Here is a 72,089-nt window from a genome sequence, read left to right on the forward strand (position 1 = left end):
TGATCTGGTGAAAATACAATGTTTGCTGATCATCTTAGGTAGGTTAGTCTCACAAATCTCAAAATTAGATATTCGCATGAGAATAAGATTATGTCAAAATTCCGAAAAAAAAATATTTCTATGTACACTTATGCGCTTGAATTGAATCTCCTCAAATGTTCCATCTATTTAGCAATATATTATTCATATTCACAATAATATTTAATTTATTTGTTGTAGTTTACTTATAAAAAGAGAAAAAGTCGAAAATTTTAGAATGTAATTCATATGACAATTACTGAAATATGTATGCAATTTGAAATGATTATTTTGAATGGTCGCAAGTCGACAATGTGAAATTTTAGTGATATAAGTTTAATAAATTCGATATAGGTGTATTTCATCAAAATTTTAAAATTTAAAGTTACAAATTCCAAAAAGTTATACATACATACATACATAATTTTGCCGAATGATACTGCTTTGCTTTATGCTGCTGCTATTACCGCTGCTCCGCTTCCGTTGCTGACCGAATTCTGCTGCTGCTCCTAGGGGTTGCCTCTGCTGCTGGTTTTCTTCTACCGCTTTATAAGCCGTTGGTTAGCATATTTGTTGTTTTATGTATCATGGTATACTTGTAGTTTCGTGGTGGTATTTCGCCGTTATACTTGTCGCGGCGTGTTTTTGTACACTTGAAAAATGGTCTGATGCTCCGTTATTTAGCATACTTGGCTTTTGGTACAGTTTCCAACCCACGATATTCATATGTATTTATAAATTTTTTTGTAACTTTTACATTTTTAAATTTTTGTAATTTTTAGTTTTTGAAAAGGTTTTGGAAATTTTTATATATTTTTTTTTTGTAAGCGTTTTTATAGGTTTTTAAAGAGTTTTAAATTTTTTTTTTGTAAAGTTTTGCATTGTTACGTTTTTTTGGATTTTTTGTTTGATTTTATTATTTTTTGTAGATTTCTTAAATTTTTGTACTTTTCGATTTTAAACTTTGCTTGTAGCTTTTGTTTTTATAACAATTTTGTGTATATGTGTATTTGTTGTAATTTATTAATATTTCATTTTCTTCAGATTTTGTAATTTTTTTTTTTATTTTATTAAGAAAATTTTTTGGTTTCTCACTTTAATTAGTGGTACACCCACGCATGTTGGGAGGTTTTGGCCACGCGCCACATATGCAGGCCTTCGGCCCACGGTCGCCATGAAAGGTGTCCATTTTGGATGCCAGTTGCCAGTTGCACTCAGAGGTGTATTCAGTGCGCAAAGGCTGGGTAACGCAGTGCGGTTATAGGCTACAGAACAGCAATTACGTAAATTGCTCAAAAGCGTTACAGGTGATAATATGGATTCGATTCCTAGCACTGATCTTGCCATAGCCGCTCCTAATTCAGTTATCACTAACAATTCTAATACCGCCGGCGCTGCAGCCAAGAAGACCGCCGCTAATACTCCTGATATTAACACGGATGGTACTAATATTAACGCCACTGATGCTACCGACGTCACTGACGCTGCTGACATCCATAACACTGCCTTTGATGCCACCAATAATATCGCTACCACCGACGCCGACGTCGCTGCCGCTGCCGCTCCCAATACCACCGCCTTTTCTACTATCAATAATATCACTGCTGCTAGTATTGACATTAATAATGCCACCGCCGTCAAGCAGGCTGCTGCTATCAACGATTTAGATTCGGAAGTAGAAGCTCTAAAAAGACGTCTCGAAATACTGTCGCTGCGCAGGCAGATCCACGAGAATGAGGAACGAGAGTTGTCTCCAAAGTACAAAAGCCAGAGCCGACTGCAACTTGAAGATATTGAATACTCTCTCCCTAAGTTCAACGGTGACGACATAACATATCCCATTCACCAATTTTTACGTGATCTTGAGGAGACCATGGAGGCCTCAGGAGCGGATCAACATTTCCGGCTGCTTGCCTTTCGCCCGTCTCTGACGGGTACCGCTCGTGCATTTTTAACCACCACGTCTGCCATAAATTACAAAGAGTTGAAGGAGGCTCTACTAAGCGAATTTGACGTAGGAATTACGCGACAAGAAGTGTATAAAATGCTGTCGCAGCGGCGTTGGAAAAAAAGGGAGGAGCCTCTTTACCGTTATGTACTCACCATGCAGACAATAGGTAAGCGTGCAAACATTAGTGACACCGAATTAATTGACTTAATAATCGACGGTATCGGGAGCTCCACCCCGCATACACACATCCTCATGACGGCAAGGAGTGTGGATGAGCTCAAGACGCTAGTGAATCGATATCAGCACAAATATTTTGCGGCTGGTGGGACACAGTTGACGCAAACGAACAACCGACGTTAAACCGTGACGGGCACATAAAACCAAATTTCCCATTCCCGATACGACCAGACGGATCCTGTTTTCGATGCTGGAAGATGGGGCATGACCACCGCTCCTGTCCAAATCCAGCCAAAGTGGAGAGATAGCTACTGTTGCTGAATACGAAGACGACTTAGCAGACGAGATGGGTGTTTTCAATATTGTAAGTGTAGTTTTAAAAACAATCAGGAGTCCAATTTCTTTAGTGTACCTTCTCACTTTGACACCGGCAGCCCAATCAGTTTGATGAGGCGGTCACTGGTCCCTGAACAGCTACGGGAAAACCATTCGATTAGGACGGGGCCTAATTATAAAGGCATTGGGGGGAACAAAATTAAAATTCTTTATAAAATAAAATGTAATATTAAGTTTATACACAAGTTAAGAGAAATTGAATTAAATGTCATTGAAGATCGAAGGATGAGTATGCCGGTTATTTTGGGACGTGACTTTCTTAGCAAGTTCAATACTAGTCTGATTAGTGATCGGAATAGACATACTAGAGATGAGTTATTGAAAATGAGAGATGATGTTAAAAGTTATAAAAGTTTGTAACTGATTCCGACGCACACGTTGCTATTACTAAATCAAACTGGTTTGATGGTCAAAATCAAAATGACTACCCCTGTAAGTTTCAAGATCCTGCCGCTATTGACGTACCTGACGACCCCACTGCCGCTAACGTGCCTCATGACCTCACTGTAGCTGACGTACCTGACATATCCTGTATCGAAATTCCACATACCGAAAAGGACCTACACATCAGTACTAAGTAAACTAAGCAGCAGCAAAATCATTAGAACGGCTTATTAGAGATGCATACTTGGATTCGGGTGCACAACCTGAAGCATTAAAATACGAAATGAAGATACATCTGACGAGTGATATACCTTTCCGTTGTGCTCCCCGAAGGCTCTCGTACGCCGAAAAAACACAAGTGCAAACCATAGTTAACGAAGTCTTCCGAGATGGAATCATAAGACCTAGTAATTCGCCTTACGCTTCGGCAATAGTACTAGTTAAGAAGAAGAGTATACATTTTTGTTACCATATGTTGTGTCACGGTCAGGAATATTGCCCAATGACTCCTACATTAGAAGTATAAAAAATTTTCCAGTTCCGACATATACAAAGCAGTTACAATCGTGTACAGGTCTCTTTTCATATTTTCGCAGCTTTGTGCCTTCCTTTTCCCAAATTGCTAAACCGTCGCAGAATCTTCTTAAGAGAAACTCACCATATAACTTTGACGAAAAATGCCTCGATGCCTTTGCCGAACTCAAATCAAGATTAGTCAAGAGCCCAGTCTTGGCAATATTTAACCCGTCTAAGGAAACGGAGCTTCACTGTGATGCCAGTGGTATAGGATTTGGCGCAGTGTTGTTGCAACGGCAAGACGATAATCAGTTCCACCCTATATCATATTTTTCGAAAACAGCGTCAAGTGCCGAATCGAGATATCACAGCAATGAGCTGGAAACCCTATCCATCATATACGCACCTAGGAGGTTAAGGACTTATTTAGAGGGTATACCCTTCACTATAATAACAGACTGCAACTCATTGACTATGACTCTTGAGAAAAGACAGTTGAATTCTCGAATTTCCAGATGGGCACTTGAGTTCGAAAATTACGATTATAAGAAAAAGCACAGAAAAGGATCATCCATGGGGCACGTTGACGCCCTCAGATACATAATGCACAAGAGCGAGACAAAGATATTAGTTCTATACGGCGCCGACTAGAAAACGAGGATGACAGCGACTATAATTTAGTGGATGGACTCGTTTACAAAGTAAGGCCGGACGGTAAAAAGCTCTTTATGTACCCATTGAGATGGAACATAACGGTATACATCTGATACATTGGAAACTAGGTCACCTATCGGCGGAAAAGACTCTCGGAAAGTTAAAATGGTATTATTGGTTCCCAAACATGCGACAAAAGGTAGAAAAGTTACTTAGGAATTGCTTGAAGTGCATTATGTATGCGACACCACCACAGGCTAAAGAAAGGACTTTACATGTCATCCCCAAAACTCCACTGCCATTTGATTCTGTCACTTAAGTCAAAGAGAAAGCATATTTTGGTTGTCATTGATGCATTCACTAAATATGTAAAACTCTACCCAACTAACTCAACTAGCACTCGAGAGGTCACTACGGCCTTAGACAAGTACTTCAGTTATTACAGTAGGCCACGGTGGATAATTAGTGACCAAGGCACTTGCTTCACATCTCTTGAATTTAGTTCATTTTTGTCGAAGCGAAATATTGGCCATGTGCAAGTCGCAGTGGCTTCTCCACAAGCTAATGGGCAAGTGGAAAGAGTGAATAGAGTATTAAAAACCATGTTGGGAAAGTTAACCGATCCTATCAACCATGATGACTGGGTTAAAAAGTTGCTCGAGGTCGAATACGCAATTAATAACTCTGGATATAGCACCTGCCGGGATACCCCGAGTCGACTTCTATTTGGAGTCGAACAACGCGGAGTGGTGATTGACGAGTTCACTGAGTATTTCCAAGAGAAGACTTGCTCAGGCGAAGAACGAGACTTGGACCGCATACGCAAGAATGCACCCGAGTTCATTGCTGCCCGTCAAGAGTACGATACCACGCGGGCTTCCATAAATAAGGCTCAGAGCAGAACCTATGACGTAGGGGACTTTGTGGTAGTTACGAACCACTCCTGGAAGTAACAAAAAATGTATACCTTTGTACAAAGGGCCATACAAAGTGCATAAGGTGCTAGGGAACGACAGGTACGTCATACGCGACATAGATAATTGCCAGATTACCCAAATCCCATATGATGGCGTCATAGAGAGCCACCGAATGCAAATGTGGCGGCAACCCTCCGAGGTTTGCGTCGAGAATACAGAGAAGGATCCACTAGAAATAGGTTAAGCTTCCTTGTTGCATTTAATCGAGGTCGATCATGTATCAGGTTGGCCGAGTTGTAAATGTAACGTTAGCGGTATAATTAAACACGGTATGAACTTAATATAAGGAATGTATAATCTATTATAACGAATGCAACTCTGTATTTACTTGGTATTTAAACAATGAAAACAACCATGTATATGTATGTAAGAAAAGATAATAAAAAGAAAAAAAGGAAATGGTGACACTTCCGGTTTGGTCATAAAAAGAAGAAAGACGAGTTTTTAACTCCCTAAATTATATTAACTAATAGGGGCATAAAACAACTCAACTTTAAGACAACTCAACTCCTGTTTGGTATTACGAATTACAATTTATTTCAGTTGAAGTTGAATTGAGTTGCCAACTTCAGAAAGTGATGATTTGACAGATAAATGAACAGCTAATCAATTTGTGGCGGAAATTTAATTATTTGCAAAAGTGATTTTGTTATTAAAAGCTAAACGGATATTATATGAAATGTATTTTATAATGGCGAAAATGTTGGTGATTGACATGTCGCGAATACGGAAAACATTCGCGTGACCATTCCAATCCCTTGGAACTACCAAGCACCAAGTAAGAACATTTTTAAGTGACAAATGATGAGCTTCTAATGAAGTTATTTTGCAGATTTGAAAGGAAGCATTCTGCTCATTACTAAACAAAATTTAGGACCATTTCCTCATACGCGTTCGTATTTTAAAATTATGCGCCACACTCCGATTCCTTGCTGACGGCAGCTATCAAATATTCTGTGGAAATGATTTTGGTGTTGGACTGGTTTTAGATTATTTTTATTTATTTATTTATTATTTATTTCAGTCTATGGCTTTAAAGCTCTTACAGACTAGATAACAATGTTTAATTAAAATTAGATAATTATTTAATAGTATAGTACATAAGTTGAGTATAGACACAATAAAACTTACATGTTATGAAGAGATTGACCAGAAAATTAATCAGTTTGGAAATATATCAGTAAGTATTGTTTTAAAAGTAAACTTAGGAAGAGCAAAATCAATAGCTGAAGAATCAGACATGCGATTAAAGTCAGTCATAGCTCTAAGCAAAGGTGCGTTTGAGGCATAGAGGTTTCGGACACAATCCGTATAGAAAATAGGTACATTACGAAGAGGCCTTATAGGGATATGGAATCGGAGACTCCTAAGGAGACAAGGTGCATCAACTACACGATTAATGATGTCATAAACAAACGTGAGCGATAGGACAGTTCTTCTGCATTCCAAGGACTCTAGTTTGATAAGTGAGCACCTGGATTTATAAGATGGAATCGGTTCAGAAAAGTTCATCAAGCGCAGCGCGAACCGAACAAACGTTTTCTGCACACGTTCAAGCCTAACAATATAGCATTCATGATATGGCCTCCAAATAAAACAGGCATATTCCAGCTTCGAACGAACTAGTGCAGTGAACAATAACTTGAGGGTGTAGGGATCCGTGGAGTCTGTGCAGGAACGCCTAATAAAAGCCAGAAGTTAATACGCCTTAGAAATAGTAGAATTTATATGGGCCGTGAAAGAAAATTTCGAATCGAAGACAACACCCAAGTCCTTTATCTCGTTAAGAGTTGTGAGGTGGATACCATCAAGAGAGTAGGAAGTGGGAATGCGGCCACGTGATTTAGAAAAGTTTACAAGAAAGCATTTGCTAACATTTAGTGGCAAGTTATTGGCACAACACCAGACAGCAACGTTATTTAATCAGATTGAATTTTAATCACGTCATCAGAATTTGTGATTGTATTGAAAATATTTAGGTCATTAGCGTATAATAGAAAATTAGAGTGCTGGAAGCAGGTGTAAATATCGTTTATAAAAATTACAAAAAGTAACGGGCCAAGTATGCTACCTTGAGGCACCCCGGAGGTGGCTGTGAATGGGTTTGAAGAGTTATTGTCTATAACCACAACAGAGCTACGCTGGTGAAGGTACGATTTAATCCATGATAAAAACATCGAGTGGTTGCCCAAGCGGGCCAATTTATAAATCAGGATTGAATGACTAACTTTATCAAATGCTTTTGAGAAATCGGCGTACACCGTATCAACCTGACAACGGACATTAAAAGAAGACATGAAAAAATCAGAGAAGATAGCTAGGTTTGTTACAGTGGACCTACCGGCCATAAAACCATGCTGATTTTCAATGATTAGGGGTTTAACAGCAAAGTACATTTTGTGTTTCACGATGTACTCGAATAATTTTGAAACAGATGATAATTTTGCAATGGGCCTATAATTTGCGACATTGTTCTTGTTACCACACTTGAAAATCGGGCTGATGAAGGTTATCTTCCACGCATCAATAAATTCGCCACACTCTAAAGATTTGTTGAAAATTAAATTTATTATTGAGGAGCATATTTGTGCGAAGTGGATTGAAATCCAAACAGCAAAAATTGGATTGCCAGGAGTAGTGAATAGTATCAAACTCACGTTCACATAATTTCACTATTTTGACTGCATCCGAACTGCGGCCAGCATCGTCCAACTTCGGAATGTCGCTCCATAAAGTCAACAAGTTTTTCAACGTAATCCTTCGCTTAAACGTTGTTTTTTTCTATAAATGTGTACAAAATTGCTGATTATTGTTTGATTAAAAAAGGTTTAACTACCGGCTTTAAATTTTTTTTAGGTAAGGTTTTATGAGCCCGTGCACCATCTAACTGTTAACAAAGGTGGTATCAAAAGACGCGTTTCGATCTCCGTTTCTAGGATTCGAAAGCGGAAATTAAAAATTTTATTTCTGTGGAAAAATGTTTACAAAAACCCACGAAATGGCCCGAGAGGGTGCGAAATATGAGGCCCGATCCACAGTTTTTTTGCATAGAACATCTTTCTGCGTTGGCGGCCTTTGGCCGCGATTTGTAAAAATAACCCTGGGTGGGTCGAACGCCTTTCTGCATTAGTGTGTACAAAAAATTTGGCAAAATACAACAACCACATGAAATTAGATTTTATTAGAAATTTATTAGAAATTAAATTTTTAATTTTTGTTTTCGGATTCTTAAATCGGAGGGCGGACCGTGTCTTTTGATACCAACTTTGAAAATTTTTGTTGAAAATTAGGTGGTGAACCGTCTTGTAAAACGTTATATTTCTTCAAAACACCTGTAAATTTTATTAGACAACTGATAGTAATCAGTTGTAAGATTTTGACGTCTTTGACAACTACACTAACACAAGGTTGTAAACGGTAATGCCACAAAAAGTTGTTAGACTAGACAACTCAACCGAAATTTTTTTTTGACAGGTTGAGTTGTAATCTGTAATGCCAAATTGCGAAATTTCAACCCGACCAGAGTTGAGTTGTAAACGGAAATAGGGGCAGATATTTTTCATATAGATGCGTTTAAAACAAGCTTATCCATTCCAATATCATCACCACAATCAACCAAGGCGTTGCGTTCGTAAAAATGAAGGAACTTCAGACTTGGCAATTGAAGTTTATTACGCCTTACCTAGGGTTGGCTATACATTAGGGGACCATTTGGTTTTATTAGTAAACCAAAGGGGTTGACCTTAGAAATTTTGCGCATAGGTTCTCAGGGAGCTCCCCAACGAGAACCAGTGAGTAATTTATAATTTTTATTAACAATTTACTAGTAATTAGTTGTTAAAGTTACCATGGTATAACATCACTTTTTATCTACATAAGAACACTTTTACAAGAATTTTATACATAAGTACGCTCTATATATAAAAAATAGTAATAATTTAAAAACATTCAATAAAAAATTGCTAGAGCACTGTAAAACTCTCCCGCTAGCGTAAAAAGTTTTAATTGTTCTTATTTTTGATTTTTCATGTACGCACACATGATGGAGAATTCACAACCAGCTAAGACTTAAGCTGTCGAATGATTAACCGTAAATGGATCGCCCGACAGAAAATTCATACACAAATCATGGGGCACAACGTCCTTTCAGCGTAATTAGGGACAGGATTGGAAACATGTTCTTTCCGACTTTCCAATAAACATTACTCATCACTTTGAGTTATCAACCATAATAAGATAAAATAAGGCCAAACAAAACTTGGAACAGGGGGGATTGGAAACACGTCCTTTTCAACCTTCCATTACATGTTGAGCTGTGCTGATCAGAATCTTCATGCATTCCGACAGCGTCATAAATGAAAATATATGTTCAAAATTGTGTTGCCTTATGCTGGGAACACTGGAGGATTGGAAACGCGTCCTTTCCAACCTCCCTTAAAAGAGTGACTCCCACTTGTCCGTTTGTCATGCTAATAAATATGCTAATCGGAATCACATGGCATTCGGACAGCATATTCAACAGAACTAAGTAATTTTAATAATGAGTTGTATTTAGAAATGTAAGTTTTAGGCCTAAACAGCCGTAATAATAAATAAATTAAATTAAATTATAATGTTTATAAAACCAAAAAAAACTATTTTCATTTGTTTAAATTTACGTATTATTGTAAAATTTAGTAATTTATTTGTTTACTTTCCGCGAACACAATCATGCAGCCATTTATTGAAGTTCACATATAAGCCTTAAAACAAATTGAGTCGTTTTTTATTTATATATATTTTAATGTCTGGTAGCACCATATTTACTCAATTCACAGCGTTTTCTTACATTTTTTTGGTATCTTTAATATTAAACTGTGATCAAACTATAAGCCTCCTGTGGGTGGGGGGGTCACCCCCACCACCAAACTGTTCATGTGTCGGGGCTTTCTCTATCTGTGAGTTTTTACAGGAAATTGTGTCAACTTTGAAATTGTAATTCTGTAAAGCAAAACTGTGTGTCACGAAGTTTTTATCAGTAAATTTTCTTTTCAGTCAGTGTACATTATTGTGACATTCAAAACTCATACGCACTGTTGTAAAATAACTTTTTTCTTTTCAAGTGCAAATTTTATATGCAAATGAGTTTTCAATAAGTGTACATTTTTAAGTTTTCCACAGTGACCCCCTGTTTTCCCTAACTGTGAAAAACAGAAAAATTTACACTTATTGAAAACTCATTTGCACCCAAAATTTACACTTTAAACTTCTAATGCGATTCTGTAAAGTATTGTGCATATTTTTCTGTTGCATACAGAGCTGCTTCGGCTGTTTTTGGTAATAAGCCATCCTCAGGGTATTCTGTTTTTATTAACAATAAACAATAGCAATTACTTACAAACACACTCAATAACAATATAATTTTTTCTCTATATAATATTTATACCTTTCATGAACATGAAATGGTATATTAACTTTGGTCCGATGTTTGTAACGTTGAGATATATAGAAGACAGACTCACCATTAAGTATACCGAATTGATCAGGGCGACGAACTGAGTTGATATAGCCATGTCCGTCTGTCCGTCCGTCCGTCTGTCTGTTTGAACGCAAACTAGTCCCTAAAATTTTGAGATATCTCAATGAAATTTGGCACAAGGATGCATTTTTGTATTATATTAGACATTTGTCGGATCCGGTAGGACCGGACCACTCTAACATATATCTCCCATACAACCGATCGTTCAGATAAGACGATTTTGGTCATTCCTGCCGCAATTTAGAAAGTATAAACGTGAAACTCGGTGATATATATTCTAATATATCATCGAAGATATCCTGAAAAAATCACTTTGATCGGAGCTATATATAGTTATATCCCATACAACCGATCGTTCAGATAGAAAGATTTTTGGCCATTTCTCCCTTAATTTAGAAAGTATAATCGTGAAACTCGGTGATATATATTTTAATATATCATAGAAGATTTTCTGAAAGAATCACTTTGATCGGAGCTATATATAGTATATATCCCATACAACCGATCGTTCAGATAGGAAGATTTTTGGCAATTTCTCCCTTAATTTCCAATATAAAAACGTTAAACTTGGCGATATTTATTCCAATATATCATAGAAGATTTCCTGTAAAAATCATTTCGATCGGAGCTATATATAATATATATCCCATACAACCGATCGTTCAGATAAGGGGTTTTTTGCCGTTTTTTATTTTATATTTATCTTAAAAATCGTTTAGGTATGTACATTCATCTATTCACTATATATTTCTTATCATATACATCCGATTATTTGGAGATTATGAACGGGATAAGATTATTGTTCAGCCCCATTCATGAAAGGTATGAAATCTTCGGCACAGCCGAAGACAGTCCCGTCCTTACTTGTTTTTCATTGCACATTGACTCACCATGTAATGGTATTTACCAAAATATATTGCTAAATCAAAGAGGATAAATATAATAAGAGCCACCAGTCTGCTACGAGAGGCGAGTAACTCGCTGGAAATCAAAAAACTGTATGCCGAATGTTTTCTATGAGGGACATTTTTGAATTATCTCCCATGCGTGCGGTATAGGCACCTTATGCAAATGTGATTCTTGGAAAGAGAATAAATTAATTAATTAAATTAGGTTGAACTGGCCGGTCCATGAGGACCTCACATAGACTGAGTAGTGTTACCAGAAGTTTGTTTTAACGACCAAAATGAAAAACCCTATCAAAAACCAGGACCTATGTTATAAAACAACTGCGTCCTCTTGGCAAATACTAGAAGCTTCCTAGGACTCAACAAGTGCCTGATTCTTGACTGACAGCTGTATCACTCCTAATAGTTAGAGTCTTGGCTTGGCAAGCGCAGGGCACGAGCACAGAACGTGCTCGATCATTTCCTCCTCCAACCCGCACTTCTTACATCTGCTATCATTGACCACGCCTAATTTAAAGGCATGTGACGCCAGAAGGCAATGCCCAGTCAGAATACCCGTCATGAGTCTACAGTACTCTCTTTTTAACGATAGAAGCAACTTTGTTAGTCTAAGGTTGTAAGACCTACACAGAATCTCGAAAATTTACAGCCCCGCGCTTGAATCCACGCCTTTCCCGATTGGTCGATCATGTGCACCTCTCGCCTTTGCTTAATTCAATTTTGGACGTCTACGGAGCAATTTCAAGGGATGCGCTCTTTTTAGCTAGTTCATCTGCTTTTTCAGTCCCATATGCCCTGGGACCCAAAAAATATGTATTCTTATCCCTGTCCCGACTCTCTCCAGAGACTGCTTACACTCCAACACGCATTTACATACTGTACTAAGCGAGATTATTGCCTTAATTGCTGCTTGACTGTCAATATAAAAGTTAACACGGTCAGCTTAAGCTATTCTCTTCCAGTGTCTCTACTGCTTTCGTTACGGCTAATATTTCGGCTTGGAAAATGCTACAGTAATCCGGTACCCTGTAGGATCTGTTTCTTTCTGGATCAGCACAGTATACCCTCCTCCTTCACTACTTTGGAACCATCTGTGTACACATGTATCGCCTCCTACGCCATTTGAGCATCCTTGCCCCAACCGTCCACCTCTATTTTGGCCTTAAAATCTCCCTCAAAGCGCAGACAGGGAATCAGGTAGTCTGTTCGTCTTGTGATCGATGACGCGGTACTACTATGGCCATATGGTCGGCGCTCAAGCTGCTACAAGGCACTGAGCCTGGTTGCAGTTGCTAACGCTGTGTTCTTTGCTACCAGGTCTACAGGTGGAATGCGCAGATTGGCATACAGTTCAGCCGTCGGGGTTGAAAGAGAGGGCGACAAACCCCACGTACACATCAGTATTCTCTTATATGCATATAGTGCCGTTGAGGCCTCCTTCACCCTCTCCTTCACGCTGAGCTTTCATGACAGCTTACTGTCTAGGGTGATTCCTAGATGTTTTGTTCAAGGTTTCTCCTGCAGGGTCATCCCTCCTTACTTAGGCATGGTTCAATTTAGGACCTTGTACCTCTTTGTAAACAAGACCATATCCGTCTTCTCCGCATTGGCTTTCAACCCGACATAAGATGCCCATGTGTGGATATCCCGAAGCGCCCGATCAATCAAAGAGCTAATCGTTGGAAGGCACTTTCTACTTATGTCAATTGCAACGTCATATGCTTGAGCAGTAAGTTTTACGGGTCCCTCATCGAATCGCCTCGTAGCCTCGTACAATCCCCAATGTGATGTAAGCTTCGTGCAATTTAACATGCAGCCGATCCATCTGGTTAAGGCTGGATGGACTTTAATGTAATTAGGACCATCCATAATCGCCCATTTAGAAACATTGTTGAAAGCCCAGGCAATGTCTAAGAAGACTCATAGAGCATATTTCTTATATTCCAGGGCTTTATCGATGCTTATTACCACCCAATGCAATGCGGTGTCTACCGACTTACCTTCGGTGTACGCATGTTGTGTTGGGAGAGTAGCTTTTCATCCCCGTTGGTCTTTATGAACACATCTACATTTGAGAGACTAGGTTTTGAGCAGAAATGATGTTAAGCTAATGGGTCTATAGTCTTTGGGATACACGTGACCGATCTTCTCCGCCTTTGATAGAAAAGCTACACGAGCAATTTTCCACGAGTGCGGTACATGATTCAGTATTATGCACCCGTAGAATATTATTTTAAGCCATTCCACGACCGCTCTACTTGAAACTTGTAGCATGGCCGAGAATATACAATCTGGGCCCGGCGTTTTAAACGGAGAGTACGTCTTCACGGCCCATTCGATCCTGGTATCGGTCACCAAGCACGGCACTACCCGCTCCGTGATCGAAGCGTGAGTGCTTTTATAAGGAACATAAGCATTAGAGCAATGTATTATAAAGTACTAGCAGACCCGGCAGACGTTGTTCTGCCCTAAAGTTAACCTATCTGCATATATTTTAATAAGATTTTTCCGTCTAACTCTCCTCTACCCCTCTACACTTTTTCCCAATCTTTTTATTCACTCCACCCTCTGTCTTTTTCGCTTCATCTCCATCTTCGTCTCATTCTACTCTTTCTCAGTCTCCTTCTCTCTTTTCTCTTCTCTCAAGCTTTTCTCCTTCTTCTTCATCTCTTATTGCCAGTCCCAGAGGGTGGTATGTATTTTGTTCCAGTCCCATTACGAGTCTCAGTCCCAGTCCCACTCCGAGTCTCAGTCTCAGTCCCAGTCCTAGTCCTAATCCCAGTACCAGTCCGTCTCTGTTACACTTCCCGGGAAAAAGCATCGTATATACTAATATAGGCAAATTTATATACGAAATTTCAGGCAAATCGAATAGGACGTATGTAAATAGGTATGTGGGTATTATTAATTCTTGTCTTTATTTCGGCTCCGCATGCATATTTATCAGTTTTGCCAGGTCGATGCGACTAAATCGAATATCACGATGAACTTTAGAGCTCTCAGCAACAGCTTTCATTTGATATCCATAATACACACGCATTCTAGGGGTATCCGGGTCCATGTTTTGGCCTATATCTCGAGACCCTAATCACTCAGCGGTGTAAAACTTACTCTGTATTATAGCACACATCAACAGCTTCAATTTGATACCCATAATATAAAAACACATTCTCGGTGTATCCGGGTCCATATTTTGGCCTATATCTTGAGACCGTAATCACCCAGCGGTGTACAACTTATTCTATACTAAAGCATACATCAACAGCTTCAATTTGATACCCATACTCTAAAAACACATCCTAGGAGTATCCGGGTCCATGTTTTGGGCTAAATCTCGAGACCCTAGCCTCCCAGTTGTATGAAAATTACCCTGTACTATAACACCCATCAACTGCTTTCATTTGATAGCCATATTGTATAGACATATTCTAGGGTACCCGGGTTCACGTTTTGAGCTATATCTCGAGACCCTAGCCTCCCAGTTGCATGAAAATTATCCAGTACTATAGCACTCATCAACAGCTTTCATTTGATATCCACGCCGCGGAAATAGAGTTCATGAAGACACAGAATGTGAAATATCGCTGCAAAAAGTGCTCGTCTGAGCGCCGAAACTCTTTGAGTCGAGATACATTGGCACCAAATCAACCTTTGAAACAACTAACTAAAACCAGTTTTTCAGCTGAGCAGCTACAACAAAATACCACACAAAATTCCAATAACACAACAAACCAAATGCCAATTAGCGGCACTACGGCAAATGCAGAGAGAAGTGATAAAAACATAACACTTGAACTCTTGTATAACGAGATAATGAGTCTCAAAGCAATAAACATTGATTTTTTGGAGACAATCAATAGACTGAAAGGGGAGAATATCGCGCTGAAAGAAAAAGTCGCAAAGCTGGAACGTCAAGTAAATTGGAGTGAGCAGAAGCGACTGGAGAGAGACGTTGAAATTGTTGGGATTCCTAACATAGCCACCGACAAAATAGACGAGTGCATTGGAAAAATAATTGTAAACGCTTTGGGTGTTTCTGTGTCGCCTGGTCAAATTGAGAGAAGTTACATCAAGCAATACAATGACTCTTCCTCTTCACCGCGCAAAATTCTTTGTTTGCGATTCTCTTCGCTTGAGTTTAAGAAAAAAGTAATGAGTGCAAAAAAAGTGGCGAAAAAGAAACTAACAACCGAGATTTTTACGGGCGCCAGCAGTAAGCACAAGATATATATTAATAACAGCCTCACACCCTCTAACAGAGCTCCGTATAATGCTGTTAATAAAATTAAAAAGGAAAAAAAATATAAATATGCGTGGTTTAGTAATACTAAGTTTATGTTGAGAAAAGCTGATAATGATGCAGTTGTTGTTGTACGATCGTTTGATGATCTGTCTGGTATTCCAGACTAACTTTATTTTTTTATCGTTTTTATTATTTTGTTTTGAGTTCTTTAACTTATAATGAATTTCAATGATCTCTACATCGACAACCCTATCAATAACAGCCCTTTAAATAATGTTAACCAGCTTTCTTATATTGAAAATTGTATTTATATATTGCATCAAAACATACGTAGTCTGCGGCAAAACTTCGATTCTCTAATGTGTAATGCAGAATCGTTTCCAGTCTACCCAGACATAATAGTTGTGTCGGAGATATGGATATATTCTCATGAGAATAGCTTTTACGATATTCCTAATTATAACTTTTTTGCAACTAATAATGACGATTATTCTGCTGGAGGTGTGGGAGCTTTTGTGCGAAACACGTTTGATTGTACTATTGCTAAATACAACGTGCAAAGTGCTGATATTTTGAAAGTTTTGCTAAAAAATGGTGAAAAAACTTTAGCCTTAATATGTGTATATAGGTTACATTCTGAAACTAGTCAGGCCTTTCTGGAAGAGTTCTCAGATTTTTTAAATGGTTTAAAAGAGAGGGATGTAGTTATATTAGGTGATTTGAACATAGATATAATGCAGTTGAATGCGGTATCTGAAAGCTACTTAGCACTATTGTCCAGTCACGGTTTTACGTCGTACTTAAATGAGCCGACAAGGAACTGTTCTGGCACTTGTCTGGATCATATTTTTTGCCGTCTTAGCAGCTTGTGTGCGTGCACTGGTATTAATTTGGAACTAGGTATTACAGATCACAGTATGACTGGTGTCAAACTTGAGTTCCATATGAAAAAGAAAGATTTAACGAGCAATACAAAAACAAATATGATAAACTATTCCATGCTTAATGAAAAGCTGCTTTATGAGGATTGGGTTGTTGTCTACGCTGAGAAAGATATTTCAAAAGCATACTCTCTGTTTATAAATATATTGCATGGTCACATAGAATTCTCTAGTTTCACTTGTGCTCGACGTAAATCCAAAACCAAGCTTAAACCCTGGATGCATTCTGCCCTTTTAAAAAGTATTAAATTGAAAAATAAGTTAGGTGTTAAGTGTAGAAAGCATCCAAGGAATCTTGCGCTTCGATCTCGTTACAAAAAGTTGTGCAAAAAATTAAATAAAGACATAAAATCACACCGAGATACTTATTTCCGGAGTAGACTATTGAGCTGCCATGGGAACACTAAAAAAGAATGGGAAGTTGTAAATAGCATTATCAACCGAAATAGCTCTGGTAGTGAACGGGTTATTGCTCTGAATAATTGTGGCAATATGATTGACGACCCCTCTGTTGTTGCTGATATTTTTAATGATTTTTTTGTGTCTGTTGGTCAATGCAATACTTCTTCCTGCAACTGCATCATGTCCAGTGGTGACGCATCTATTTCTAGGTGCAGTTTTATGTTTGAACCCTTCACAGGCACTGAGCTCCTTGAAATAATAAAAAGTCTAAGCAACTCTGGCTCTAGTGGATACGACGGTATTTCAAATAAACTTCTTAAAAAAATAGCCCTTAATATGCTGGACGTACTAAAGCATCTATTTAATACTAGTGTTTTTACAGGAATTTTCCCCGATGCCTTGAAATGTGCAATTATTATACCCGTGTTTAAAAAGGGTAACAGGGAAGATAAAAATAACTATAGGCCTATTTCACTTCTATCCTCTATATCTGAGGTCTTTGAAAAAGCTCTTAAAAATCGAATTATGCAGTTTCTAGAAAGCAGAAGCTTTTTTAGTCCAAGGCAGTTTGGTTTTAGAGCAAACCGCTCTACTGAAGATGCTCTACTAGAATTCTGCTCTTTTATTTATCAAGAGTACAATGCGTCAGAGTTTGCGGAAAGCTGGGGAAGACTAATCCAATCACGAGAGGGGTTCCGCAAGGCTCCGTGCTCGGTCCCATCTTATTTTTAATTTATGTTAATTCAATTTTTGATATGCCCTTCTTGGGGGAAGTCACTGCATTCGCAGATGATCTTGCGATGGCCTATAGTTCTCCTAACACCTTTGATTTGATAAGTAGTATAAACCATGATGTACATCTACTGAGAACTTGGTTTGCAAAACATAAGCTCGTCGCTAGCAATAAGACCAAGCTCATGAGTTTTAGTCTAAATATAAAAAAACCACCGGATGTAAGTATTGTTTTTCATTCTGCGATTTGCGAGCGATTTGCTTTACATGACAATATGTGCCAAGTTTTTCAGTCCGGTACCTTCGCCTCGCTTGTGGCCTGTAGTAAGTACTGCTTCACGATAGACTATGTTGATGAATTTCAGTATCTGGGTGTAACGGTTGATACGAATATGAGCTGGGGTAACCATATATCCCGTCTAAAAAAATATCTTCAATTCTCTTTGCGTTGTCTTTATCATCTCAGAACTTCCGGTTCCAACAATCTTCTCAAAATAGTTTATTATGCGGTCTTTCATTCTAAATTAAAATACGGAATCAGCTGCTGGGGTGGCGCCACCCTTAACAAAACCCAGCCGTTACTAGTATTGCAAAAGTATGCTGTTCGAAAAATATCTAATGTTAACCGGCTGCATCCATCGAGAGAACTTTTTAGAAGTCTAGGGATTCTCCCAGTCAAGGACCTGTATTATTTCAAAGTTTTAAAAAATTTTTTTATTAGATGTGGCTATCTGCAAAGTATGAGGTCGGAAACATATAACCTGAGGACAAACTCACAAACTAGAGTCGTTGTACCTTCGACCAGAACCACACATTCAAGCAAGTTTTTCACAATTGTTTCACGAAAACTCTTCAATATACTTCCCACCGAAATACGTACTTTACGGAATCTTCGGCATTTTACAGAAAGTGTTAAGTCCTTCCTCTTAGGCCTCGCACACAATGAAATCGAAGTTTTGCTTCAGCCAGCTACATAAACCGTTTATAATAACAAATACTTCATAATTTTAATTGCTTTTCCTCTCATTTACCCATGGGTTTGTTGGAATTTTAGCTGAATCTTTTTATATACTATAATTAAATTAAACAACCATTTATAATTTAATCACTTTATTTAACAGTTCACCCCACTGTATTTTTTATATTTGCTATAATTGACATTTGTCACTATGCTGAATTGGCATAAAAATGTCTTAACTTTTCCTATATCTACTTGTACATATATCCCATATATATAAGATTAAATTGTTTGCTTTTACGATGTTATTTTAATATGTACATACATAGATATAAGGAAAATGCCTAATAAATGAAATGAAATGAAATGAAATATTGTATAAACACATTCTAGGGGTACCCGGGTCCACTTTTTGGGCTATATCTCGAGACCCTAGCCTCCCAGTTGCATGAAAATTATCCTGAAATATAGCACTCATAAACAGCTTTCATTTGATATCCATATTGTATAAACACATTCTAGGGGTACCCGGGTCCACGTTTTGGGCTATATCTCGAAACCCTAGCCTCCCAGTTGTATGCAAATTATCCTGTACTATAGCACTCATTAACAGTTACCATTTGATATCCATATTGTATAAACACATTCTAGGGGTACCCGGGTCCACGTTTTGGGCTATATCTCGAGACCCTAGCCTCCCAGTTGTATGAAAATTATCCTGTACTATAGCACTCATCAACGGCTTTCATTTGATATCCATATTATATAAACACATTCTAGGGGTACCCGGGTCCCCGTTTTGGCCTATATCTCAGACCCTAGTCACTCAGGGGTATAAAAATTATCCTGTACTATAGCACTCATCAACAACTTTCATTTGATATCCATATTGTATAAACACATTCTAGGGGTATCCGGGTCCACGTTTTGATCTCAAGACCCTAGGCACGTAGCGAAAAAAAGGTAGACGTTGGCCGATTCTCAGACAAACCCAATATGCTCACAAAATTTCATGAGAATCGGTTCAGCCGTATCGGAGGAGTTAGGCCTCTAACACCGTGACAGAAGAATTTTATATACATATTTTGAATTTTTTCTAAAAAAAAATCATAACTCAAGAATGGCTAAACCGATTTGGGATTTCAGAATCAACTAACCATCATATCTCCTTCCTGTATCTTTCCTAAAAATTTCATGGCAATCTTTCTATCCGTTCTCGAGTTATGGAGTGACAATCAAAATGTACACTTCTTTTTATATATATAGCTTCTATGTGGTTGGGCCTTAAGTTGTGTTTGGCAGGCGCGTGCAGGTGGCAACGCCACATGGCGTTCGCACGAACAAGAAGAAGCAGGTAACCGAACGTATCTAACATGGCGACCGTGAGGCTGGAGCCTTGGTCATTTAAATTTTGGCAGCAGCGGCGAGTAGAGTGGAGAAAAAGTGGAAAAGTAACCAAATTAAAACAAAGTTAATCAATCTATAATATAAAAACCTTAATGCTACGGAAATAAAATTTAAAACAATGTTAATAAATCTATAATATAAAAAGTTTAATGCTACGGAGATAATAAAAAATTCTACAATTATAATATAAAACACTAAATTTAACAGAAATAATAAAACAGAAATCAATCTACAATATAAAAATCTAAATGCTACGGAACTAATAAACAATTTTACATTTATAACAACAAAAACTAAATTTAACAGAAATAAGAGAAGAGAAGTGAGTCTATAATGCAAAAACCTAAATCCTAGGGATATAATCGGAAATTTTACAAAACTAAAATACAAAATAATAGCGGCATAACATTCGCCATATTCATCCACCTACTCACATAACGGAACGTGAAAAATCATACCACCCAATAAAACGCCATTTTGTCACCACCAGCGTAAACCAACAGCGACTTAAGTCTGCCAGCGCAGTAGCAGCAGCAATAGCGGAAATAGGCAGCAGCAACACCAGCGGTTGAAGCAGCGAAACAAGTATATAAATATATGGGGTATTCCATCCCATTTCGACCAATTTTGAACCCGACCCCTTTAGAATTGGCTGAAAGTTTTTCTTCTTCTTCTAGTTTACGAAAGACGTTTTTCAGAATTTTTTCAAATTTTTTCATCCAACTCAAAAAAAGTTATGAATTTAAAAAAAAAACGGTGTTTTTTTCAAAATGCTATAACTTTTTCAAAAATTGACCGTTTGGGATATTTTCTTTTTGAATTTGTTTTTTAAATGTACTTTTCGGAAAAAATACAAAAAAAATTTTAAAGTTTTTTTTGTAATTTTTCAATTTTTCGAGATTTTTCGAATTTCGCCATTTTTTTTCTCATAAAAAGCTTCAATCAATTCTGCAATCATCCCCACTAATCCCGGAGTGGGCCGATAATTTTTTTTTTTATTTAATTGAAAAAAAAACTTTAAAAATTTTTTTGTATTTTTTCCGAAAAGTACATTTAAAAACAAATTTAAAAAAAAAGATCCCAAACGGTCAATTTTTGAAAAAGTTATAGCATTTTGAAAACAAAAACGGTGACCAACTCAAAATAAGTGAATTTAAAAAAAAAACGGTGTTTGTTTTTAAATCTACTTTTTGGAAAAAATACAAAAAAATGTTTAAAGTTTTTTTTTTCAATTCAATAAAAAAAAAATCGGCCGGGATTAGTGGGGATGATTGCAGAATTGATTGGAGTTTTTTATGAGAAAAAAAATGGCTAACTTCGAAAAATCTCGAAAAACTGAAAAATTACAAAAAAAAAAAATTTAAAAATTTTTTTGCATTTTTTCCGAAAAGTACATTAAAAAACAAATTAAAAAAAAAAAGATCCCAAACGGTCAATTTTTGAAAAAGTTATAGCATTTTGAAAACAAAAATGGTGTTTTTTTAAAAATTCATAACTTTTTTTGAGTTGGATGGAAAAATTTGAAAAAATTCTGAAAAACGTCTAAAAAAAAGAAGAAAAACTTTCAGCCAATTCTAAAGGGGTCGGGTTCAAAATTGGTCGAAATGGGATGGAATATCACATATGTATATGTATTGAGCCCATTTTCCAACATAATATTAATTTTCACCATATAGGACTGTTGAACTAAATAAGCAGTTTGCATGTAACGTGCAAATTTTGGATTTTTTTGATATAAGCGGTAGGTCCGTGAAAAACCAATTGAGATTTTTTTGAATAAAGCGGTGCGTCCGTGATTACCACATTTTGAGATTTTTACCAATTCATACTTACATACTTTTGAGTCATTTCAAATTCAATTACTTTTTACAGATTTTTCATACAAGTATACTGCAGTTTCAATTAATTCTTCTAATAAATTGTTAAATATTTCTTAGCGACTATTCACCTGTAAATCAGTTCCTTTTACAAAATTTTTTTTCTCTTTTTCCTCAACACTTCAGCTTCAAATATAAATTCAGACATTCAAACAAGTGCTTCATTAATTTCATAGTTTGAACTGAATTCTTTTTTTGAAATAAGGTTTTTCAATTAGAAGAAAATTTTTCTAAGCGGGGTCGACCCTCGGCAGTGTTTGGCAAGCGCTCCGGGTGTATTTCTGCCATGAAAAGCTCTCAGTGAAAACTCATCTGCCTTGAAAATGCCGTTCGGAGTCGGCATAAAACATGTAAGTCCCGTCCGGCCAATTTGTAGGGAAAATCAAGAGGAGAACGACGCAAATTCGAAGAGAAACTCGGCCTTAGATATCTTTGGAGGTTATCGCGCCTTAAATTTATTTTTATTTTATGACTCAAGCGAAAGCTCATGAAATGGCAGTTGAACAAACGGTTAACGTGTGTCGCTTAAATGCAAAATCAAATTTAGTCAAAACCATTTTAGCCTCAACGGCATTTACTGATCCGAAAGAAGTAGAGCGCTTTCCAAGGCCATGGGTTCTATGTACCGGAGCGACTCGGGATTTTTCCCGAACAAAGACTGCCATTTCAATGTAACCCCATTTAATTTGTTGCGTCCCTCACACAAATTGTCATCCTCCCAGCAGCTCCCTGCAGCGGGACTGCTCCATATTCTCTTGCTCCGGGAAGGTATCGAACCCAATCCCGGTCCGTCTCCTGACCCCGGTCCTGAGAAATAGTTTTGCTACATCTGCCGGAAAAGAATCCTTTTAGGACGGTCATACTCTTGTCAGTGTGTCTCGTGTAAGGGATGGTTGCATCGGACAGGTTGTTCTGGGCTAGACCCCAAAACCAGACGTCCACGTAACTTCTGTACATCATTTGTGGCTCCTTGCTGTTCACGCCCTAGGACGTCCCGTAGTATGCGTGTCTTGGGTGTGACGTTTGATCAGGATCTACACTTTGGTGAGCATGCAGCCGCAATTGTACCGAAAATCCAGAGCAGTACTAAAATCCTCAAATCCCTTGCTGGCAGTACTTAGGGAAAATACAAAGAAACGCTCATTACCACTTACAAAGCAATTGGCCAGCCGATTGCATGCTACGCGTCCCCTATATGGTCGCCAAGCCTAAAAATAACGCACTGGAATAAGCTACAGGCCTGCCAAAGAACCGCCACGGGCTGTCTTCTTATGTCCCCAGAACTTACTTACTTACTTAATTGGCGCTTAGCCGTCTAAACGGTTATGGCCGTCCAACAAGGCGCGCCAGTCGCTCCTTTGCTCCGCCAACCGGCGCCAATTGGTCACACCAAGGGAGTTTAAGTCGTTTTCCACCTGGTCCTTCCAACGGAGTGGGGGGCCGCCCTCTACCTCTGCTTCCATAGGCGGGTTCCGATAGAAACACTTTCTTGGCCGGAGCATCATCTTTCATTCGCATAACATGGCCTAGCCAGCGCAGCCGCTGCGTTTTATTTCGCTGGACTATGTTGATGTCTGCGTATAGCTCGTACAGCTCATCATTAAATCTTCTTCGGTACTCGCCATCGCCAACGAGTAGAGGTCCATAAATCTTTCGAAGAACTTTTCTCTCGAACACTCCCAAAGCCGCTTCATCTGCTGTTGTCATGGTCCATGCTTCTGCCCCATATAGCAGGACGGGTACGATAAGTGACGTGTAGAGTATGATTTTCGTTCGCCGAGAGAGGACTTTACTTTTCAATTGCCTACCTAGTCCAAAGTCGCATTTATTGGCAAGATTGATTCTTCGCTGGATTTCAGTGCTTATGTTGTTGCTAGTGTTGATGCTGGTTCCCAAATAAACGAAGTCTTTTACTATTTCGAAATTATGGCTGCCAACAGTAGCGTGGTTGCCAAGCCGCGTATGCGCTGACTCTTTGCTGGATGACAGCAGGTACTTCGTTTTGTCCTCATTCACCATCAAACCTATTTTTACCACTTCTTTTCCCAGTTTGGAGTAAGCAGAACTAACAGCGCGGGTTTTTAGGCCGATGATATCAATGTCATCAGCATATGCCAGTAATTGCACGCTTTTATAGTATATTGTTCCAGTGCAGTTTGCCCCGGTCTTAAAACCTTCCGTCTGTCGCCGTATTTTTTGGTAGAATTTTCCGGCGTTATTCCTGGTGGCTAGCAGTTCAAGCTCCTTGCACTCACGCCTTTCTGTTTCTTCTCTTTTCTTCCTGAAAAGGCGTCTTGCTTCCCTTTTAAACTTACGATAGCGTTCACACACTCCTCTTGACGCGCTCGCTTTTAACGTAGCCCTGTAGGCAGCGTCTTTTCTTTCGGTTGCAACGCGGCATCCTTCATCGTACCAGTTGTTTTTTCGTGGCCGCCGGCAACCAATTTTTCCCTCGGCGGCAGTACGAAGTGCTTTGGAGATATGCTCCCACTGCTCCTGTATTCCTTCAGGATGAGTTGTGCTCTCAGAGAGCAGGTGTGAGAGTCGAGTTGAGAAATCATTGGCAGTCTGTTGCGATTGAAGCTTTTCGACGTCTAGCTTTCCTTGTGTTTTTTGTTCCTTGGTTTTAGCCGCGTTGAGGCGGGTGCGTATTTTGGCTGCAACGTGATAATGGTCCGAGTCGATGTAAGGTCCTCGGATCGTGCGCACATCTAAAACATTGGAGGCATGCCGTCCGTCTATCACAACGTGATCGATCTGATTGCGAGTATTTCGATCAGGAGACAGCCATATAGCTTGATGTATCTTTTTATGCATGAACTTCGTGCTGGATATGACCATGTTTCGAGCACCGGCAAAGTCAATCAGCCTCAGTCCGTTAGGAGAAGTTTCATTGGTAGGCTGAATTTTCCGACTGTAGGGCCAAAAACACCTTCTTTGCCCACCTTGGCGTTAAAGTCGCCAAGCACAACTTTTATATCATGACGGGGGCAGCGCTCGTATGTGCGTTCTAATTGTTCATAAAAAGTGTCTTTCACCTCACCGTCTTTCTCCTCTGTCGGCGCATGGGCGCAGATGAATGATACATTAAACAATTTTGCTTTTATTCGGATAGCGGCGAGACGCTCGTCCACAGGCGTGAACGCCAGTAATTGGCGACAAAGTCTCTCTCCCACTACGAATCCGACGCCGAAACTGCGCTTATTCGTATGGCTACTCCAATAGATGTCACAATTTTTGATCTTCTTTCTTCCTTGCTTCGTCCAACGCATTTCTTAGATGGCGGTGATGTCAGATTTTGCTTTGACGAGGACATCAACCAGCCGGGCATCTGCACCAATCCCATTCAGGGAGCGGATGTTCCAGGTGCACGCCCGCAATTCATTGTCCTTCAAACGTTTGCCATGGTCGTCACCAATAGGGAGTGTATTTATCCGAGGCTTGTTGTTATATTTCATTGGAGTAGGGTTTTATGTGGCAGGTCCCAAGCCCAGCGCACAACCCGCTCATCGGGGGTCCCCAGAACACCATCTACATAATGAGGCGAGAATACTCCCCATCAGGGAGAGAAATGAGATGCTAACCAAACAGTTTCATCTGATTGACGAGCCAACACCGCCTAGGGACTTAAGGAGTCATCGCCGTAAGCATTTTGAGGAAATACGGCACCTGAGAACTCAGCCGTATGAAGCAAAAAAACACAAGCAGGTCCTTGGTGAACTCCACAAACAGGCGTCGGACCTTTATGCCGGGAATTGCCCGGTGACTTAGGGAACAGTACCCAAAACTTGCGGAAGAGGGACGCATACTCCCCAGGGAATCGCGAGTCACTCTGGCTCAACTTCGATCTGGATACTGTAACAGGTTAAACTCTTACATATCCAGATTTAACTCCGACATACAAAATGTATGCCAATGCAATGTGTCCCCACATGACACCAACTATCTCTTTAATTGTAATGTGGAACCATCGCCTCTAACACCCCTTTCATTGTGGTCCACCCCTGTCGAAACAGCAAGTTTCCTTGGACTCCCGTTAGAGGATATTGATGACAATTTGTGATCGGTCGCAGCTATTAGGTGGGGCGAAACATTGCCACAACAACAACAACAACAACGTAGAGCGAAATTAATTGTAGAACAAAATAACGAAGTAACAGAGCGTTAGGTTTTAGCTTTTCGATCGCGTGGCAACAATACATTCAGAAATTCACGTAGTAGTTACCGTGGCTTTTACCCAAACCGCGGCTATACTGGTTATAGAAACAACAGTTCATTTGCATAAAACAGCAACCGTAACGGTAACAATAATCAGAGATATCGATATGATAACAGAAATAGACACCAAAATAATAACAATAGTAATACACGTGCAAATACAAATTCAAATTCAATTAATAGCAACAATAGAGGTAACAATTCAAGATCGTCAAACGGTAGAGGTAGAAATGCAGACGTCCGCGCTTTAAACGCGAGTGCCCCTCAGGAGCGAACACTGAGGGAGGTCGAATTGAGAGAGTAAGCGAACTTCCCTCACCAATAGGCATCTATTGTTTAAATTTAAATTACTCAGATTTCATAGAATTACAACTTAACGAGTTACAAAAATTTTGTTCTTTCTTAAGAGACACTCAAGTAGACATTTCTTTAATAAAAATATCATGTATAGACAGTAATATCTCATTAAATACAAACGACATTAATAACATTATTGGTGTCACTTCAAATTCAGTTTCGACTTTAGGTAAAATTACCGTAAATCTAAATTTTTTAAACTTTTCTCTTAAACATATTTTACATGTATTAGATGAAGACTTTAATATTCCATCCAATGGCATATTAGGTAAAGATTTTCTGAAAATTAACAAATGCATTATACATTATTAAAGAAATAGTATTTCCTTTTGGGAAGGTAATGAAAAACTCGCGATACCAATCCTACATGGAACAGAAAGCGACAGTTGTATCATTCCTCCCAGATGTGACATATTCAGACTTTTTGATTTAGGAGATTCACCCGAGCCACTTTTCATGGACTCGCGGGAAATTGAAAAAGGCGTTTTCACAGCTAGGTGCATTGTTAATTCCAGTAACCCAATAATTAAAGTCATAAACACCACGGATGATGTAAATTATGTGAAAAGAAACAGTATTCTGGCAGAAAAAATTTCAAATTATAATGTTTATAAAATTAACAAAACAGAAACAGAAGACAAATGTACGAAAAAACTTATTTCAATTTTAATAAATCAAATACCTTAACAATCTCCAAGTAAATTAATTGACCTTTGCATAGATTATGGCGACATTTTCACTCTTGACACGGACAAAATGACTTTAAACAACTTCTACGAACAAAAATTAAGATTGACAGACAACGAGCCGGTATATGTTAAAAAATATCGATTGCCATACTCTCAACGCGAAGAAATAAATCGCCAAGTAAATAAACTGTTAGACAACGATTTGATTGAACCCAGTTACTCCAATTACAATAGTCTTTTAATTGTTCCCAAAGAAAGATACCAATGGTCAAAAAGCTTATCGTATGTGCGTAGATTTTCGCGCAGTAAACAAAAAACTCATTGCTGGTAAATTTCCACTAGCTAGAGTTGACGATATTTTAGACAATCTCGGTAGGGCAAAGTATTTTTCCACATTAGATCTTTTTTCGGGATTTCATCAAATCCCCTTGCATCCTGACTCACGTGACATTACTTCTTTCAGCACTGACCGAGGTGCTTTTAGATGGAAAGTGCTCCACTCGGTTTAAATATAGCACCAAATTCATTCTCACGAATGATAACAATAGCTTTTTCGGATATACCACCCAACGTCGCATTTTTGTACGTCGACGATATTATCGTCATAGGTTGTAGCGAAGCATACTATATTAAAAATCTTTCAAAAGTTTTCGATACTTGTAGGTCTTTCAATCTCAAGCTTAACCCAAATAAATGCAACTTCTTACGACCAGAAGTCACATATTTAGGTCACAAATGTTCAGCCAAAGGTGTGTTGCCAGACGACCAAAATAAACGCTATCAAAAAGTATACAAAACCGACTGATAAAGACGCGGTACGACGATTCGTCGCGTTTGCAAACTATTACAGTAGGGTTATACCAAATTTTACGTCTCTGGCAGCGCCTCTAAATCGATTAAGCTGAAAAAGAGTTGAATTCGTTTGGTATGTTGAAAGCAGCGTTACTTTCACAAAAATTACTTCAATATCCAGATTTTACTAAACAGTTCATTATTACCGTTGACGCTTCCACAACTGAATGTGGCGCTATTTTAAGTCAAGAACAGCAAGGTAGTGATTTACCAATTTGTTTCGTTCTAAAGCATTTAATAAAGCAGAGCAGAAAAAACCAATTATAGAATTGGAACTCTTAGCTATTTACTTTGCAATCAAGCAATTTCGACCATATGTGTATGGCACCCATTTCATTGTAAAGTCAGATCATATACCTCTAGTATACCTTTTCAACATGAAAGACCCATCTTCAAAACTTTCGAGAATTAGGCTAGAATTAGCGGAATATAACTTTACTATAGTTTACATTAAGGGTAAATCAAATGTTGGTGCTGATGCACTATCGCGCATTACAATCGATGAGATTAAGGTATTGAACAAACAAATTTTAGCAGTACAGACAGGATCAATGACAAAACGGCAAAACGACAATAACCTTCCTAGGAAAACAGACAAAAACGACGAAAAACAACTTTACATGTCTACGACGACGAAAGAAAAACTCGTTTTAACACCAACTCCTTCTAAACCATTTGATCTACTAGTTGTAGATAAAATAGGACCTCTTCCTGAGTACAAACACGGTAACAAGTTCGCAGTTACTATGACTTGCGACATGACCAAATATCTGGAAACAGTTGCTACACCAGACAAATCGGCAAAAACAGCAATTTTCGAAACATTTATTTTAACCTACGGCGTAATGGACGCCATTAAATCAGATTTAGGTACAGAATTTAAAAATGAATTATTTGAAGAATTAACTAAACTTCTAAATATTAAACATAATTTTTCAACTGCATACCATCACGAAACTGTTGGTACAATTGAACGTAATCATAGAGTTTTTAATGAATACTTACGTGCATATTTTGCTTGGAATGGGCCCATGAAGTGGCAGAAGTAGGTCGAAGGCAGTTCAAAAGGTTTGCTGCGAGAAACCCTCGGTTCTGCAACCTGTACGAGGAGGAAGAAGCGTCGAATGGCAGAATGAAGAGGTAACGTTCGGCGGAAGGCGACAAGCCTGCTTTCGAGAGGCAGAAAGGACCCAGTCCTAGAGCCGCGAGGCAGGGCAGTCGCATAGACAAGACAAGTAGGCCCAAAGCTGTAAGACAGATGGGCTCCAATAGCGAGGTAGCAACTACCTGGAAAGCTGCGAGTCAGAGGGAAGTTCCAATTACGGAAGTAGGAGATAAGCCAAAGGGAGATAACTCTAAGACTCCGGCTCTCTCGGAGGTGCCAAATGGAGATAACACTAAGACTCCTGCTTTTCCCGAGAAGATGAGTGATGTGGCAAAGCAGTCACTGACTGTGGCGCTGGTTGATCATAGCAGTGCGTTCGGACAAATGACTACTGAAATGTGGAGATCTGTGGAAAGGGAGCTTATTAGCTTAATGCTTAAGATGATGAGGGAACAACCAAGTAAGCCCCTTCCAACCTTTGATTCGAGGGGATGGTATAACGGTGTGAAGATGATAGCGTGCGACAATATCGCGAGCTTGCGGTGGCTGGAGGAATTGGTTCCAAACCTCCAAAGGCAAGGCACGAACGCGCGGTTTGTGGTGGTGGATAAAGTGCAAATCTCCACGGTACCAAAAGTTAAGGTATGGATACCATGCGTGATGAAGTCGGAGGATACACTGCGACCTCTGCAGAATCAGAACCCGAACATACCGACACAGGACTGGAAGGTACTTACTGTATCTCGGCCTACCAAGGATGGTCAGTTCTACATCTTCCAAATAAACAAGTAGGCGGAGGATATTTTGTACACGCAGCTTGGCAAAATGTCTTTTGGCACTGGCAAAATGTCTTTTGGCACTGGCAAAATCTACATGCGACTCAGGAAAAGAAGTCCCGAGGATAAAAACCCTAACACGCTAGAGGTGGGCGAAGTCGAAAAGGACCTCAAAAGCCTAAGGAGAAAAAGACAGGTGGAGGTCCCCGACGTCACCACGAACTTGCTAGAAGAGGACCAACCGCTAAATGGTGCTGTGACTCGCACAGAGGAACACCCGGCACACCAGTCACGAGAGGCTGAAGGGGGCCTCGAATACTCTTAACCAAAAGGGCAAGAGGAGGACGACGACGGCAAGATGAGGGTGCTGGAGGGGGACAAACATCCCAATGGTGCTGCGAGTCCTACAGATAAACCTCCAACACAGTAAAGTGGCGTCGAGCGAACTCCTAACCCTTGAGGAGGGTTTGTTTGACGTGGGGCTGATCCAGGAGCCGTGGCTCTCATCGGGAGGAAAGGTTTCTGGACTTAGCGTGCGCGGGTTTGGCGTTTACAACGCGCAAACGGAAGGACGGGTGCGAGCTGTAGCAATGGTAAGGAAACAGCTGCATTCACATATGCTGCCTAATTACACCACTCAGGATCTCGTAGCGGTGGCCGTTGAACAAAAGAATAAGCAGGCATTTATCCTGGCGTCCTGCTACATGGCCCATGCTGCGGAGGTTCCACCGATGGAGTCCAAAAGGCTAGTACAGGAGGAAGGGCGCAAAGGGCGGTTGGTCATAGGCGCAGATGCAAATGCGCACCAAAATGCGTGGGGAGGAGCAGATACGAACGAGAGAGGCGAATCTCTGTTTTGTTACATCCTGCATACCAATTTGCAGATAGCCAACAGAGGAAATGTCCCTACATACATTGGTCCAACATCCAGCAATGTTCTGGATATTACATTGAGCTCCGAGCGTGATATATCAAAGTATGATTGGACGGTTCTTGATAGACCATCTTTTTCCGACCATGCGTATATCAGCTTCAGCATCCCCCTAAAGAGGGTAGAGAAGGAAGGAACCTTTAGAAACATTAGGTCAACGAACTGGACTAAATCCAGAAACATGGAGAAAAAAACTGGGACAGCCCAAAGAGGTTGCTAATATAGAGGACCTGGAGGGGCCGAATGAATTCCTAACAAGGACGTTTATGACTGCATATAACATAGCTTGCCATCTAAGAAGATTCAGAGGAAAAGAAAAGCCGCCATGGTGGAGCAATGAGCTGAATCTTCTAAGAAGACAGGTAAAAGAAATATTTAAGCTTGCAAAGACCGCGGAAAGCTAAGCATGTCGGGACGAGTACAGGATCTACAAGCGTGAAATTACCAGGGCGAAAAGAAACTCATGGAAAATTTTCTGTACGGACATAGAGTGCTCCAGCGAAAGAGCACGGTTGAAAAAAGTCCTAGTAAAGGGAAACATAGTCCAGGGACTAATAAAGAAAGAGAACGGGGAATGGTAACGTAATAGTGAGGAATCCCTTGAGGTGCTTCTCGATACACATTTCCCATCGGGAGACGGTTTAGAAGAGCCAGCAGACATCACTCACACTTCGATCACGGAGCTAGTAGTGCCGGGCTTGGTGACCGATACCAAGATCGAGTGGAAAGTGAAGACGTTTTCTAAGTTTAAATCGCCGGACCCAGACGGTATATTCCCGGCCATGCTACAAGTCTCAAGTAGGGCGGTCGTGGAATGGCTTAAAATAATATTCGATGGGTGCATAAGACTGAATCATGTACCGCACTCTTGGAGAACTGCTCGTGTAGCTTTTCTACCAAAGGTGGGGAAGATCGGTCACGTGTATCCCAAAGACTATAGACCCATTAGCTTAACATCATTTCTGCTCAAACCTTTGAGAGTCTGATAGATGTGTACATAAAGTCCAACGTGGATGAAAAGCTGCTCTCCACAACACAGCATGCGTACACCAAAGGCAAGTCGGTAGACACCGCATTGCATAGGGTGGTAATAAGCATAGAGAAATCTCTGGAATATAAGGAGTATGCTCTAGGAGTATTCTTGGAGATTCCCGGGGCTTTCAATAATGTTGCAAAATTGGCGATTATGGATGGTTTTAATTACATTAAAGTACATCCTGCCTTAATCAGATGGATCGGATGCATGTTAAATTGCAGCAAGATTACATCACAATGGGGATTGTACGAGGCCACGAAATCAGTGGACAGGGGCACGCCGCAGGGAGGGGTGCTATCACCTCTGCTGTGGACGCTGGTCATCAACCAACTGCTCAGGCAATTCGATGTGGGACCCGTAAAACTTACGGCCTATGCAGATGACGTTGCAATTGTCATAAGTGGAAAGTGCCTTCCAACGATTAGTTCTTTGATGGATCGGGCGCTTCGGGATATTCATACCTGGGCATCTAATGTCGGGTTTAAAGTCAATGCGGAGAAGACGGATATGGTCTTGTTTACAAAGAGGTACAAGGTCCCAAATTGGACCAGGCCTAAGTTAGGAGGGGTGACCTTACAGGAGAAACCTTGCACAAAATATCTAGGAATCATCCTAGACAGTAAGCTGTCATGGAAGCTCAACGCGGAGGAGAAGGTCAAGAAGGTCTCAACGGCACTCTATGCATGTAAAGGAATGCTGGGGTGTACGTGGGGCCTATCGCCCTCTCTTTCTCATTGGGTTTTTACAGCGATTGTAAGCCCTATTCTATACTATGGAGTACTTGTTTGGTGGAAAGCCACACAAAAAACAACATACCTCAAAAATTAGAGGTGTATGCAGACTATCGATGCTTAGCTTTACGGGAGCCCTGAAAACAACCACGACGGCTGCACTGTATGCCATTCTGCACATCCCACCTGTAGATCTGGTAGCAAAGAACAAAGCGTTAACGACCGCAACGAGGCTCGGTGCTTCGGGGCAGCTTGAGCGCCGACCATATGGCCATAGTAGTATAGAGTCATCAATCAAAAGACGAACAGACTACATGATTCCCTATCTGCGCTTCGAAGGAGATCTTAAGGCCCATTAGAGGTGGACGGTTGGCCCAAGGGTGCGCAAATGGCGGACGAGGCGATACTTGAGTACACCGATGGTTCCAAAGCAGTGGAAGCAGTAGGGTCTGCGGTATACTGCGCTGATCTGGAAATAAGCAGATCCTACAGGCTTCCGGATTACTGTAGCGTTTTCCATGCGGAAATATTAGCCGTAACCAAAGCAGTAGAAACCCTGGAAGAGAATAGCTTAAGCTGCAACCGTGTTAACTTTTATATTGACAGTCAAGCAGCAATTAAGGCAATAATCTCCCATAGCACAGCATCTAAATGCGTGTTAGAGTGTAAGCATTCTCTGGAGAGAATCGGGACAGGGAGAAGCATACATCTATATTGGGACCCAGGGCATATAGGAATAAATGGGAATGAAAAAGCGGACGAACTAGCTAAAAAGGGCGCATCCCCTGAAGCTTGCTCCGTAGATGTCCCAATTAGATTGGGCGAGATTAAGGGAAGGCGAGAGGTGCACATGGTCGACCAAGCGGGAAAGGCGTGGGTTCAAGCGCGGGGCTGTAAAGTGTCGAATATTATGTGTAGGTCTTACAACCTTAGACTAACACAGTTGCTTCTATCATTAAAAAGAGAGGACTGTAGACTCATGACGGGTATTCTGACTGGACACTGCCTTCTGGTGTCACATGCCTTTAAATTAGGCTTGGTCAGTGATAGCAGTTGTAGGAAGAGCGGGTTGGAGGAGGAAACGATCGAGCACGTTCTGTGCTCGTGCCCTGCACTTGCCAGGCTAAGACTCCAGCTATTATGAGTGATACAGCTGTCATATCTAGAAGCAACAAGTGGCTTAAGTCCTAGGAAGCTTCTAGTATTTGCCAAGAGGACGGAGTTATTTTATAACATAGGTCCTGGTTATTGATAGGGTTTTTCAGTTTGGTCGTTAAAACTTCTGGTAACACTACGGACTCAATGAGTCTATGTGAGGTCCTCATGGACCGGCCAGTTCAACCCACCTACCTACGTGCATAGTTAAACAATACTTTTTATGATTGGGATATTTACTTAAAATAATTTACTTTCCTACACAATACCCACTTTATAATTTTAAGGTTGGCCTTTTAACGCCAACTATTTTTTTCGGTTGTTATACTCACGCTTGTGGGTATGCAGCCCACTGTGCCCACACCTGGACACACAAACCTTTCTTTTTCCTTATTTCCAAATTTCGTATACTTAGTTCAGTTTTTCTCAATTTAGTCTTTATTTAATTGTAACCTTAGTTTTTAAATTTTTATAATAACGCAATAACTTTAGTTTTAAATTTTTACAATAAATTAGCTTATCGCTTCTTTCACAATCTTCTGTTTCGTTTCTTTTTTTGTTTGAGCTATAAAATGTGGTAAGCCTTTTGTTTTTCTCGACTTATTTACTTAGCCTTTTAATTTACAGTTCACTCATCCACTACTTAGTTTTATTTTTTCTTTAACTTTTTTTTTCGCTTTTAAATACTTGCGCGTGCTGATGTGTTGGCCGGTTACTTCAATGTCTCAAAAACGAATTCATTCGGGTTCGTTTTTTTCCACGCTCAGCGGCCATCACTTTTATTGCTGAGTCAATTGGTCCTGCTGAGTGCAATTGGCATTGCTGTTCAGCAACAGCTGACGGCGATGCCACTTGCATGCAGGGGTGTGTTTTGTTACGTAAAGGCGGGTAACGCAGTGCGGTTATACCACCCTTCCTTAGAAAAAGAAGAATCTGACAAGTTGATCAGATTTGTCATATTCTTCTTGTTCCAATGACTTAAATTGTTTTGGTTGAATGAATGTATGGTATTAGGGTGTTCCTCCCCTTTTTTCTCATTCGTTCAATCAGAACAATATTTTTCTTTTACATATGAAATTTTGTTAATATTAATTTAATTACTTACATGTAATTTGTTTTCTAATTTCTATTGCACTAAATTAATATATTATATTCATTACAAATAGTGCGTGCATATTAACATTTGATTTTATTGACATGTAAATTGAAATTTTTGTTTTTGTGTATTAATATAAATTTTAAATTGAGATTTCATGCTTCAATAACAGAGTAATGAAAATTTAAAATTAATTACAAGCTAGTTTGTAAATTTGTATGAGAGCAAATTTTCAGTTTACCTTATTGATTCGGTTTTTGTGAACGGTTTTTTCCTTTTTATTTACTTCATCAAAAACCGTGACATTAACTCCATCAATTTTTGTGACTATATATGGTCCTTGGTAAATGCTTTCATGTTTATTTCTAGGTTCTTTTTGTATTACTACCTTATCGTTTATGTTAATCGCTAACGGACGCGCCCTCTTATCATAAAGATCCTTATTTTAAATTTTATGTTTATTAATTAAATCTTTTGCTAATTTATGCGTTTTTGTAGTCTATATTTTACTTCTTTTGCATAATTTTCAACATTGTAAATTGGATCGATTTGTTCCTTTTGAACTTCATTTGGTAAGGTAACATTTCTACCGAATACTAATTCGTATGGAGTAAATCCATTATCAAAAACTGTACTAGGAGTTGTATTATGCAAAAATGTAAAATATTTCAAATAAACGTCCCATTCGGGGAAGTTATCATTTAGAAAAGCTCGTAAATATTCATTAAACACCCGATGGTTTCTTTCAATTGTACCTAGGGTTTCATGATGGTAAGCTGTAGAAAATTTATGCTCGATTTTTAGGAGTTTAGTTAATTCAGAGAAAATTTCATTTTTATATTCAGTTCCTAAATCGGTTTTAATTGATTTCATTATGCCATAAATGAGGATGAAGCCTTCAAAAATGGCAGTTGCAATTGTTTTTGCCGTCTTATCAGGGATTGATATTGTAACTAGGTATTTGCTTAAGTCGCACATAATGGTAACCGCGAACCTATTCCCATTATTCGACTCAGGCAAAGGTCCTATTGTATCTATAACTACGACATCGAAAGGTTTGCAGTGTGTTGGTGTAAGCACCAAATTTTCTTTGGTTTTTGGCTTGACTTTATTCAAAAGGCATTTTTTGCAATTTTTGACGTATGTGGCAATATCACGGGTCATATCTTTCCAATAATATTTTGTACGTATTTTTGCGTAAGCTTTTTATTTCCGCAGTGACCTCCTGATATCGGGTCATTGTGGTAAATTTCCATTAGTTTAAGTTTTTTGTCGTTGTCCATAACTGTTTCGACAGGTTCTATTAATAGTATTTGTAAATTTTTTAAAATTGAATTCCCTGTACTTTTAAAATTTGAAATAGAAAAATATTTAAATAACTGATCATCTTTTTGCCATTCTGCTTTCTTAATGTTGTGTTTACCAGCTTCTTTTTCAAGCTTCAAAAGTAATTCATCTAATTGCATTATTTTGTTAGTACACACAATATTAAGTAACTCGAGTTTTTTATGTTTTAAATGCGCACATATTTTTAAATTGATTTTATCATTATCGTTGTCATGACATATTTGGCTTTTTATCCTATGGATTATCTTGGAAAAATTATATGAAAATTTGTCGAATACCTGTAATTTGACATTTTCTTCGTTTATGTTTTCAGCCGATTGTTGTAATTGTTCGTGACGTTTCGTCATAGACCTCGTCTGTACCGCTAAAATTTGGTTATTGGAGTTTTTAAGTTCTTGAATTGAAATTCGCGATAATGCGTCTGCACCTACGTTAGATTTTCCTTTAATATATTCTATGGTAAAATTATATTCGGACAATTCCAAACGGATTCTGGAAAGTTTCGACGACGGATCTTTCATATTAAATAGATAAACTAGTGGACGATGATCTGATTTAACTTTGAAGTGAGTGCCATAAATATATGCACGAAATTGCTTTATTGCAAAATATATTGCCAAAAGTTCTAATTCTATTATTGCTTTATTTTGTTCTGATTTTCTAAAGGATTTTGAAGCAAAACAAATTGGCAAGTCGTTACCGTTATGATTTTGACTCAGTATCGCACCACAACCTAACTTTGAAGCATCAACCGTAATTAAAAATTCTTTGGTGAAATCTGGATATTGTAAAAGTTTTGGAGAAATCAGACTTTTTCTTAGTTTTTCGAAAGCTAACTCACATGCCGTATCCCAATTAAATTCAACCTTTTTTCTACTCAAACGATTCAATGGAGCTGCTAAAGAAGCGAAATTTGGAATAAATCTCCTATAATAATTTGCAAATGCCACGAATCTTCGGACAGCATCTTTATCGCGTGGCTTAGGATACCTTTTAATTGCTTCAATTTTTGAATCGTCTGGTAGCAAACCATTTGCTGAGCATTTATGCCTTAAGAAAGTTACTTCGGGTCTAAGAAAATTACACTTTTTTGGGTTAAGTCGCAAGTTGAACTTCCTACAGGTTTCGAAAACTTTTTTTAGATTATTGAGATGATGTGCTTCGCTACATCCAATTACTATTATATCGTCTACATACATAAAGGCTTGGTTGGGTGAAATACCAGAAAATGCAATTGACATCATTCTTGAAAATGAATTTGGAGCTACGTTTAGACCAAATGGTAACACCTTCCATCGAAAAGCTCCGCGGTCAGTACTAAAAGATGTTATGTCTTTTGAATCTTTGTGAAGTGGGATTTGGTGAAAACCCGAAAAAAGATCTAATGTAGAAAAGAATTTCGCACGGCCAAGGTTATCTAAAATATCGTCTACACGTGCCAAAGGAAATTTATTGGCAATTAACTTTTTATTTACAGCCCTAAAGTCAACGCACATTCTATACGATTTTTGGCCATTTAGGTCTTTTTTCGGTACCAAAATCAAGGGACTGTTATAATTCGAACAACTATTTTCGATCAAATCGTTTTCCAATAATTTATTAACTTGTTTATTTATTTCTTCACGTTGAGAATACGGTAGGCGGCAATTTTTAATGTATACTGGCGTCGTATCGTTTAGTCTTAGTTTTTGTTCATAAAAATTGTTTATTGTCATTTTATCGTTGTCTAGCGCAAAAACATCGGAATATTGTAAACATAAGTTAATAAGTTTATTTTCAGCATAATTAGGTATTTGTTTTTCTAAAATGCTTTTAAGTTCTTTGATACGACCTTCTTGTTTTACTGGGTTATTGATTTTATAAACGTTATAATTAGAAAGTTTTTCGGTTTGAATGTTGCAATTGTTTACGTATTTTACGCTATTTGTGGTGTTTATTACTTTAATGATCGGATTACTAGTATCAACTATACATTTTGCTGTGAAAACACCGTCGGAAATCTATTGAGAATCCACGAAAAGTGGTTCCGAATCTTTTTCCAAGGCGAAAATTCTATAAACTTCGCAACGAGGTGGAATAACAAATGTATCGCTTTCCATTCCGTGAAGGATGGGAAGTGCGATCTTTTCATTGCCTATCCAGAAGGAAATGCGATTTGTTGCATAGCTGATATCACATTTATTTGTTTTTAGGAAATCCTTACCAAGTATTCCATCTGATGGATAAAAATTTGATGTTTGATATAAAAATTTGAAAAGTGTAAGTTAGTTGTAAAAGTACCTAATGTAGAAACTGCATCTGTAGTTACTCCAGTAATATTAATTGTATCATTGTTATTAATTGACAAATTTTTATTAAGAGAGGAAATTTTAATTAACGAAATGTCGGCTTGTGTATCGACTAGAAATGTACAAAATTTGTTAGAACCAGTAATATTTATTTGTATAAAATCAGAATAGTTTAAGTTAAGACAATAAACGTTTTTAGAAGAAAAATTGTGAGCTGAATCAGTTAGTAATTTGTCTCGTCCTCCCTCAGTGTTCGCTCCTGAGGGGCTTCCCTGTTTAAAGCCCGGACGCTTGCATTTCTAGCACTATTATTGGAAGTGTTAAAACCGCTATTATTGCTAGTACGACTATTGTTGCTATTATTATTACTATTAGGCTGATCCCGATTTCCACCGCCGGAACGGAAATTTTGCCTTTGATTGCCGCGATTGAAGTTGTTGCCATAGTTACTGTTACTAAAGGATGGTATATTTTGTCTATAATTGTTAAAGTTACAATTTTGATTTTGGAAATTTCGACCTCGGTTATTACTTTGAACATTTCTAAAATTGTTATTGTTCCGCGCCCTAAATGCTGAAACTTGACGTTCTTTTACTTCGTTTGATTGCTCTACAATCAGTTTGGCTACTACGTGCTTGGAATCAGAAAAATTGGTTGAAGCGAGGATTGATTTGACTAAACTGTTTTTTGCGTTCAATCGGCAAACGTTAACTGTTTGCTCGATGGCCATTTCACGGGCTTTGGTCTGAGTAATCCCTTCGATAATGAGCGAACGCTCTAAAGCATCTGACAATTCCTCAACGCATTTTGCAAAATCGGTGTAATTATTATTATTAACTTGCAAAGCTGCAAATTTTCCGGCCACAACTTTGGAGTTGTCGGGTTTTATACGGTTACGTAGTGCTATTTTTATATCGTTAACTGAAAGTACTTGAGTTGGTATCGCTGCTCGAGCTTTACCATCGAGTTTGGATTTAATATATGAAATACAAATGTCAGTCAAATTTTCGTCGACAAATTGTTCGATTAACTCAATTTTAGTAATAAAAGATTCGAGACCTAGGGGCTCACCGCTATAATTTTCACGCATAATACCAGCACATATGCCGATAAACGTTCTTTTTTCTTCAGGAGTCGCCATATTTATATCAGAATTAGGAGGATTCGAAATATTAGTTTCGGGCAATTCCTCAAATCCGTGAAATTCTCCGGACAAAGAAAGTCTAACAACAAGGTTTTTGATTGTACTGGGCGAATATGTGGTCGAGCCTTCGGAAACTGGGCTTTTAAAATCGAGATTTTCGGAATCGGAACTTTCGGAATTAAAATTTTTGGAATTGGAATCTGAATTTTTGGAATTTTCGGAATCTGAGTCTTGGTCTGAAATTCTGGGAACTACTTTTTGGTTTCTAAGGAACATATGTAGTAGGAAGCAAAGAAGAAATATTTAAACTAATTAGAGTCGAATTTGTAGAAATTGCTTACGAAAATTTAACAGAAATTGAAATTGAATTGAATGTTGATGTGAAATTGAGAGAATTATCCGGCAATTTAATGAAAGGTTGAATATTTAATGATAAATTGAATGTATATTGAAGTAATTTAATTTAAATAGATTTCAAAGGAAAATATTTTATTTTTGTAAAAGGACTTGGCTGATGATAACGGACGCACCGCTTTATTAAAAAGATCTCAATGTGTTTGTGCTTTTACGGACGCACCGTTTTTATTAAAATTGTATGGTTTTATTTTTATAGATACGGGCGCACCGCATCTTTTCAAATTTGTAATACGAATATCCTCGGACGCACCGGGATTAAAAAAAATTCATTGGTTTTGTACGGAACCATGGTTTATGCAAAAAAAATCTTTTTGGTTAATTACGGAACCACCGCTTTATGCAAAAATATTAATTATGTTTTTTTTTTTTTGTTTGTATTGTTTTTGATGAAGCCCACTGTAGGGCAGAGTGGGACTGAAATTAGAAAAAAAAAACGTTTATTGAGTTTTGGCAATTGTTTTAATAATCAAAACGTTGAAGCAATGCAATTAGGAAAAACAATTTTTTTCTGTTTTTGTCCGACTCTGTCCCACAGTGCCTACCTTTAATCCTACACATATAAAAATGTGTATGAATATAATACAAGAAAATTTTTTGTAATAAGTATTGTAAGTAATTTAATTTAATTAATTAATTATTTTTGTTGTTTACGGCCTTTGAATTATAACTTTTTAAATATAAACGAGCTCTAGGCCAAATATTTGTATATTCTTAATAAAACACAATACGTGAATTTTTGATATACAATTATATTATTTAATTTGTCGATATTTCGACTTCAGTCTGAAGTCATCATCAGGACTAGGTACGAAAAGAACAAACATACATATTAAAATCATAAAAATACACATTTCCACAAGTACAGAACTTACATTTTTGAATGCAATATGTCGACTAGTGTAACAAAAATATAAGTTTACGAACAGTGCAAAGCAAATAACAATAAAATGTAAATAACACACAGCCGTTATCATAAACAAAAAATGAACATAAGCAGAAAGTTATCTAAATGAGTAGTGAGCGCCGCTCAAGTGATATCAGCTGCAGCCTGCAGGTGAACTCTTTGGTAAACAGTGGGAGATGCTCTTATCTATTATTGTTGTTGTTGTCGATCAGCTGCCTAAAGGCAGAGGCAATACCAATTGTATCAGATTTGAAGTTCATCCGTTTGTCGCTGGGTGTATTTATTATGTGCAGCATCTCTAATATGTAGCGTTTGTTGTAATTCCTCTCTTGCTGTAGAATTTCTACATTTTCTAAATTGGGAGAGTGTCCAGTTTCTCTGCAATGCTGTGTTAGCGCCGTTTTGCCATCATTAGGGTTGTTGCGATTTTTAATATTCGTTTTATGCCCGGAAATCCTCGTTTTTAGTTTCGATTTAGTAGTCCCCACATATACTTTGTCGCATACGTGGGACCCGTCACCATTACATAGAATTTTATATATCAAGTCCGATTTCTCATATTTATCTATTCTACTCTTGGTATTACTGAAAATTTGTCGCAACGTATTATTGTAGGTAAAGGCTAAATTATATTTCTCTTTGTCATAAATATTTGAATATTTTATTCTGTTAGACAGGCCTGACACATATGTAGTCGATTTATATATTTTATTATTTTCGGCATTTTTCCTCGCAGTGGGTTTCTTATAATAATCTCTTATAAAGTTTTTTATTATGCGTGTAGGAAATTCATTATTTTCTAGAACATTTATTATTATTTTAATGTTTTCTTTATGATAAACTTCATCGCTGATCGAGAGAACTCTGTTGATAAAATTTCTGGCCGTATTGACTATTGTAGATTTGTCATGTTTAGAATTAAAGTTAATTAATCTACCTGACGCGGTAGGTTTTTTATACCAATCAAAACATAATTGGTTATTCTTTTTTATAATAAGAGTATCGAGAAACGGTAGTTTTCCGTCCTTCTCCACCTCAATTGTAAATTTAATACTCCTGTTGTATCCATTTAGAATATTTAGCAATTCTTCCACCGTATCAGTTTTCACAATTGCGAAAAGGTCATCGACGTATTTGGTAAGCAAACGTGGCTTATAAGGGGAGTCATCTTCAAATTTCTCCAGTAATTCTTCCATTACAATGTCTGCTATGACGGGGGATGCTGGGGAACCCATGGGCATACCGCAGCGTTGCTCATAAATTTTATTGTTTAATTTAAAATATCTATTATCTCTAATGCAGAAACGAACAACTTCTAGAAAAAGTTCTTTTGTGAGTGTGGTGTGGCTCTTTATCTGGTTCCACTTAGATGCTATAATTTCTAAGGCATGATCTACGGGAATGCTGGGAAAAAGTGAGATGACATCAAATGACACGAGACTCTCATCATCATATATGTATGTATCTTTTATTTTGTTTTTAAATTCAATTGAGTCTTTTACGTTATATTTGGACGATTTGGTTATGTTCGTGAGAATATTAACCACATACTTGCATAAATTGTACGAAGGGGAGTTGACAGACGAACAAATAGGTCTCAATGGGATATCTGCTTTATGAATTTTGGGCAGGCCATATAATCTAGGTGCATTGGACGTTTTGCTTATTAGTTTGTATTTCTCTTTTAAATCTATAACTTTGTTTTTAAACAATTTTTCTACAATCTCGTTATTTTTTTCTTGTAATTTATTAGTGGGATCTCGTTTCAATACCCGGTATGCCGAAATGTCATTTACCAAAAGTTGTAACTTCTTTTCATAGTCCGACTTATCCATTAACACGGTAACATTACCCTTATCTGCATTCAGAACCAATAAGTCTTTGTTGTTTTTTAGAAAAGTTTTGGCCGAGTGTAGGGTATCTGAAACAAATTTGTCGCGCGCGCTATTTTTGGGTTTCTTAAGATGATCCCGTATTAGTGTTGTTAAATTATTCCTCTCAATCTCTTGCTGCTCTTTATCTTTGATAGTTTGAATGCAGTCTTCTCCGTCTGCTATCACCTTGAATAAAGGGAACCCACTATTTGTTGTTGGCAAAGAGTATTTTGGACCTAAAGAGAGGAGCCACTGAATATCTGTAGGGATCTCGGTTTTCGTAGTATTATGAAACCAATGGGGTATATTTTTAATGTTAAGAGATTGCCTATGTATGTTTTTGAGCTTCTCGAATTTTTGTGTGTGTGTTTTCCTAATTGTTGTTGTAAGGTTATTAATTAGGAGTTTCTCACTTTCAAAAAACGCGGTAGAATCTTCTGCATGAAGAATTTGGTTTATTTTGTTAGTTAATGTGCTTACCTCTCTTTCATTTTGTTTCTTATGTTCATATTTAATTTTTATGATCAGGTTCAAGAGTTTACATTCCACCGTTTCTATAAATTTTGTGAGAGCCTTATTGATGTTGTTGGGCAAATGCTTGTTGTTGGTGTTGCAGTTTAGTACGTACAAAGCACAAAACAGCTGGCTAAGTTGACACAGTCGATTAAGTTTCTGGTAAGTTGCAGAAAAATTGGCTTAACACCCAAATTCATAAACAACGCCACCAAAAATATTTTGTACGTACTAAACTGCAACACCAACAACAAGCATTTGCCCAACAACATCAATAAGGCTCTCACAAAATTTATAGAAACGGTGGAATGTAAACTCTTGAACCTGATCATAAAAATTAAATATGAACATAAGAAACAAAATGAAAGAGAGGTAAGCACATTAACTAACAAAATAAACCAAATTCTTCATGCAGAAGATTCTACCGCGTTTTTTGAAAGTGAGAAACTCCTAATTAATAACCTTACAACAACAATTAGGAAAACACACACACAAAAATTCGAGAAGCTCAAAAACATACATAGGCAATCTCTTAACATTAAAAATATACCCCATTGGTTTCATAATACTACGAAAACCGAGATCCCTACAGATATTCAGTGGCTCCTCTCTTTAGGTCCAAAATACTCTTTGCCAACAACAAATAGTGGGTTCCCTTTATTCAAGGTGATAGCAGACGGAGAAGACTGCATTCAAACTATCAAAGATAAAGAGCAGCAAGAGATTGAGAGGAATAATTTAACAACACTAATACGGGATCATCTTAAGAAACCCAAAAATAACGCGCGCGACAAATTTGTTTCAGATACCCTACACTCGGCCAAAACTTTTCTAAAAAACAACAAAGACTTATTGGTTCTGAATGCAGATAAGGGTAATGTTACCGTGTTAATGGATAAGTCGGACTATGAAAAGAAGTTACAACTTTTGGTAAATGACATTTCGGCATACCGGGTATTGAAACGAGATCCCACTAATAAATTACAAGAAAAAAATAACGAGATTGTAGAAAAATTGTTTAAAAACAAAGTTATAGATTTAAAAGAGAAATACAAACTAATAAGCAAAACGTCCAATGCACCTAGATTATATGGCCTGCCCAAAATTCATAAAGCAGATATCCCATTGAGACCTATTTGTTCGTCTGTCAACTCCCCTTCGTACAATTTATGCAAGTATGTGGTTAATATTCTCACGAACATAACCAAATCGTCCAAATATAACGTAAAAGACTCAATTGAATTTAAAAACAAAATAAAAGATACATACATATATGATGATGAGAGTCTCGTGTCATTTGATGTCATCTCACTTTTTCCCAGCATTCCCGTAGATCATGCCTTAGAAATTATAGCATCTAAGTGGAACCAGATAAAGAGCCACACCACACTCACAAAAGAACTTTTTCTAGAAGTTGTTCGTTTCTGCATTAGAGATAATAGATATTTTAAATTAAACAATAAAATTTATGAGCAACGCTGCGGTATGCCCATGGGTTCCCCAGCATCCCCCGTCATAGCAGACATTGTAATGGAAGAATTACTGGAGAAATTTGAAGATGACTCCCCTTATAAGCCACGTTTGCTTACCAAATACGTCGATGACCTTTTCGCAATTGTGAAAACTGATACGGTGGAAGAATTGCTAAATATTCTAAATGGATACAACAGGAGTATTAAATTTACAATTGAGGTGGAGAAGGACGGAAAACTACCGTTTCTCGATACTCTTATTATAAAAAAGAATAACCAATTATGTTTTGATTGGTATAAAAAACCTACCGCGTCAGGTAGATTAATTAACTTTAATTCTAAACATGACAAATCTACAATAGTCAATACGGCCAGAAATTTTATCAACAGAGTTCTCTCGATCAGCGATGAAGTTTATCATAAAGAAAACATTAAAATAATAATAAATGTTCTAGAAAATAATGAATTTCCTACACGCATAATAAAAAACTTTATAAGAGATTATTATAAGAAACCCACTGCGAGGAAAAATGCCGAAAATAATAAAATATATAAATCGACTACATATGTGTCAGGCCTGTCTAACAGAATAAAATATTCAAATATTTATGACAAAGAGAAATATAATTTAGCCTTTACCTACAATAATACGTTGCGACAAATTTTCAGTAATACCAAGAGTAGAATAGATAAATATGAGAAATCGGACTTGATATATAAAATTCTATGTAATGGTGACGGGTCCCACGTATGCGACAAAGTATATGTGGGGACTACTAAATCGAAACTAAAAACGAGGATTTCCGGGCATAAAACGAATATTAAAAATCGCAACAACCCTAATGATGGCAAAACGGCGCTAACACAGCATTGCAGAGAAACTGGACACTCTCCCAATTTAGAAAATGTAGAAATTCTACAGCAAGAGAGGAATTACAACAAACGCTACATATTAGAGATGCTGCACATAATAAATACACCCAGCGACAAACGGATGAACTTCAAATCTGATACAATTGGTATTGCCTCTGCCTTTAGGCAGCTGATCGACAACAACAACAATAATAGATAAGAGCATCTCCCACTGTTTACCAAAGAGTTCACCTGCAGGCTGCTATCACTTGAGCGGCGCTCACTACTCATTTAGATAACTTTCTGCTTATGTTCATTTTTTGTTTATGATAACGGCTGTGTGTTATTTACATTTTATTGTTATTTGCTTTGCACTGTTCGTAAACTTATATTTTTGTTACACTAGTCGACATATTGCATTCAAAAATGTACGTTCTGTACTTGTGGAAATGTGTATTTTTATGATTTTAATATGTATGTTTGTTCTTTTCGTACCTAGTCCTGATGATGACTTCAGACTGAAGTCGAAATATCGACAAATTAAATAATATAATTGTATATCAAAAATTCACGTATTGTGTTTTATTAAGAATATACAAATATTTGGCCTAGAGCTCGTTTATATTTAAAAAGTTAATTAATTAATTAAAATATTTTTTGTATTTTGCAATGAGTTTGAAAAAATGATATTTGAAAAAATGGTATTTGAAAATTGAAGAGAAAAAGATATGAGTATAATATAAAATATATTACATTTTAATGAGTATGTAGAGTTAGTGTCAAAAATGAAATTGCGAATATAATATAAAATGTGTTTTCATTTTATTAAAGAAAATTGGAAAAAAAAATATTAAGCTAATCTGAATTATGGAAAATTTTTGCACATCATACCCGTTACTGCTTGGCCATGATAGGTTGTTGTTCTGCTGCTGCGCTTTGCGTTCTGCTACTGCATCTGATGTCGGTGGTGTCACTTATTTTTTTCGCTATTCGGCATTCCTTTGTTGTACGGTGGTTTTCCGTTATTCTGGTGGCGTGGCTAGTGCCGTTTTTTTTTCGCAATTTTGGTACAGTTTTTCCAAAATGTTTTCGCACAAGTATATTTGAGTTTGTGTAGTATTTAAGTATTATCTCTGTTTTCGTTAGTATTTTTATTATAGAAAAACATTTTCTTATTATTTCCGTTTTTTATTAAGTAGTTTTATTATATGTTTCTGATTTTTCCGCTTTTATTTTTCTAATTTTTCTGCACTAGCCACGGACAAAGAAACCACCACCACTGCCATATGCATCCTTGAAAAATTTTTTATTTTTAATGTCGAAAATGTTTATGTTTCAATAAGTTTTGTGTATCATAGTGTTGTATTTTTTTTTGGTAATTTTTGATTTTGTACTTTTTTTGTATGTTTTTTGGAGGTTTACTTCATTTTCATTTTCAATAAATAAAAAAATTTTTTTGATTTTTAAAATTTTTATAATTTTAGGTTTTAAGAGGCCTGCCTCTTCGCCACTATGGCCGCCATTTCGAGGCCCGGCGTCACGGTCGCCATTTAAGGTTGGCCTTTTAACGCCAACCATTTTTTTCGGTTGTTATACTCACGCTTGTGGGTATGCAGCCCACTGTGCCCACACCTGGACACACAAACCTTTCTTTTTCCTTATTTCCAAATTTCGTATACTTAGTTCAGTTTTTCTCAATTTAGTCTTTATTTAATTGTAACCTTAGTTTTTAAATTTTTATAATAACGCAATAACTTTAGTTTTAAATTTTTGCAATAAATTAGCTTATCGCTTCTTTCACAATCTTCAGTTTCGTTTCTTTTTTGTTTGAGCTATAAAATGTGGTAAGCCTTTTGTTTTTCTCGACTTATTTACTTAGCCTTTTAATTTACAGTTCACTCATCCACTACTTAGTTTTATTTTTTCTTTAACTTTTTTTTCGCTTTTAAATACTTGCGCGTGCTGATGAGTTGGCCGGTTACTTCAATGTCTCAAAAACGAATTCATTCGGGTTCGTTTTTTCCCACGCTCAGCGGCCATCATTTTTATTGCTGAGTCAATTGGTCCTGCTGAGTGCAATTGGCATTGCTGTTCAGCAACAGCTGACGGCGATGCCACTTGCACGCAGGGGTGTGTTTTGTTACGTAAAGGCGGGTAACGCAGTGCGGTTATATAATGCCGAACACTATGCTAAAGAAGTTAAATTTAGAATGCAAAAAACACATGAAATGGCAAAAAATTTAATAATCAAAAATAAAATACAATCCAAAACGTTTTATGATAGAACGGCACGACCATTAGATATTTAAATAGGCGATAAAGTTCTTGTACAAAAATAACCACAGCACAAACATGAAAATATAAACCAGGGTCCTTTTGTTGTAATTAAAATTAATGACCCTAATGTTACAATTATTGATGAAACCACAAAAAAAGAAAAGACTACATAAATATAGAATAAATAAAATAAATTAATAAATACAGTAATATTACATTCATATGTACATACAATTTATTTCCAAACAGCCAAGAAGACAGACCAAAACAAATACAATATTAAATGTCGAAAAAAATACAAATATAAATTTCGGTATTAGCGTATAATCAATGTAAAATGTAATAAAAAAAAAACATTTTCTAAAATGTCTACACAACCATTTTCTAATATAAATTAATTAATTAAATGAAATTAAAATTCAAAATTGAACTGCATTATATATAAAAACACAAAAAAAAGAATAAAGTAAAAAATATTTTCGTAATTCTAACTTTTAATTTATTTTACAACAAATATAAAATTGCTCCGGATGAACGAATTTCAAAAAGGAAGGTATACCCTAATATTTTCGTTCATCCGAACCAATTAATAGAATACAATGCCATGTGTTTAATTTGCCAAATTCTTCTTTTGAAAAAGAAGGGTGATATAAAGAACATAAGCATTAGAGCAATGTATTATAAGGTATTCTATGTGGTTGGGCCTTGTTGCCACCTGCACGCGCCTGTCAAATACAACTGCGGCCCACGTCAGTGACATAAGACTAGAGACATATTATTAATTTCCGGCATTTTTGATAGAGTAGTGGTTTCAGATATTGTGAAATAAAAAAGTAATTTTCTTTAAAAGAGAAACTTAAAATCGTAGTCTTCTCTTAAATAATATAATGGGACTGTGGCGGAAAAGGCCGCCACGTAAACTGATCTAATAAGGAGACCAATCATGTCGACCACTTGGAGGCGGCGCCCTCCGAGACATTGGATGTGGAGAAGAAAGTAACGCCACATGGCATTCGCACGAACAAGAAGAAGCAGGTAACCGAACGTATCTAACACTGTCTATTGGCTCTTCAAAACAATCTCCTGATGGGAAATGTGTATCGAAAAGCACCTCAAGGGACTCCTCACTATTACGTGACCGTTCTCCTTCTTTATTAGTCCCTGGATTATGTTTCCCCTTGCTATGACCGTGCTGTTTTGCTGGAGCAATCTATGTCCGTACAGAAACTTTTCCATGAGATTATTTTCGCCCTGGAAATTTCACGCTAGTAGATCCTCAGTAGATCCCTGTACTCGTCCCGACACGCTTCGCTTTCCGCGGCCTTTTCTAGCTTAAGCATTTCCTTTACCTGTCTTCTTAGGAGACTCAGTTAATTGCTCCACCATGGGGCTTTTGTTTTCCTCTGAATCTTCTTATAGGGCAATCTTTGTTATACGCAGTCATAAGCTTTATTGTTAGGAATTCACTAGACTACTCCAGTTCCTCCACATTGGCAGCCTCTTGAGGTTGTCCCAGTTTTGTTTCTACCTGTTTCTCCACCTTCACCGTCACCTGTATTTTTTTTCTTAGGCTTTTGAGGTCATTTTCGACTTCGCCCACTTCTACCGAAGTGGTAAAAATCACATAAGGATTTACAAGGTCATTTTGAAGATTAGGATCTTGTAGATGAATGTCGTGTGGTGGTGTATGATACATATATAATAATTAATTAAAAATCTCTGAAGAAGGAGTAAATAATTTTATAATATTTTCAGAAAATTAAATTATTATTCAATTTATATATTATTTATATATAAATACACCAATATTTAGTATGCAGCGTTGGAGTTTTGAACTAATAACTGAATTCACTAATCTCGTTTTATTGCCGTTTCTGAGCGCAAATTTTTCTATACTTTTTGTTGTTGTTGGTAATAAAAAAAAAATTTTTAAGTCAAAACTTATTAGTGTCTTTGTATTTGTATATATATGATTATTTTAAAATAAAGTATTATATTATTATATATTATATATTATTATAAAAAAATATTTATTATTTATGTTTACAATTGGTTTAAATTTGCTTGACTATTTAATATTTTAAAATTTTGCGCGCTCCTTTCAATATCATCCAAAATTCCTCTTCGTCACACTTCTAAATTTCATTCGTCGTTTTTCTTCTAGATTTAGCTTTTATTTGTGGATTTTAATGATTGCAGTTGAGTGCTTATAACTAGTTGGATGATTAATAGTGAGAGTCGTTGAGGTTTACGTATGACCGTAATTTGAATTGGCGTTTAGGATTCCAGTTAAGGCCACGGAGTGCAAAAATTAAAAATTGTTTCTGAACCGACACTATTCGATGTATATAGTTTTGATACGGCGGGCACGAGACACACGAGCAGTACTCAAGTATTGGACGTACACAAGATGTGAAAAGGAGCTTAGTGAGATACGGATCATCAAACTCTTTGGCCCACCGTTTCACAAATCCAAGTACCCCTGTTGCTTTGTTCAGAATTGATGAAATATGCATATTGAAACACAGTCTCGGATCAAAGAGAACTTCCAAATCACTTACAACAGATATACGCTCCAAGAGCATGCTATTTAACGTATAAGATATAAAAATTGGCTTCACACGATGAAATGTCATCAGATTGCATTTAGAAAAGTTTAAATCTAGTAAATTCGCTGTACACCAGCATTGAAAAGAGTCCAAGTCAACCTGTAAGAGATGGAAATAGGATAACTCAGAGGGCATGTATGCATAGCAAAGTTTAACATCATCTGCATACATAAGAGTACGGGAATGTAAGATAATTTTTGGTAAAACATTTATGAGCAGGGTAAAAAGTAATGGACCCAAATGACTACGTTGAGGAACCCCAGACGTTACATAAAACTTCTTAGAAAGACAATTTTTAAGCAGAACTTTTTGAGATGGGATATTCCTTGCTATGCTGCAGATGGTCGGTGGAACGATTATAAAATGGCTAAGAACAATCTTTGAGGGTTGCATAAAACTTGTAAGGATAATAATATAAGCTAGTCTATGTGACGTGGGCTTAAGTACATTTGGCAGGCGGAGGCAGTTGGCAACGCGCATGTCAAATGCAAAAGCAGCCCACGTTACAAAGGAAATAGATAGGGATAGGAATTTTACACTCGAAGTGATTAGACGTGCTTTGCCAAATTGTGAGTTTTATTAAAGTTCGGTGTACGAAATATATATATATTTGCGCGTTTTTATTTAATCGAAGAATGGTGGTGAATCTCGCCCAGCTGATAATTTTCCAGTAAGCTCATCAGGATTGCATCGGTTTGTAGGCGGCGCCCTCCACGGCGACGGCACGGAGGCCCAATTATTGTATCTTCATCTTTAATTACGACGACAGGTAAATTAGGAAGTTCACATGGCGATCGTGAAGGGAGATGGTGGTGTGTGTAATTTTTGTTAACACCATGAAGGTGAATTTTTTTGGCACCATAATAAAAGTGGCAGTGGCAGCGGGTGGTGTCAGAAATAAAATTTTAAACTAACAAAATTTAATAAAAACTAAAATTTTAATAAAAAAAAAAAAAAATGTAAGGCTCGATAACCTCCGAAGATATCTAAGGCCGAGCTTCTCTTCTAATTTGCGTCGTGCTCCTCTTGATTTCCCTACAAATTGGCCGGACGGGACCTACATTATTTTATGCCGTCTCCGAACGGCATCTGCAAGGCAGATGAGTTTTCACTGAGAGCTCTTCATGGCAGAAATACACCCGAAGCGCTTGCCAAACACCGCCGAGAAAAATTTTATTCTAATTGAAAAACCTTATTTTTAAATTTTTTGATGTTGCTTTGCCGGGGTTTGAACCCAGGGCATCCGGTGTGGTAGGCGGAGAACGCTACCATCACACCACGGTGGGCGTGGTTTTAATAAAACCGTAAAATTCAACGAAACGTACAAACTCCAATAGCAAGTTTAATAAAGCTATGTACCAGCTAACAAGTTGTAAACGGAATTTTAATCGCAAGAAATGTAATAATATAAATCAGAAATTTTGACGAAACCAGCGGGCCTGTACACAAAGGCATTTGATAACGGCACTCATATCACGCCACGTATAACGGGATGCTAAACCTACGCCATGCCATTTATATCGTCCACTTTACCGTTTTCCACCACCACCACCAGCGAACACGATTACCAGTAGCACTAACACCATAAGCAGCGACAAGTAGCAGCAGCGACAAATGGAAGCAGCGTCAACAACAACAACAACACGCAGGCAGCTGAGGAAGCGGCAAAGAAATAAGTATATATTTATGTATTCAAAGAATTGCCTTTTCGTATGAGTTTCAATACACTAAAATTTACATACATAAAAAATAAAATTGCCGATACAATGTGAAAAAAGAAATTGGTGAGACATATATATTTGTTTTGTAAAACATACAAAATACAACGTAATATACAGTCTATATTTGGAAACAATAAATTTTTATAGAATGTGTATGTATATGCATATAATACATAAATTATGGCTAAAAGCGATTATGTTGCATTTTTTATAACGACGTATGCATTTTCACAGATACATTGTGTGAAAATTTAATACATAAAAAATTTAACTAATTTTGAATAGATTTAACACTTTTAAAATACTTTAAAAATTTAATACATTGAAAACTCTACTAACTCTTAATACCTTTGATATTTTTGAAACACTTTAAACACTTAAACAAAAAAAAACTGAAAGTTAATACAAAAAAACAAAAAACATTTTTGTGAAACGGTGCGGCCGACGCGTTAAATAATGAACATTTTATAAATTTTTACAATTACAAACTGAACATTTGCTGTGGAACGGTGCGGCTGACACATTAAATAATGAATATATATTTTTGATGATAACGGTGCGTCCGTAAAAATTCTAAAATTTAATGATTTTTTTGTGCAACGGTGCGCCGTCATGTTAAATAATTGTAACAGATAGTATATTGCAATAAATATTTTCCGTCTAAAATTAATATCGTCTTGCGCAAATCGGAAAAATAGATCAGTCTTCTCTCTTGTATATCGTATATGGTAGCACACCCGGCACAAAACAAAAAATTTTTTTAAGCCAAAATCTAATTGATGGTTCACAGGGAATACAGTTCAACTCACTTTCAAGTAATTCTATCAAATATATGCCAACATTCAATACACAATTCAAGTAAAGCGGATTCAATTTAGATTATAAAATCATTTCAAATTGCTTTTCCATTCAAATTCCTTAAATTCATAACTCAAACAATTTAGATTATAAAATCACTTCAAATTTCCTTTCCATTCAAACTGATTCACATTCATAAATCAAAATCTTTTAAATTCTTTTGCGACCTTTTTCTTTTAATATATTATTTGTTTAACCGGCTTTAGGTCCAATTTTTTTAGTATTAAACACCAAGAATTGTTTCTCCTTCGGTTTACCAATATATTTCGGTTTCACACGGTAACCGTCTTCAGGGCTTTGAACTATAAAAAAATTACAGAAACATAAAAAAAAATGCAATTTACATAAAAATTAAACAAATATGAGACTTTCTTTACATACATTGTTTTACATGTCTTCACTGTTTAACGTGAAGTTAGTCACTGTCCGCATTTTGTTTATCAAATGTTTGTAGTAGCTCGCGCAGTTATCAATGTCCGTTTTGTAATTCATTCGTATGTTAGTGGGTGTGTTTAAAATATGAAGTACTTCTAAAGTCAATCTCTTATTATATTGTTTTTCTTCCTGAAGTATTGTTGTTTGGGTAAAGTTCGGAGAGTGGTTTTTCGTCGTACAGTGTGTCATAAATGCTCTTTTTTGGTGATTTGTTTCGTGGCAATATTTAAAGTCTGATTTATGTTGGACTAGTCGAGCTTTTAATTTGGCTTTGGTTGTGCCCACATATATATTATTGCACGATTCCATGTCATTTCCATTACATGGTATTTTATATATCAAATTGCTTCTATCCGCCTGAGGTACCTTAGATTTTGTTCTGTTGAATAAATTTTTTAATGTGTTAATTTGCTTGTGCGCTATTCTAACTTTTTCTTGATTATAACAATTCGAGTTTGCTAAGCGCTCTAATAAATTTGGTACATAAATAATGATTTGGAAATTGATGATTTACATCTTTTAATTAGGGTATTTGTAACATTTTCAGGAAAATCATTACTTTTTAATAATACTTCTGCTTCTTCTTTGATGTCTTCGTGGTAAGAGTCATCTGATATGTTTAGCATACGTCGTATACAGCCCATTGCTGTATTCAATGTCATCGTCTTTGGGTGTTTCCAATGAAAGTTAATGATTCGGCCTGTAGATGTGGGTTTCTTATACCACTTTAACTTCAATTGGTTGCCGTCGTCTTCGAGTTCCGTTGTGAAATTTACAGGACGGATCATTAACTTTCATTCGAAACACCCAAAGACGATGATAATGACCCTGCAAAAATCGTTGGATCATGTGGTCCACTGGAGTATTTATCATTATACTCCTCTGTAATGCAGCAATGGACTAACTCATGTTTCTACACGAACACATTGTAAGCCGATCATTGCTCGTTTTTAACGATTGTAATCGCTACACGATGTTTATTGGACTGTGGGTCTCCATGGATTACTCTGATGTAATGCGGAGCTGAAGTATATGGTCCAGCCCTAGGACATCGCAATGTTAATTGGACCATATTTTTTGTATGAATTGTGGTTAATTTTGGAGTACTCGGTTGGTCCATAGCGAGTACTCCATACATGCATGCATGGAGTACTCGCGATTTTTGCAGGGAAATACATCAATGGGCTGTGTACGACGTATGCTAAATAGATGACTCTTACCACGAAGACATCAAAGAAGAAGCAAAAGTATTGTTACGAATATTAGAAAAACTAAGGGGTGCTGCTATCTCTAAGCCGATGCTAAACAGTGATATCATGCACATCCATAGATCAATCATTATGTATCTACATAAACGAAACAATAATTGCGTCTACACATATGTACCTTATACGTATACGAGGAGCGGAGAATCAATGCACAAACACATGCATATATCTGAGATACTCCTGAAAGTATGCAATGAGAAAAGCTATAAAATCGTGCAATTGTAGTTACAGCTGAGAAGTTTGAGAGCTGATGGCAACTAGTAGATTCTGGAAGCGCCTAGAAGATGCGAACGTTGAAATCAGAGAGTGTAAAAGGCAGCAAATGTAGAGGCACTGGAATTCAGTTTGATTTGAGCTATCAAGCAGTTTCAATAAAGACACTACCTAGCGAGCCATACCAGTATTATTTTGAAATTCAGTTTCATTTCAGCTATCAATCAGTTTGGTTATTAAGCCAGCTAGTTGCAAAGTATAAGTGTTATTGTGAAGTACTTTAATGAAGGCCATTTTTCCATTATTCAACATTGGAGTTATTTATTCAACAGTTTAGCGATACGAACTTAGCAAAAGGGCAAATAAGAGGATTTGCAGTAAATTCGTTACAATTGGTGTCAGAAGAGGAATTGTTGAATAAATTCCGAAGATTGGGAATACAACTTGGACATGGCAAAGTTGAGTGAATTGACGATCCAGCAACTGAAGGAGAAGCTGGAAGTCCGTGGATTGGCTACTTCTGGCGATAAATCCCAGCTACAAAAACGACTAAGTGTAGCTATGGTATTTGAAGGAATCTACAATGCTGAGGAGTATGTCTTTCATTATGATAGCGACAAAACAACAACAAAACATCGACAATGGCATCTCAGCTGGAGTCACAGGAGGCACGCATTTCAGAAATGGCGTCGCAAATGTCATCTCAATTGGAAGCCCAAGAGGCACGTATATCTGGAATGTCGACAAAAATTTCGGAACAGGTATCATCGCAGCTCTTTGCGAAACTGGAAGAGGAGGATGCAAAAATTTTACAGCTCAAGGACAAAATTGATGCCGAGATAGAAGCGTTGAAAAGTCTTATGCAACAGTTACAACTAAATCGCCCAGCTGTTCCAGCGAGCAATCCGAAGGTAAAAACTCCATCTTTTGACGGCTCTGCTCCTTTCGAGGTATTCAAGCTTCAACTTGAGAAGACGTTAACAGTGAAAAACTGGAATGCTAAAGATAAATTTGCTGCTCTATTCGTAGCATTGAAGGGGCCAGCAGCCGAAATCCTACAGACGATTCCCGAGGGAGAGCGGAACAACTATGAAGCATTGATGGCCGCTGCCGAGAGACGTTATGGAAGCGAGCATAGAAAACAGATATACCAAATTGAGTTGCAAAACCGTTACCAAAAAGCAAATGAGACATTACAGGAGTTTGCTTCGGATGTTGAAAGGTTGGCTCATTTGGCAAATGCGGATGCACCCGTGGAGTACACCGAGAGGGTAAAAACCCAGAGTTTTATAAATGACATACGGGACGTAGAAACGAAGCGAGCGACATATGCAAACCCAAAACCCACATTTGCAGAAACGGATAAGACGGAACAGACACAATTTTGGAAGCACTGAAGGGGTTACAACAGAAAAATGCCGCAGTTATGAAGTGTTTCAAGTGCGGTAACCCAAGTCACATTGCACGTCATTGCACCACCGGTCCTGGTGGTTCCAACTTGGGTGACCGTAAACGCAAAACGGGAGGAGATGAGCAACAGCGTGCCAGATGTAAAAATCGAGAGCTAGCTCCAGCTGTTGAATGTCCTGTGATATCTGTCTCGCAAATTGGAAGAAAATCGAGTAGTGTTAACGTCAGAGGAAATGTGGATGGCAAAGAACGTGTACTGACTGTCGATACGGGCGCATGTCATTCCTTGATCCGATCTGATTTGGTCAACAGAAGAGTAAAGCCATTACCTGGAGCAAGATTGCGTACGATTACTGGCGAGTACAACCAAGTCCAGGGAGAAGTGGTATGTGAAGTCTTAATTGGGGAGGTCATAGTTATACACAAATTCGTTGTGGCGGAGATCGTTGATGAAGTCATATTGGGAGTGGATTTCTTAGTTGACTATGACATCAGGATCGATATGCAGAGAAGGATTATGCAGTATAAGACCCAGGATGTGCCACTTAACTTCAGTTTGGAAAAAGTGTTCAGCAGTAAGCGAGTGCTGGTGGAGGAGATTCGACAGAGACCACGAAAGTCAAGGAAAGTTGATCGAGCAAAGGTTGATGGAACAAATGGACCAACCAAATCAAAACCGAAGGTACCTGTGAGAGAAACACTGGCATTCAAAAGCCCTAACGGATGCACTAAAACGAAGGAAATAATTTCGCAGAAAGAATGCAAGGGTGGTTTCAAGCCATGACACACTACTGTTGTGAAGCGTCTGGACGATACTGATGATGCAAAGTCAATCCTTCAAGATCAAGCTCTGCGAAGTAGTTCTTCATTGATCAAACAACAGAGTGCGAAGGAACGATCAAGGATAATGAGTAGTAAGATGAAACGCAGGTACAATGAGAACAAAAATTCGGAAGGTTTTTTGGAGGGAGATTTGGTACTGTTATACAACCCTCACCGGCGGAAAGTTGTTCCATCCAAGATTCGGTGCAGTTGGGAAGGCCCGTACAAAGTTGTGAAGAAGATCAGTGATACCATCTACCGCATACAAACCACTGGGAAACCACGGAGTAGAAGAGTGGTACATTTGGAGATGCTAGCGGCGTTTAGATCGGGAGATTTGTCTAATCGGGACGATCAGACTTAGGTGGAGGGCAGTGTTACGAATATTAGACAAACTAAGGGGTGCTGCTATCTCTAAGCCGATGCTAAACAGTGAGATCATGCACATCCATAGATCAATCATTATGTATCTACATAAACGAAACAATAATTGCGTCTACACATATGTACCATATACATATAGGAGGAGCGGAGAATCAATGCACAAACACATGCATATATCTGAGATACTCCTGAAAATATGCAATGAATAAAATAAAAAAAAATAAATGTAAGGCGCGATAACCTCCGAAGAGATCTAAGGCCGAGCTTCTCTTCCAATTTGCGTCGTGCTCCTCTTGATTTTTCCCTACAAATTGGCCGGACGGGACCTACATGTTTTATGCCGACTCCGAACGGCATCTGCAAGGCAGATGAGTTTTCACTGAGAGCTTTTCATGGCAGAAATACAATCGGAGCGCTTGCCAGACACTGCCGAGGGGCGACCCCGCTTAGAAAAATTTTCTTCTAATTGAAAAATCTTATTTCTAAAATTTTGATGTTGCTTTGTCCGGGAGTTGAACCCAGGGCATACGGTGTGATAGGCGGAGCACGCTACCATCGCACCACGGTGGCCGCCAGAAAAAAAAAAAATAAATAAATAAAATATGCAATGAGAGAAGCTATAAAATCGTGCAATTGTAGTTACAGATGAGAAGTTTGAGAGCTGATGGCAACTAGTATATTCTGGAAGCGCCTAGAAGATGCGAACGTTGAAATCAGAGAGTATAAAAGGCAGCAAATGTAGAGGCGCTGGAATTCAGTTTGATTTGAGCTATCAAGCAGTTTCGATTAAGACGCTACCTAGCGAGCCATAGCAGTTCAGTTTCATTTGAGCTATCAGTCAGTTTGGTTATGAAGCCAGCTAGTTGCAAAGTATAAGTGTTATTGTGAAGTACTTTAATGAAGGCCATTTTTCCATTATTCAATATTGAAGTTATTTGTTCAACAGTTTAGCGATACGAACTTAGCAAAAGGGCAAATAAGAGGATTTGCCGTAAATTCGTTACAGTATTATTAAAAAGTAACGATTTTCCTGAAAATGTTACAAATACCCTAATTAAAAGATGCACATCCCAAGCTAGTCAACGGGAATCAAAAAAACCAGAAATTTTCAAATCATTATCTTATGTACCAAATTTATCAGAGCGCTTAGCAAACTCGAATTGTTATAATCAAGAAAAGGTTAGAATAGCGCACAAGCAAATTAACACATTAAAAAATTTATTCAACAGAACAAAATCTAAGGTACCTCAGGCGGATAGAAGCAATTTCATATATAAAATACCATGTAATGGAAATGACATGGAATCGTGCAATAATATATATGTGGGCACAACCAAAGCCAAATTAAAAACTCTACTAGTTCAACATAAATCAGTCTTTAAATATTGCCACGAAACAAATCACCAAAAAAGAGCATTTATGACACACTGTACGACGAAAAACCACTCTCCGAACTTTAACCAAACAACAATACTTCAGGAAGAGAAACAATATAATAAGAGAGTGACTTTAGAAGTACTTCATATTTTAAACACACAACATACGAATGAATTACAAAACGGACATTGATAACTGCGCGAGCTACTACAAACATTTGATAAACAAAATGCGGAAAATGACTAACTCCACGTTAAAGAGTGAAGACGTGTAAAACAATATATGTAAAGAAATGCTCATGTTTGTTTAATTTTTATGTAAATTGTATTTTTTTTTTATGTTTATGGGATTTGAACCCGCACTCCTACGATAGTTGAAAGTGTTACAAACGCATTCAGCCACGTCATGCCTTAGTTGTTGTAAAGTTTTTCCCAATTGCCTTCTCTGCATATTTAATCTTTTACACACTGCATACTTCGTATGTAATTATGTGTTGAAGTTATGCTTGGTCGTAAGGCGGTTTTTAAAGAAACTTGGTATTGTTTTTGTTCTATTTTTAGAACTACAACGAATTAACCAATTTTGTCTATTTGTATGAGTTAATCGGGGATAGCCCGTATTGCTTTAAATGTATGAAAACATTTATTTGAAGCAATGTTTTTATTTTTTTTCATTCAAATTTGTTAATAGACAAAACATCCAAAGCTCTCACACCTTTTTCTTCTGCTAATGTTAAATTTCGAAACAAAATTCTAAGAAATGAGAGAAAATTTCTTTAAAAAAAACGTCGTTCTTTACCCACAAGGCAAGGCAAGTTAGATGAATATAAAAATTCTTTAATCGAGGCATATAATAAAATTTTAGAAGAGGTAAATGGTAATTGAAAACCGACCTAAGTTAGTTGCTGTGAATAAAAGTTTATCACATTGTAGGGAGGAACTAATTAAATGTTTTACAAAACTCAACTGCACAGTTAAATTACCAACTTACTACAGCGACTTAGTCCAAGACAACATTTTTATGTCAGACACTGATCGTGAAGAAAAAGAATCCTTCAACGTACACAAAATCGATTCTGAAGAAGAAAAAGAATTATCTGACCCAGCAAAGCCAGCAACACTCGATAGTCGTGTCGGTGACCAAAGTTGTTCTTTACCTCATACTGAAAAAATTTCATTACAAGAAAATTTCTGTGGTTTCGATAACCCAGTCGTTACATCAGGCAATCCTTTAGAGCTCTTAACAGCTTTTTCAGATTTCAACCAATCTCGTAGTAATTTTCTAGAACCAACAATAATGGCTACATCAGAGCAAAAGAAACATTTTATTGGGGCGTGTGCTCCCGTATTCAGGGAAAAATATAACGGTGACCAATTAGCGCTAGAGTCCTTCAGAGATAAAATTGAACTAGTAGAAGGCTTTAGAGATCTAGATCTTACACCAACTTTTATTTCATTTGTTAAATCGAAGCTTGAAGGGAAAGCAAGAGAAGCAATGCCGACAAATATAACATCTATCCAAGAAATTAAAGATGCGCTTAAAAGTTGAATAAAGCCAGATAATTCAAAAGTCGTTGCAGGAATAATAGCTTCACTAAAAATTACCAGCAATAATTTAACCGAGTTTGCTAAACGCGTAGACGAATTATCTGATGTTTTAGAGAGGTCTCTAATTATTGAGGGCATGTCAAAAGCCAAAGCGCACGAGATGGCAGTCGAACAGTCAATAAACGTTTGTAGACTAAATACGCGCTCACGCTTAGTCAAAGCAATTCTGGCATCAACCTCTTTTAGTGACGCAAAAGAAGTCGTAGCAAAAATGATAATCGAACAAAACGATCAGGCCAAGGTACAACAACAATAATAACGGTAGATACAACAATAACAATCAAAATAGGCAAAACAACAATTATTGGCAAAACAACGACAATCGAAGCAATAGTAATCCGCGTAACCAAAACTAACACCGGAAGTTCAAATACCCGAAATAATGCAAACGTTCGCGCTTTAAACTTGGACGCCCCTCAGCGGCGAACACTGAGGGACGAGGAGATAAACGAATAAATACTAAAAATGTTTTTTGTCTGAATTTAAATTACTCGGACTTTATCGAACTTTATATAACCCGATCTAATAAATTATGCACATTTTTACTAGATACAGAGGCTGATATTTCTTTGATTAAAATTCGAAGTTTAAATAAGCAAATTCCCATTAACTCTGACGATATAGTTAATATCACTGGCGTAACATCAAACTCTGTTCCTACTTTAGGTAAAATAAACATAGACCTACATTTTTCTAACAATCTCGTTGAACACAGCTTACATGTGGTATACGATGACTTCAATATTCCATCAGACGGTATATTTGGCAAAGACTTTCTTCAACATAACAAATGTGTAATAAATTATTCAAATAGTAGCGTCTCATTCTGGACAACTAAAGAAAATTCCCATTAGCACGAATCGATGATATTTTAGACAATCTTGGCAGAGCCAAATTTTTGTCAACCTTAGACCTTTTTTCTGGATTCCACTAAATACCATTACACGTAGATCCATGCGATATGACCTCATTTTCTACTGAACGCGGAGCGTATCGATGGAAAGGGTTGCCATTTGGTTTGAACATTGCACCAATTTCGTTTTCAAGAATGATGACCATCGCATTTTCAAGAATACCACCTAACGTAGCTTTTCTTTATGTAGATGACATTATAGTCATCGGCTGTAGGGAATTTCGTCACATTAACAATTTGTCTAAAGTATTCAATAGTTGTAGATCATTCAACCTTAAACTCAATCCGAATAAATGTAATTTTCTAAGACTTGAAGTAACATTCCTAGGACACAAATGCTCACCTGAAGGTCTGTCACCAGACGTTTCGAAAATAGATGCAACTCGTAACTATACTAAGCCAACGACAAAGGCGCTGTAAGACGGTTTGTAGCTTTTGCTAACTACTACAGACGCTTTATTACAAACTTTGCATTGCTGGCAGCACTTCTGAAAATAAAAAGATTAGAATTTAGCTGGGACGAAGCATGTGATAAAGCTTTTGATGCACTAAGAGCAATCCTAATGTCACCAAACATATTACAATACTCAAATTTTTTCAAACAGTTTACCATTACGGGAGATGCATCTAAAACGGGGTGTGGAGTAATACTCAGCCAAGAACACCAAGGCAGCGATTTATCCATATGTTATGTGTCAAAATCCTTTAATTATGCAGAACAAAAAAAGCAATCATTGAATTGGAATTATTAGCGATTTATTTTGCTATTAAACCATTCAGACCGTACCTATATGGAAATCACTTTATTGTCTATTTATTTACTATGAAAGACACATCTTCAAAACTTTCTAGAATTAGACTGGAGTTGGCAGAATACAATTTTACAATAGAGTACATAAAGGAAAAAGCGAATGTAGGAGTTGATGCACTCTCTCGCATCACCATTGGCGAAATAAAAGAATCGACCAAAAATATATTTGCAGTTTAGACTAGGGCTATGAGTAAGAAGAAGGATAAATGTGCTTCTATCGAAAATATATACTAATGCGAAAATATGCAAACATTAAACGTTTATGATAAATTCACTCATAACTTAAAAAAAAAAAATTCCTCGTATTAGATCCAAAATATTTCATGAAAAAACCGTAAACAATTTTTAAGAATATGTGCGCATATAAAGAATAAAAGAACAATTTTATTTGATTTTGAATTTTCTAACGAAATAGAGAATTTCGAGGCTAGAAAAAGAAGTTGGAAAACCAAATATTAAGGAAATAAAATGCCCAAAAAACGATTTAATTTTCAAATATATTACAATTACAAATTTTAAAGGAAGAGGAAATAAGCTATTACAATTTTTAAAAATTATTTTAATGGATACAATTGAAAAATTACTGATCAGGAAGTCAAAATTATTAGCAATTTATCACAATGATCCCATCACTGGAGGTCACTGTGGGACGGTAAAAAATATATGCCAAATTACGAAACAAATTTTACTGGAAAAACGACAAAAGACATAGCTAGTTATGTTAGGAAATGCGAAAAATGTCTTTTGAACGAAGTCAAAATAGGAAATAAAGAAAAACTCGTTCTAACTCCTACTCCTAATAAACCTTTGACATTGTCGTAATTGATACAATAGGCCCACTACCAGAATCGAGATATGGTAATAAGTTCGCACTTACCATAATTTGCGATCTGACAAAATTCTTAGTTACAATATCAATATCGGATAAAAGTGCAAAAACCATCGCGTCAGCACTATTCGAAAGCTTCATTTTAATATACGGTACAATGAAATCTATTAAATCGGATTTAGGCACTGAATTTAAAAATGAAATTTTTGCAAATGTAACCAGCTTACTAAATATCAATCATAACTTTCTACACCATACAATCATGAAACCGCAGGAACCGTCGAACCAAACCATAGAGTTTTTAATGACTACCTACGTGCGTACTTGAACCATTCCTTTGATGATTGGGATACATATTGAAATATTTTACGTTTTGGCATAACACAACGTCAAATACGGTATTCGATAATATACTTCTCCTTTTGAACTAGTTTTTGGCAAAAAGGCCATAGTGCCCTCTGAATTGAAAAACGAAACAATCGAACCAATTTATAATATCGAAAATTATTCAAAAGAAGTATAGTATCGATTGCAAAAATGCCACGCCTTTGCTAAAGATTTATTAGAGAAACACAAAATAATAAATAGAAATACATACAACAAAAACGCACAACCCATAATAATAAACATAAACGATATGGTTTTAGTTCAAAAAGAACCACGTGAAAAACATAAAAACATATATCAGGGCCCATACCAAGTAACAAATATAGACGGTGTAAATGTAACCATTTTCGATAATGAAATCAAAAAATACAAAACGGTACATAAAGACCGCATAAGAGGAGGACCTAGATAAATAAAATCAGTTGTACCCAATTTTATTTTGAGGCAGCCAAAAATAAAAATTTTAGCAAATTTTAACAAAAATATATCATACTGTAAAACCATACTTAATTGAAGTAAATGAAACAAACAGAAAATGTATGTATAAGTTAGTATACAAAATCTATAAAAATGAAATTTTGAATTACCAAAAAACTGTACACAAAAATAGAATAAATTTTATCAATAACTATTAGTTTATATTTAGTTCATTATGTACATAAAATATTGTACAAACAGCTAATAAGGCAGAACAAAGAACAAAAAATACAAACAGTCATTAACAAAAATAACAAAAAAAAAAAATATATATATATATATATACTTTTTCTAATACATAGCAAAAAAAAAATTCATAATCGAATTGTATTATATGAAAACATAAAACAAAAAGGAATAAGTAAATACAAGTGTAATGTTAGGGGGTTTAAAAGTCCAAAATAAATCTTATTTAACTATACAAATTGTAAAAGTGCTTCGAATGAACGAATCTCAAAAAAGGAAGGTGCACCCTAATATTTTCGTTCATTCGAACCAATTTATATGCTAAAGAAGAATATGGCAATTTTGATCGATCAAATTGCCAAATTCTTCTTTTCAAAGGAAGGATGATGTAAGGATAATAATATAAGCTAGTCTATCAAGCCAACCTAATATAAACGCACGTAAGTTATTTTCTATCAAAAATGTCTCATGCACATACAACTTGTATGAGAGCAACCCAAATTGAATTTGCTGCGTGAAAACCTAACTCGATTTCCAATTTTTGTTCTGCGTGACATTTAGATTTGACGTTTGCACACATACTCTACATTGTCGCAACGCATGTTTATTTGGATTAGGGCATAAAACGCCGGTTGTTTGCGTGCGCTGAAAAAAACGCAGTGCGGTTTTATTAGGTTGGCTTGTATGTGACGGGGGCTTAAGTGCAATTGACAGGCGCAGGCAGTTGGCAACGCGCGGGATAAGAATTTTACACTCGGAGTAATTAGACGTGTTTTCGCAAACAGTGAGTTTTAATAAATTTCGGTGTACAAAATATATATATATATATATATTTGCGCGTTTTTATTTAATCGAAGAATGGCGGTGAATCTCGCCAAGCTCATAATTTTCCAGTAAGAACATCAAGATTGCATCGGTTTGGAGGGGGCGCCCTCAACGGCGACGGCACGGGGGCCCAATTATTGCAGCTTCATCTTTAATTACGACAGCAGGTAATTTGAAGAGTTCACAAGCTGAACCTCGTCCCGCAATCTTGGAGATCGGCTTGAGTAGTATTATTAGCGAAAGCGGGAAAAGCCAGTCATATGCACCCGAAACACGATATGCCTATTAGTTTGACATATTTTCTACTCAAAAGGCCAGAGAGATTATTAAATGTAATGTAACGTTGCGTTACAATAACATAAACCCCCTTGTACTTCCTTTTCTTCACTTAAGCCTGAACCCCCTGTACTTCCTTTTCTATAACATAGCCAACAACCACTATGGTAAATAACCACACGCTACCAACGACTGATGGCAAACCAATGGTGTGTTTCGTCAACAAGATCATCACACGAGACAATCACAATAGTGGTGTATTAATTTCTCAAGCAGTTTGCGGTACCACCCGTACAAAAGCAGCGAATTTGCATTTTGCAATACAGTCCTCGCAGGTGAGCCAGCAGGAATGGTTGTATTTTTAAAGACAAAGACGCCACTCCGTCTAGCCAGCTGAGTAGAAGGGGCGCTGTCATGGCGCGGGTCACCCTTCAAACATGTAAGGACGAGCGGGGCGGAAGCCTTTGTGCTATTGCCACCCGTCGCCCTCTGGGTGTTGAGTAAGCTCTGGCTTCGGCCGGCTGAGTGGAAGGGGCGCTGTCATGGCGCGGGTCACCCTTCACCCAGGTAAGGACGAGCGGGGCGGATGCCTTTGTGCTAATGCTACCCGTCGGCCCCATGGGTGTTGAGCGGCCCGACGCCTTAATGACTATATCACCCCTCCCCCTCAGCTCTGGCTTCGGCTAGTTGAGTGGAAGGGGCGGCGTCATGGCGCGGGTCACCCTTCACCCAGGCAAGGACGAGCGGGGCGGATGCCTTTGTGCTATTGCCACCCGTCGTCCCCCTGATGTTTGAGCGCCCAACGCTTTAATGACTATATCAACCCTCCCCCTCAGCTCTGGCTTCGGCCGTTGACCGATGCGTGCGCATAAGGGGCTACTGCTGTGCCGTTAAGGTGCACTTCCTCTCCGCCCACGGATCGATCCGTGGTGTCCCAGCTGATACAGCGCCGTACACCTTAAGCACCTTCTATTTAGCGTGCAAGTAGGGCGGTGGGGGCGTCCAACGGTGAAGCCGGCACTAACGAGTCCTCGCAGTCTCTTCCATAGGTGACCGAAACTGCCGACTATCGATCCTGCCGAAGACTAACGATCAATCCGATCCCCGCGATACCGCCATCCGACCCCGCCCGGAACACGCAGCCTCTGTCCAGGTTAACCCCGTCGCCAGCCTACTTCCCCTCTCACCCCTGCCCTGGTATGCGCTCCGTAGCCCACCGCTGCTGCCATCGCATCGTCGCCCCTCTGCTGCTGCCGCTACTTCCATCCCGCCGGCGCTACGACGACCGTTGGCCGTCCGCCATCCTACCGCTTCCGTCCCGCTGCTGCTACGACGACCGTTGGCCGTCCGCATCCTACCGCCGTTCAGCCGCTGCTACGACGACCGTGCTGATCCCGCCGCCGCTTCCATAACGCCGTGTAAATCCACCCGTTACCCTACCACCGTTTAACCGTCCTGCCGACACTTCCTCTGCTACGACGACCTTTAGCCGCCGCTCCGCCCCTCAACGTCTCGGAACGGAAAGCTGCTGCCCTCCCAACACCTCCAGCCGTGTGGCGTGTGTTTTCAGCACATAAATATTGTATATTTAATCAGTAGGCGTTTGTGGGACTTTTACTCGACTCTGGATTGACTGAGCGTTACCCCAGCCTTAGAAAAAACACACCTCACAAATGGCGCCAGAGCAGGGACCCTCCTCCGCAGATGACCCTGGAAAAACAAATACAACAACCACCAGCACTGCCGGGGCGGGTTCGACGAACACGCCACCAGAAACAACAACCACACCGGTTCCCGAAGGTCCGATGCTGAATACCGACTCACTCAATTGGATCTACTTATTTTAAAGGGGGATGCTGATAGAGGAGTGAAAGAGGCATAAGATTCCCGTGGAAGGCCAAACCGTAGCCGATCAGCGCCGTGCACTGAGCACGTACGTGCAAGCAAAACGCACGCGGAAATCAAGCGAAGACCTACTGAAGGAGTTGGAGAAGGAAGTAGAAGACGGCGAAGGGAAACCAGCAACACCGACACTAAACATCACCACAACACAACCGACCAAGTCAATACCCGCCTTCCAGGTACAAAATCCCCTCGCATGCGCATAAGAGAGAACGCGCGCAACCGAAACGAGATGAAATGAGCACAGGTGAGCTAATGAATGCCGTCCGCCAACGGGATCTGTATTTTTTGGGAGAGGAGTCGCTGCACGAATTTCTGGGGAGAATAGAGGAGCTTGCCGAATGTTACCGCATCCCCCACGATCGGCTCCTCCTAACGCTGCCGGAACTGCTGCGTGACAAAGCACTCCAATGGTACCGCATCCGTAAGCAACAAATGAACCACAGGAGCGATTTTCGAAGGAAGGTGACAAATTTTTTCCTGGCTAAGCGTTATCTTCAACATTTAGAAGTGTTCATCCGACAACGCAAGCAACAAGGCCGAGAAAAAGCCAAGGACTACGTCCTCGCATTAAAAACGCTGATCCGTCAGCACCCGACAATGTGCAAGGAAAACAACCTCGAGCGAATCTACAATGGCCTACGCGTTGAATACCGCCTCTTATTCAAGCGCAGCAAGTTTACGACGATCGATGAGCTCCTGGAAATAACGGAGGAATATGAGCTGCCAAAAAGCGAGGAACCTAAACAGGCCAAAGTGGTGGTCCACAGCCTGTATCATCTTCAAACGGAGTACGATAGCAAGGAGTGCTGCTGGCAGTGCAAGGAACACGGACATCGCCGCTTCCAAAGCAGGGGCCGCTGGAGAATGTTCTGGTTCTGATGTGGAAAAGACAACATCCTCTCCAGGGACCGCCTATGCCCTTCGGCCAACCAATCCACCGACAACAACACATGCCGTCAAACTATGTGAGAGGAAGCCGCCAAGCATTATTTGTTCGGCCACAGAACCCAATGGAACCACCATGTAGTATCCTTTTTTATTATTTATATTTTTATTAAGAATATTCACATATAAAGAGTATAACTTCTTGAAGGTAAAAATTGAATCCAACTGAAAATTTTTGAAAATTAAAATATCAAAATTGAAAATTAAAATATTGATGGAACATATTAAAATACAAATTTCAAAGTAACTTAAACACAAAGTTAAATAAAAATAAGAACCCTACATTACTCACCCTTCCAGAGAATTAACATTAAATAAATTAAATGTGACTTTCTTCTTTGTTTTAATGTTATTGTGATGAGTGTTAGAGTTGTTAGGTAACGTTTCAATAATCGCTGGTTTTAGCCTGTCAATCGGGATATTTTTGATCTCATTATCAATTTCTATTTTAAAATACTTCTTGTTTTTTTCAAGTATCTTTTATGGACCTTCATACGGTTGTTGTAAAGAACGCTTATTAATTAAACGAACAAAAACAAATTTACATGTTTGCAAATCTTTCGGAACATAAAAACCAACATTAGAGTTATGATGATTTAAACTCGAATGAACATTTCTAAATTTTTCACGTAATTTACCCAAAATTTCATTTGATGATGAATTTTCAGATGTTGGAACAATAAGTTCACCGGGTAATCTTAAATTTTGTCCAAGAACCATTTCAGCCGGTGTAGCCGAAATATCTTCTTTAAATGTTGATCGCAAACCTAACAGTATTAGAGGTAGCTCTCCATACCAATCTCTGGTTCCATTTGTAGCCATTAAAGAAGATTTCAATTGCCTATGAAATCGCTCTACCATGCCATTCGCTTGAGGATGATAAGCTGACGTTGTAATTTGATGACTACCTAATAACTTTGTTAATTCTGTAAACAATTTTGAAGTAAATTGAGCACCCTGATCAGTAGTTATTTCTAGAGGTACACCAAACCGAGATATATATTCACATAAAAATTTATTTGTAATTGTTTCTGCAGAAATTTCCCTTAATCCGTATGCTTCTGGTCAACGTGTGAATCTATCGATAATAGTCAAAATATAGCGATGTCCCTGTGAAATAGGTAAAGGTCCTACAATATCTAAATGAATATGTTCGAATCTTTTGTTCGGTATTGAAATTTTACTAACTGGTGACTTCGTATGTCGATAAACTTTAGATTTTTGACAACTAATACATTCCTTGGACCATCTATTAATTTCTTTATTCATGTTTGGCCAAAAATATTTTTTTATAATTAGACGGCGAGTGGCTTTAGTACCCGGATGCACTATCCCATGTAACTTATCAAATACTGTTTTGCGTAAATTATTTGGAACGAACGGTCTAGGACAATCTCCGGATGATTCACACCATATATTGAAATTTAAAACAGGAATTTTAACTAATTTTAAATTTTGAAATTTTTGTTGCTGTTCCTTTTATAAAATTTTAAAATTAAGTTCTGAATTTTGAATTGCTTCTATTTCAAATGCCCTAGATAAAGTATCGGCTACTACATTTGCTTGTCCAGTAATATGCTGAATATCATTTGTAAATTGTGCAATAAATTCAAGATGTCTGGTTTGTCGTGGACTACGTTCAGTTTTTGAATTTAGAGCAAAAACTAAGGGCTTGTGATCAGTAAATACAGTGAATTCTCTTCCTTCTAATAGATATCGAAAATGTTTAATATTAAGATAAATTGCTAATAGGTCTCTATCAAAAGCACTATATTTCATTTCAGCTGGTGAAATTTCTTCGAATAGAATGCGAGAGGTTCAGACTTATTGTTGAAATTTTGTTGTAGAACACCACCGACTGCCGTATTGGATGCATCTACAGTTAAAGTTAATTTTGCATCTTTGCTAAAATGATTTAACAAGACCTTAGATGCAAACTTGTCTTTAATGCATTCAAACGCTTTAATAGATTTATCATCCCAAACTAGAGTTTTGTCTCGGTTTTTACTTGTTTTATTAATTAAATCATATATAACTCCAGTAAATTCGGCTAATTGTGAAATATATCTATGGTAATAGTTAACCATACCAATAAACTTTTGAGTTTGTTTAATGGATTTTGGTAGTTCAAAATCTCGAATAGCTTTTATTCTATTTTCCGATGGGCGTATTCCTAATTCAGAAATACTATGTCCTAGAAAATCAATTCTAGTAACACCAAAAATGCATTTATTTGGTCTCACATTCAAACCATATTCACACAAACGTTCAAAAAGTATACGGAGATCTTTAATATGTTGCTCTTCACTCTCGCTAGCAACTAAAATATCATCAATGTACGCGTAAACAAAATCTAATTCATTTACAACTTCATTGATGAATCTTTGAAAAGTTTGTGCTGAGTTCCTCAAACCAAAAGGCATTCGAATGAACTCAAACATGCCAAAAGGAGTAGTAATCGCCGTTTTATAAATATCTTCTTCTGCCATTGGAATTTGATGATACGCTCTAACAAGATCTAATTTTGAAAATATCTTTTTATTTCTTAGATTAATATTAAAATCCTGAATATGTGGTAAAGGATAGCGGTCAGGAACAGTAACAGTATTAAGTCGTCTAAAATCACCACAGGGACGCCAATCATTACTTTCCTTTTTTGGTACTAAATGAAGTGGTGAAGCTACAGAAGAATTTGATGATCTACAAATTCCAGTTTTTACAAGAAAATCAAATTCAGCTTTAGCTACCTTAAATTTGATTGGGTCTAGACGTCTGGGCTTTGAGAAAGGAAGATTGCCTTCTGTAACAAGTCTATGAACTGTGGCGTGTTTAACTGGTTTTGAATAGTTTGGCTCTTCTATAAGAGAAGGAAATTCTTTCAACAATTTTGTGTATTGATTTTCTACTAAAAACATTTTTGGAAGAGAGATGTTACAATAGTACGAAATTGTGTTAACTGATAAATTTTTTAATGGATCTATTAAACATTTGTTTTAATATCAATAAGTAGTCCATATTTGCATAAAAAATCTGCACCTATAATCGGCTTTGCTATATCAGCTATCAAAAACACAAAAGGAAATTACCGTCTTAAACCTAAATTAACATTTACAAGTTTTTTTCATATGTAAAAATCGTTGAACCATTGGCTGCTGTTAAAATAATATCTGATGATTTTTTTGTACACGAGAATTTCGAAGCTGGAAGCACAGAAATTTCTGCCCCACTATCAATCAAAAATTTTAACCTGTTTTCTTTGTCAAATATAAATAAGCGACGAGTTGATATTTCTGAAATTCCGTTATTTGTCGCTGCAACAACGGAACATTTTAGTTTGTTGGATTACTATTTTTTACAAACGCGCATGGTTCCTCACATCTCCTAGCTTTATTTCCGAATTTGTAATGATATCTAACAGGACTTCTAAAACTATTTCTACTTGTTGAACGTGATCTTGAATAATTCTGACTAATTTCTTTTTTAATTTCACTTAATTCCAAAGATAATTTTTGAAAATGTTCCCAAATTAAAGATGTTGTCTTAACCAAATTAGTAATAATAGAATTTTCGCCTTTAGAATTTTGAGAACTGTTTATCAAAGCAATTTCTTTTTTACTGATAACTTCCCAAACGTTATCAGCTAATTTAGTTAGATCATTTATGTCATTGAAATTCGAACTTGTTAAAATTACATTCAAGTTTTTGGGTAATTTTCGCATCCAAAGTTTCTTTAACATT

Source organism: Eurosta solidaginis, chromosome 2, assembly GCF_040869045.1.
Source record: "Eurosta solidaginis isolate ZX-2024a chromosome 2, ASM4086904v1, whole genome shotgun sequence".
NCBI classification, from domain to species: domain Eukaryota; kingdom Metazoa; phylum Arthropoda; class Insecta; order Diptera; family Tephritidae; genus Eurosta; species Eurosta solidaginis.